The sequence below is a fragment of the Salmo salar genome, chromosome 05, assembly GCF_965601325.2.
Source record: "Salmo salar chromosome 05, fSalSal1, whole genome shotgun sequence".
Taxonomy (NCBI): Eukaryota; Metazoa; Chordata; class Actinopteri; order Salmoniformes; family Salmonidae; genus Salmo; species Salmo salar.
Window position 1 is genome coordinate 85,095,941 of NC_138295.1, and position 72,089 is coordinate 85,168,029.

Here is a 72,089-nt window from a genome sequence, read left to right on the forward strand (position 1 = left end):
ACCCTAATATGCAAATAAACTATAAAATTTAAGAGGGAGAATCGTTATTGTCTTTACCGGAGAAAAATACCAAAGAATGCGCTCTCATTCACGCGCTTGGAAACACTACAGCCAAAATGGGAGCCACCTAGAAAAACTACAATTTCTGGCTAATTTTTCCAAAAACCAGCCTGAAATGCTTTCTAAAGACTGTTTACATCTAGTGGAAGCCATAGGAACTGAAATCGGGCAAGATTTCGCCCTATTATAAAAGTGGCAGTCATTGAAATCAGTGGTAGGATGAATTTTTTTGGGGGGGCGGATGGTTTGTCCTCGGGGTTTCGCCTGCCATTTCAGTTCTGTTATACTCACAGACGTTATTTTAACAGTTTTAGAAACTTATATGCATATCCTAGCTTCTGGGCCTGAGTAGCAGGCAGGGTTACTTTGGGCACGCTTTTCATCCGGACATCAAAATACCGCCCCCTATCCCAAAGAAGCTAGTTTATTGTCCAATGATTGCACGTTGGCGAGTAGTATTGACGATAACAGCAACTTTCCCACTCGCCTTTTTCGGGTCCTGACCAGGCATCCGGCTCTTTGTCCTCTGTACCTGTGTCGCTTCCTCTTGCAAATAACGGGGATGTTGGCCCTGTCGGGTGTTTGAAGAATGTCCTGTGCATCTTGCTTGTTGAAGAAAAATCTTTGTCTAATCCGAGGTGAGTGATTGCTGTCTTGATATCCAGAAGCTCTTTTTTTGCCGTAAGATACGGTTGCAGAAACATTATGTATAAAATAAGTTCCAAATTACTTTAAGACATGAAGGTCAGTCAATCAGGAAAGTGTAAAGAACTTTGAAAGTTTCTTCAAGTGCAGTCACAAAAACCATCAAGCACAATAATGAAACTGGCTCTCATGAGGACCGCCACAGGAAAGGAAGACCCAGAGTTACCTCTGCTGCAGAGGATAGAGTTAACTGCACTTCAGAAATTGCAGCCCAAATAAATGCTTCACAGAGTTCAAGTAACAGACACATCTCAACATCAACTGTTCAGAGGAGACTGCGTGAATCAGGCCTTCATGGTCGAATTGCTGCAAAGAAACCACTACTACAGGACACAAATAAGAAGAAGATACTTGGTTGGGCCAAGAAACACAAGCAATGGACATTAGACCGGTGGAAATCTGTCCTTTGGTCTGATAAATCCACATTTTAGATTTTTGGTTCCAATCTCTGTTTTTTTGTGGGACGCAGAGTAGGTGAACGGATTATCTCTGCATATGTGGTTCCCATGTCAAGCATGGAGGAGGAGGTGTGATGTGTGGAGGTGCTTCTAATGGCACACTTAAACAGCATGGCTACCACAATATTATGCAGTGATATGCCATCCCATCTGGTTTGTGCTTATCATTTGTTTTTCAACAGGCCAATGACCCAACACACCTCCAGGCTGTGTAAGGGCTATTTGACCAAGATGGAGAGTGATGGAGTGCTGCATCAGATGACCTGGCCTCCACAATCACCCGACCTCAACCCATTTGAGATGGTTTGGGATTAGTTGGATTGCAGAGTGAAGGAAAAGCAGCCACAAAGTGCTCAGCATATGTGGGAACTCCTTCAAGACCTTTGGAAAAGCATTCCAGGTGATGCTGGTTGAGAGAATGCCAAGAGTGTCTAAAGCTGTCATCAAGGCAATGGGTGGCTACTTTGAAGAATCTAAAATGCAAAATATGTTTTGATATGTTTAACACTTTTTTGGTTACTACATGATTCCATATGTGTTATTTCATAGTTTTGATGTCTTCACTATTATTCTACAATGTAGAAAATAGTAAAAATTAAGAAAAACCCTTGAATGACTAGGTGACTGGTGTACTGTATGTTGTGGTATCAAAAGACGAGGAACTGATTGGAACATGCACTTTGTGTTCCTGTCTATTCAGTCTGAATGAGCTCTTTATGTCTGTGTTGATAAAAAGGGGTTAAAGGCATGAGAACAGTATCCCGTGTCTAATACCATGTTATTTTGGATTGTCCTTTGCTATTATTTCCTCTGTTTTCCTTTCTCTCCTAGTAATCCACTGCCTCTCCATTTGCTCGCTGTAAGAAGTTTTAATCTGCAAACTCATAGAGATTAATGGTTCTTTATAATCTTTTGGAATTTGTGGGTTTACTAGAGTCTAGACAAAAGTAAATGTTCACTACAGTTCACTTCAGCCAACCTGGAAAGAAGAACGTTGCCAGAGGGTGTAGTTCTGGTTTAAAGGGGCAATCTGGGATTGGTACATCTGTATTTGAACTTTTACATTAACGATGTATAGTCTTTGCTTTTGTTTGAATCTGAGATTTTCCATTTAAGGGGCCTCTCTTATGAGTCCATTAACAGCCTGTAACTAACACCTCGAAAATGTACCAAATCCATTTATTAACGAACAAAAAAATGTACCTCCAAAACCCCTATCTATCCAATAACACACCCATAACATTGCAGGAAGACAGGATTCTGAGGTGTTTTGGGTTGTGTCCCAAATGGCACCCTATTCCCAATATAGTGTACTACTTTTTACAAGAGCCCTATGGGCCCTAGTCAAAAGTAGTGCACTATATAGGGAATAGGGTTCTTTGGGCCCTGGACAAAAGTAGTGCATTATATAGGGAATATGGTGCCATTTGGGACACAGACCTGTTGTATACAGAGGAGTTCTGCTTGTTAGTATGTGTAACCAGAGTCCTTGGCCTCTCGAAGCCTGATTATCGTCTTTGAGCTTGAGTTTCAGAGGCTGACGTGTCTGAGACGTCCACAAATCACAGTTCTGAACAGAAGCATTCTTCTGTCCTCTGGGGTATACAGGGCTTCGTCTGGTTCCCCTCTGTGATATATGCTGAGGCCAAGAAGTCATGTAGCTATTAATTTATTAGCCCCTTGATTTATGTACACTATAAAAACACTGGTAGTGTCTGCCCCATCCCTCCATCCCCCATCCCTCTATTCCTCCATCCCCCATCCCTCTATCCCTCCCTCCCCCCATCCCTCCATCCCTCTCTCCATTCCTCTATCCCTCCATCCCTCTCTCTATCCCTCCATCCCTCCCTCTATCCCTCTCTCTCCATCCCTCCATCCCTCTATCCCTCTATCCCTCTCTCCATCCCTCCATCCCTCTATCCTCTCTCTCCATCCCTCTCTCCATCCCTCTCTCTCCATCCCTCCATCCCTCTCTCCATCCCTCTCTCCATCCCTCTATCCTCCATCCCTCCATCTCTCCATCCCTCTCTCTCCATCCCTCCATCCCTCTATCCCTCTCTCTCCATCCCTCCATCCCTCTATCCCTCTCTCTCCATCCCTCTATCCCTCTCTCTCCATCCCTCCATCCCTCTATCCCTCTCTCCATCCCTCCATCCCTCTATCCTCCATCCCTCTATCCTCCATCCCTCCATCCCTCTATCCCTCAATCTCTCCATCCCTCCCCACTCCTCCTCGGAGTACTCTAATAATTTGGTGACAGATGATGTGAAGGTAGAGAAAGTTCAACAATTAGACCAAATGAAAACAGTTCATGTATCACTCTGGTAGTTGAGTACTGTGGAAGGTAATGGATGAATGTTGAGACCAGCGCATGGAAGCAGACCTCTGACAGAGCAGAGTATAACACATGTACTGTGCACTGTGTCTCTCAAAGGGCACCCTATTCCTTATTTAGGGCACTACTTTAGACCAGGGCCTATAGGGATCTGAAGTGCACTTTATAGAGGATAGAGAGCCATTTGGAATGCAGCCTGTAGATGGTGTTTTTCTACAGTCATGGTTTCATTGAGTCACTTGTTGATCTGTCCTGAAACCAGCCTCTCATCAACTCCTCATTAATCAGTCAGCTGTTATACACCAAAGACAGACCAGGAACAATTAAGAGAACATTTCAATTCCCTTAGTGTAACACGTAAATAAATGAGCATTCCTACAGTGCCATAAAATTACCAAAAAGATTTGGCACTTATAATAATGAGTATTACTAATAATGAGTATTACTAATTATGTGTATTAATTATGTGTATTCATTATGTGTATTACTAATAATGAGTACTACTAATAATGAGTACTACTAATAATGAGTATTTCTAATAATGAGTATTACTAATTGTGAGTATTACTAATTGTGAGTATTACTAATTGTGAGTATTACTAATTGTGAGTATTTCTAAGAATGAGTATTTCTAAGAATGAGTATTTCTAAGAATGAGTATTTCTAAGAATGAGCATTAATAAGAATGAGTATTAATAATAATGAGTATTAATACTAATGAGTTTTTATACTAATGTTTTTATAATAATGGGTATTTATAATAATCGGTTTTACTAATAATGGGTATTACTAATAATGAGTATTACTAATAATGAGTATTACTAATAATGAGCATTACTAACAATGAGTATTACTAACAGTGAGTATTACCAATAATAGTTATTACTAACAATGAGTATTAGTAATAATGAGTATTAGCAATAATGAGTATTTCTAATGATGAGCATTTCTAATAATAAGTATTACCAATAATGAGTATTACTAATAATGAGTATTACTAATAATGAGTATTACTAATAATGAGTATTACTAATAATGAGTATTACTAATAATGAGTATTACTAATAATGAGTATTACTAATTATGTGTATTAATTATGTGTATTCATTATGTGTATTACTAATAATGAGTACTACTAATAATGAGTACTACTCATAATGAGTATTTCTAATAATGAGTATTACTAATTGTGAGTATTACTAATTGTGAGTATTACTAATTGTGAGTATTACTAATTGTGAGTATTTCTAAGAATGAGTATTTCTAAGAATGAGTATTTCTAAGAATGAGTATTTCTAAGAATGAGTATTTCTAAGAATGAGTATTTCTAAGAATGAGCATTAATACTAATGAGTTTTTATACTAATGAGTTTTTATAATAATGGGTATTTATAATAATCTGTTTTACTAATAATGGGTATTACTAATAATGAGTATTACTAATAATGAGCATTACTAACAATGAGTATTACTAACAGTGAGTATTACTAATAATAGTTATTACTAACAATGAGTATTAGTAATAATGAGTATTTCTAATGATGAGCATTTCTAATAATAAGTATTACCAATAATGAGTATTACTAATAATGAGTATTACTAATAATGAGTATTACTAATAATGAGTATTACTAATAATGAGTATTATTATAATGAGTATTACTAATAGTGAGTATTATTATAATGAGTATTACTAATAATGAGTATTACTAATAATAAGAATTCATTATAATGAGTATTACTACACCACTATGTACAAGACTTAGAACATACAGTAGTATAAGAGGTGGTCGTACTTTTGACAAGTTAGAGGTACTGTAAACAATATTGGGAAGGGAGCAGTGTCCCCCCACCACCACCACCACCACCGCTGGGAATGGTGAAAATCTGCCGCTCCAGCTCTGTGACTCACTACAGGGAGAGGAAATGTGAAGTGTTTGGAAGTCTGTTTGTGAGTAATCGTTGTGGTTTGCTGGGTCATATCCACATCCTTGGACACTTCACTGTGCTTCTCTCACTCTCACTTTTTCCACCAGCCAGCCACCTACACACCACTTAAAGAGATTCCCTCACAGCATAGCCCTTTGATAAGGCGGAGGAGAGTCTAACAGCAGCCTCTAGACCAGAGGGCCACATCAGGATTTTGAAATTCAATGGAAGGCCGCACAGATTTTTTCCTTCACAGAGTTGTTTGTCAAAATCATGTTTGTCAAAAACCAGAAAAAAAAGGAAGTTATGTGATAATATATATGTCCAAAATAAGAATTTTCACACAAAAAACTCAACTGAATGAAAAAATGGGCTCGCGGGCCAGACAGGTTTTGCTGAGGTATCAACCTCGACTCTCTGTTCCCCTGTTAACGTTAGAACCAGAGGGATGGTTAGCTGGAGGAAGAGGAAGAGGAGGAGGGCAACGGTTCAATACTACTGACACAGCATGGATATATGGACACTGATGATTCAGGTCATAATGATGAGGACAGTAGACTAATGTATGTTTTGTTAGGTCATAATGATGAGGACAGTAGACTAATGGATGTTTTGTCAGGTCATAATGATGAGGACAGTAGACTAATGTATGTTTTGTTAGGTCATAATGATGAGGACAGTAGACTAATGTATGTTTTGTTAGGTCATAATGATGAGGACAGTAGACTAATGGATGTTTTGTCAGGTCATAATGATGAGGACAGTAGACTAATGTATGTTTTGTTAGGTCATAATGATGAGGACAGTAGACTAATGGATGTTTTGTCAGGTCATAATGATGAGGACTGTAGACTAATGTATGTTTTGTCAGGTCACAATGATGAGGACAGTAGACTAATGTATGTTTTGTCAGGTCATAATGATGAGGACTGTAGACTAATGTATGTTTTGTTAGGTCATAATGATGAGGACAGTAGACTAATGGATGTTTTGTCAGGTCATAATGATGAGGACAGTAGACTAATGTATGTTTTGTTTGGTCATAATGATGAGGACAGTAGACTAATGTATGTTTTGTTAGGTCATAATGATGAGGACAGTAGACTAATGTATGTTTTGTCAGGTCATAATGATGAGGACAGTAGACTAATGTATGTTTTGTTAGGTCATAATGATGAGGACAGTAGACTAATGTATGTTTTGTTAGGTCATAATGATGAGGACTGTAGACTAATGTATGTTTTGTCAGGTCATAATGATGAGGACTGTAGACTAATGTATGTTTTGTCAGGTCATAATGATGAGGACTGTAGACTAATGTATGTTTTGTTCGGTCATATTAATGCTTTGGAGTGGAAAGAGTCGATTATGTCTTTCACCAGTGCAGTGTATATACATAGTGGAACTGGAACCCACAGAAAGTCAGAGTTTTCACAGTCCCTGCCCCAAATGGCACCCTATTCCCTTTAATCTGCACTTTTTTAGACCAGAGCAGCCTTACAGTATCCAGAGGGCTCTGGTCAAAAGTAGTGCACGATATAGGGAATGGGACTACAATTTGCTCCTCTACTACTGCAGTCTGGAGCCACTCATTCTTTTTTACCTTCCCTGACCTCCAGAGTGGCCGTACAGGACCAGATGGTCTGCAGAGCCAGGGGCTGCAGGTGTCCACGTTTCACAAGAACACTGCTCTAATGTGTTCACCAGACACAGACCTTCACACTGCTCTGTGTTCACCAGACCTCCACCCTGCTCTGTGTTCACCAGACCTCCACGCTGTTATGTGTTCACTAGACCTCCACCCTGTTCTGTGTTCACCAGACCTCCACCCTGTTCTGTGTTCACCAGACCTCCACCCTGTTCTGTGTTCACCAGACCTCCACCCTGTTCTGTGTTCACCAGACCTCCACCCTGCTCTGTGTTCACCAGACACAGACCTTCACACTGTTCTGTGTTCACCAGACCTCCACCCTGCTCTGTGTTCACCAGACCTCCACCCTGCTCTGTGTTCACCAGACCTCCACCCTGTTCTATGTTCACCAGACCTCCACCCTGTTCTGTGTTCACCAGACCTCCACCCTGTTCTGTGTTCACCAGACCTCCACGCTGTTCTGTGTTCACTAGACCCAGACCTCCACGCTGTTCTGTGTTCACTAGACCCAGACCTCCACGCTGTTTTGTGTTCACTAGACCCAGACCTCCACGCTGTTCTGTGTTCACCAGACCTCCACACTGCTCTGTGTTCACTAGACCCAGACCTCCACGCTGGTCTGTGTTCACCAGACCTCTACACTGGTCTGTGTTCACCAGACCTCCACGCTGTTCTGTGTTCACCAGACCTCAACACTGATCTGTGTTCACTAGAACCAGACCTCCACGCTGTTCTCTGTTCACCAGACCTCCACACTGGTCTGTGTTCACCAGACCTCCACCCTGTTCTGTGTTTACTAGACCCAGACCTCCACGCTGGTCTGTGTTCACTAGACCCAGACCTCCACACTGGTCTGTGTTCACCAGACCTCCACCCTGTTCTGTGTTTACTAGACCCAGACCTCCACCCTGTTCTGTGTTCACCAGACCTCCACCCTGTTCTGTGTTCACCAGACCTCCACCCTGTTCTGTGTTCACTAGACCCAGACCTCCACCCTGTTCTGTGTTCACCAGACCTCCACACTAGTCTGTGTTCACCAGGCACAGACCTCCACACTGCTCTGTGTGTTCACCAGGCACAGACCATCACACTGCTGTCTGTGTTCACCAGACCCAGACTTTCACACTACTCTGTGTTCACTAGACCCAGACCTTCACACTGCTCTGTGTTCACTAGACCCAGCCCCCACGCCGGCCTGCCCGCCTCCACACTGCTATGTGTTCACTAGACCCAGACCTTCACACTGCTCTGTGTTCACTAGACCCAGACCTTCACACTGCTCTGTGTTCACTAGACCCAGACCTTCACACTGCTCTGTGTTCACCAGACCCAGACCTTCACACTGCTCTGTGTTCACTAGACCCAGACCTTCACACTGCTCTGTGTTCACTAGACCCAGACCTCCACTACTGTTTGATAATAGACGTAAGGACAGAGTACATAGCTGGTGATGCACTTTGTTGGTTTGAAGGAGCATCTAAGAGTCCATGAAAAGCAGTTTATAAAACCCATGTGTTGTTATTAAAACCTAATGGCCAGAGTTGTTGCTTCTTGAGTGGCCATGGCTTGAGGATCATGTCAAATGATGTGTACAGGTACAGAATCAATGTAATTCCTCTATTCATACTGTAAATGTGAAACAGTCTACATGTTAGCTGACTGTGTCCTTGTCCACAAATGCACCCTATTCCCTATGTAGTTCATTACTTTGGACAATGGCTCTGGCCTTGTGCACTAAATAGGGAACAGGGTGCATCCTGTATGACACACCTTAGAGAGGCTGTCTAAGCTGGGTGGTCAGACAGGATCACTGGACCACTAGAGAGGCTGTCTAAGCTGGGTGGTCAGACAGGATCACTGGACCACTAGAGAGGCTGTCTAAGCTGGGTGGTCAGACAGGATCACTGGACCACTAGAGAGGCTGTCTAAGCTGGGTGGTCAGACAGGATCACTGGACCACAGGACCGCGACTCCACGGTCACCACATTAATGTGTTCCAATCAACAGCTCCTTAGAAACACATTGTGAAATGGACTTCATGAGTGTGAACTGAGGAGAGTGAAGATAAATCCCACATAGCGCTGTCCCTCGACTCCTCGCCGGACACTAACGTCTGTCAGTCAACAGAGGGAGAATAAGGTAAGAGTGCCTCCCAAATGACACCCTATTCCCGGAATAAAGCTCCATTTGGGACGCCCTCGACAGGATGAGGGGGTCGGCGTTCCAAAAACAACACGGTGGGAGAGGAGAGGAGAGGGAGGAGAGGAGAGGAGAGGAGAGGAGAGGAGAGGAGAGGAGAGGAGAGGAGAGGAGAGGAGAGGAGAGGAAGCCCATTGTGTCATGACAGATTGGTCTAACTTGGGGAGGAGGAGGAGGTCACCTCTCTGACAAGTTTGGAAGAGCCGAGAGGAGATGAGAGGGGAGGGGAACTGGATTTTAGTTGGAGACGGAAACTTAGTCTGCGTACCAAATGGCATCCTATTTACTACTATTAGTGCACTGTGTAAGGAATAGGGAATAGGACACTATGTAGAGGATAGGGAATAGAGCACTATGTAGGGCATAGGGCACTATGTAGGGAATAGGGTGCCATTTGTGACACAGAGTGAAGATCACAGCTGCAGTTCAGGGGAGAAGTGGTGGTGTCACCGTCTCACATAATTAAGATGGACTGCTAGGATACATTTTTGGGATCTCTTTGATATTTCTCATGGTGTAAATGGTTCTATTTCTCATGGTGTAAATGGTTCTATTTCTCATGGTGTAAATGGTTCTATTTCTCATGGTGTAAATGGTTTTATTTCTCATGGTGTAAATGGTTCTATTTCTCATGGTGTAAATGGTTCTATTTCTCATGGTGTAGATGGTTCTATTTCTCATGGTGTAGATGGTTCTATTTCTCATGGTGTAGATGGTTCTATTTCTCATGGTGTAAATGGTTCTATTTCCCATGGTGTAAATGGTTCTATTTCTCATGGTGTAAATGGTTCTATTGCTCATGGTGTAAATGGTTCTGTTGCTCCTAGTGTTTATGGTTGTTGGCTGAGAGCCACCTCACCCTCCTCAGATATACAGGAGGATGACTCCTCTCACTTAACTCCACATAATTCACAATACTTATCACGTTGACCTGAGAAACCAGGGAGGAATTCTCTCTCTCTTTGTGTGTGTCTATCTGCTGACTGTCTGTCAATTCAATTCAATGGAAGGGCTTTATTGGCATGGGAAACATATGTTAACATTGCCATAGCATGTGAGGTAGATAACAAAAGTGAAATAAACAATACAAATTAACATTAAACATTACACTCACAAAAGTAACATTTCAAATGTCATATTATGTCTAAATAGTTCACTGTGTGCAAATAGTCTGTCTGTCCATGTCTGTCCATGTCTGTCTGTCTGTCTGTCTGTGTGTCTGTGTGTCTGTCTCTCTCTTCTTGTAGGAGCAGAACTACAGGTTAGGTGGGACACCATCATGTCTCTGAGTGGTGGGTCGGCCTCGGTCCCTCTCTTGTTTTTGGCCAAGAGCACCCCCTGCCCCCCCCATGCATCCCCCTACCCATCTTTATCCCCCTGTCCACCATTCATCCTGGACTGCAGCTGCAGACACTCTGTGTGACCTCCTCTCCTCTCACAGAGCTCACATTGAGATACTCTGAGTCCTCACCTCACAGTACTAGACAACAAATGAAATATGTAGTTCTTAAATGTAAGGCTTTATGGTACGATAGCTATAGGTTATGTTGCTATGGCTACAGCCTGCTATTACATGACATCATAACCAATATTGATGTAATGATTTCCTGCCCTGAAGTGACTGCTACAGAAACATCTAGCTACTTCACTCAAATAAGGTTTTCAGTCATCGCACAGTAAAACATCAGTAGCTCCTGTTGTGGTCTAAAATAGTTATCTGTAGTGAGTCTGTTTCCCTCCGTGGGTCAGTGCCTTGGCCTCCTGCAGGAGCCAGAGGATGGGAGGATGGCAAGGTGTGTGGGGTCTGCCTGGTGGCAGGCAGAGTGCTTCATGGGTAGCAGAAGGCTGAGCAGGATGGTTCAGTGGTCGAGAGGCCCTTGTTCTCTTAGAATGTTTCCCAAATGGCACCCTATTCCCTATGTAGTGCACTACTTTTGATCATGTTGGAAACTCACCACATTCACATTCCCATTCATCACATGCTATGGTCGAAAATATGAATGTTTCCAATGTTACCAAGCAAGTTTAGAGCAGGTGCAAGAATGGTTCATTGTTAACTCCTCACAATTGTCAGAAGGCACAAATAGTGACTATACTGCCTCGCTGTGTGTCCATGATGTAACGTGTAGCCCTAACCCGATCTGCCTTGTTTTCTCAAGGCATGTTTACTTTGTTGGGGAAAACATATAAACAAAGATTTCGAGGAAGAGGGTCATGTGCCCCTTCAAATCTATTGTCTCTGTGGAGAGAATCACTCAGGAATAATAAACATGGGCTGGAGAGGCAGCTTCAAACACCCCTAGGGGAAAGCCTTTCAGTGTGTGTGTGTGTGTGTGTGTGTGTGTGTGTGCATGTGTGAAATTCAAAATGTGTGTGTGCGTGACAGCATGCATGACAGTCGGTATGTGTGTGAATTCCAAAGTGTGTGTACATGCATGTGCTTCAACATCTGCATTGCTGTTTGGGGTTTAAGGCTGGGTTTCTGTATAGCACTTTGTGACATCTGCTGATGTAAAAAAAGGCTTTATAAAATAATTTCATAAATAATTTGTGTGTGAGTGAATTCCAAAAATGTGTTTGTGTGAATTCCACAAGTGTGTGTGTGTGAGTGTGTGTGTGCGTGCGTGAGTGTGTGTGTGTGTGTGTTCCAAAGTAAAAGGGGGAAAGCATACCGTGGGGATCCCAGCTCTTCCCAGACCTCCCCTCACCTCTGGCTTCCAAGCTGTGAAAACATGCTAGAGGTTTGTTGGGGTTCGGTGGCCAATAAGGTGTTGATGTATGGTAGAGCTGTCTGAGATCCCAGTGAGCCATTATAAGCACAGGCTGCTGTCGATAGAGACTAGACATCTTCCTACTGCTCTACACAGATATGGTAGAGTCTATTCTACCAAGATCTACAAACCATGCACATATGGTAGAGTCTATTCTACCAAGATCTACAAACCATGCAGATATGGTAGAGTCTATTCTACCAAGATCTATAAACCATAGAGTAGATTCTAGTCTACCAAGATTTACAAACCATACAGGTTTAGAGTAGATTCTAGTCTACCAAGATCTACTAACCATACAGGCATAGAGTAGATTCTAGTCTACTAAGATCTACTAACCATACAGGCATAGAGTAGATTCTAGTCTACCAAGATCTACAAACCATACAGGTTTAGAGTAGATTCTAGTCGACCAAGATCTACAAACCATACAGGCATAGAGTAGATTCTAGTCTACCAAGATCTACAAACCATACAGGCATAGAGTAGATTCTAGTCTACCAAGATCTACAAACCATACAGGTATAGTGTAGATTATATTCTACCAAGATCTACTAACCATAGAGTAGATTCTAGTCTACCAAGATCTACTAACCATACAGGTACTATGCCATATGACTGATTGGTGACTGACTAGGTTGAGGTGTCTCTTTGTGTCCAATGCAGTAGGTACTCTGAGCCATGCCAGATCTGAGGGTCTTTTTCTTGGGCAGTCTGTCTGGGACTTCTTTAGAGTTCTGCTAAAGCGATACATAGCCAACCAAAATGATTAGCCTCTCCCAGCATCAAAGCCCTGTGCTTTTAAAAGGCTTCTTTAACAGCTTACTTCAGGAGCTCTGGCCCCGGCTCACATCCAGACTGGTTATAAAAGCCTGTCTTCATCTTCGCCTCGCTCTAATCTAAACCCCACATCCTCTCCTCTCTCCCCCGACCGACTGCCAGACTGGCCGCTATCAAACACCCAGATATGATGTCTGAGTTTCTCCTCGGAACGCCACGTTTTGAGACTATTGAGGTCATTTGGTTGAATGAATTTGAGGTGGAAAACTGCTGTCATCCAACACAAGAGCCTGACATTGTTAGTCGGCGAGGCCCGAGGGGACTTTATCCTCCAAGCTCTGCCTGCCTCTTTGAAGACAAGGCCCCTGTCTTTTCTCAACGCTAGCAGCTGATCCATCTTCCCTCTCTGGCGTCCCACTCGGTGTGGTCAACTTAATGGAGTGAACACGAATATCACTGGCAATTATGGGGAGATGTTTAAGGAGAGACCGTGCAGGGTTTGTTATTTCTACAGATATGTGAGTAGGTTAAGAGAGAGAGAGAGAGAGAGATGAGGCTCAGCAGATAGATTAATTACAGAGGAAAGGACACTAGTCCCTGTGGGCTGGCTGTGGTGGTGGAGGCTGGACCCGGTTCTGACTGCAGGCTGGAGGTCACCAGTCCTTGTGGATCTGACTCTGGCAGTGGAGCTTGGACCCGGTTCTGACTGCAGGCTGGATGGACCTGAGTGGGGGGGGGGGGGGGGGGGGGGGGGGCTGTTAGTAATCCTCTGGGCTGGGTCACTCAGGACTGTCAAGTTGCATGAATCACCATTATACATTCAGACAATCACCCCTCCTACTCACCACTCATAAAGACAAAGAGTGGGTTTGTATCATGGTGGTGAGGGATGGGACACTCAGTTTGTGTTATTCCTTTATGTAACCTGTAGTGTAGGAGAGTTACATCCTGAAACCATTTTTACCACACAATCAAAAATTTAGAAGGAAAACAATTAAGAAAAATGAATATATAACTGTTAGATGTGCAAACCTCTTATCTTATCAAAACCCAGAATGCCCTTGTCGAACTTAAAAAGTTGGCTGGACAGACATATTGGGTCGGAGCTCATATCCACTTGCAAAGAATCACCACAAAGTCAGCAGTAATATTCAGAAAGAAAATACTATGAGCATACTTTAACCCTGAAGGGAGCAGCTTGAGTTTGTGGAGCCTCATTCTGTGTAGCTGTTAGCAAAATAAGCATGACAGGACAGGACTTATCTTGGTCCCTATTCAGTGTCCTAATGACATGACTAACCTACTACCTCTAGTAATATCCACCACTGACAGATGCTATCTCATTTTAAAGGTTATTAGGCTCCTAAAGGCCTGTCTTTATTAAACATCAACACCAGACTGTCTGTGTGTCCTCTGATGACATCATATTCTCATGAAACAGCTGTGTTTTCTCAGAGTCACTTCTTCTTCCACGGTGAGGGGAACACTGAGGGGGAGATCTGCCAAAAAGACTCAAATAGATATTACCCTTTATACTAGTCCTATGGTTGAGTCCCAAATGGCACCCTATTCCCTATATTGTGCACTACTTTTGACCAGGGCCCATGGTACACTACATGTAGGGAACAGGGTGACATTTGGGACACATTCTATGATTTCCATGCAGTGGTTCAACATTTCATTACATTGTTGTGTAACTATGGGAGTTATATAATATGTTTCTGGTAAACTGGGGATTGTTGTAGCTGTACCAGGACCTGTCAGGGACCTTTAAACAACGGTTCTGTCACGATCAGGCATTATGGAGTCCTGGGTTAGACTACCGCTCTGACTATCAATCAGGCATTATGGAGTCCTGCGTTAGACTACTGATCTGACTATCAATCAGGCATTATGGAGTCCTGGGTTAGACTACTGATCTGACTATCAATCAGGCATTATGGAGTCCTGGGTTAGACTACTGCTCTGACTATCAATCAGGCATTATGGAGTCCTGGGTTAGACTACTGATCTGACCATCAATCAGGCATTATGGAGTCCTGGGTTAGACTACTGCTCTGACTATCAATCAGGCATTATGGAGTCCTGGGTTAGACTACTGATCTGACTATCAATCAGGCATTATGGAGTCCTGGGTTAGACTACTGCTCTGACTATCAATCAGGCATTATGGAGTCCTGGGTTAGACTACTGATCTGACCATCAATCAGGCATTATGGAGTCCTGGGTTAGACTACTGATCTGACTATCAATCAGGCATTATGGAGTCCTGGGTTAGACTACTGATCTGACTATCAATCAGGCATTATGGAGTCCTGGGTTAGACTACTGATCTGACCATCAATCAGGCATTATGGAGTCCTGGGTTAGACTACTGCTCTGACTATCAATCAGGCATTATGGAGTCCTGGGTTAGACTACTGATCTGACTATCAATCAGGCATTATGGAGTCCTCGGTTAGACTACTGATCTGACTATCAATCAGGCATTATGGAGTCCTGGGTTAGACTACTGATCTGACCATCAATCAGGCATTATGGAGTCCTGGGTTAGACTACTGATCTGACCATCAATCAGGCATTATGGAGTGTTAGACTATGATGTGTTAAATCATTTTATTTAGAATTTAAAAAAATGCTTGTATTTTAACAGCAACAGTTTCAACCTAGACTTGTTTTCAACAATCATTTCTACAGTAAGATGTACAATAGGACTGAATTTGTCATCTTCATCTGTACTGTTACTTAGGGCTGCACTATCAGTATCTAGCTAGCTTGCTTTGGGTAACGTTAGCTATTAGCTGGGTACGAGGGGATTGTTGGAAAGAGAAACTCACATCTACTTCTATGAGAAATCGTGCTCCCTTATTTCTGCTTATCATCACCTGTTATAAAATGACAACAATGCCTTGCTAGCTGACTTACTCTTCCGCTGTCGAAGCACTGTTTCCTGAAGCATTCTTCCCTGTTCTGAAAGAACTCCCTGGGTTTACCGTCATACTGTGGATGTTTGGTCAGGACGTGTCGTTTTCATTTGTTCGTTTTGAGAGAATCAATACTAAGCACTTCCCTGCACAAAACACATTGCGGGCGATCCTCGTTATTTCTCAAAGTTTGTACAAAACCAAGAGTGAGAAACTCATCGCTGTATTTGCGTTTCATGACGATTGAGCTCAGTCAGAACTTGTGGCTAGTTTGAGTACATTTGATGACAATGGTAAGTGATGGCGAGTGGGAATGACAAGTCAGTGGCTGACAGCACATCATCTGCTGCTGAACAACAGAGCTGCAGCGTGTGGGTCGCTGAGTGATCTTCACGAAAACGACGAAGTACACATCTTCCTCCCATTCGAGCAGCTGCCAAACAGCTGAGACACCGCTGCTAAACAGTGAGCAGTTGCACTTGACCAAATCAATTCCAGTAATTAGTTAAATATTTATACATTTACTCTGACACGTCGATACCCACTATTACCAGGTCCGCGACGCACTTTGGGTCGCGACCCATACTTTAAGAAATGCTGGGTTAGACTACTGCTGACTTTCAAACCAGTTTATGTTGCTCTTCTTTTTGTCCAGTTTACTGCTTTGTTAACATTGTAGGTTTTGGCACCTATTTATATCAACATCAAAGAAAAGCCCTCACCTTAAGCAAAACAGCGTAATATTATTGTCTGCCTCCTCACTGCAGAATGTGATGTTTTCCATAATCAAGATAATAGCTCGACATAATTTACTGTACACTGACTACTACATCAGGCTAAGTAATGCTGTAAGGATCAGCACCATGGACAGGGCTACACAGGCAGGTGAAGTCACCTGGTGAGGGGACCTGGTGCTCCTAAAGTCTTCAAATCTAATGAAATATCATGGGTAGAATCTTTAGTCTCAGTGCTAAATCATTATGAAAACGTTTATGATTCTGGAGAAAAAAATATTTATTGTAATGACCTGACTAGATCATAAAGGAACAATTGTCCAGATAGAGGTTTGAGTTTACGAATGTATGGTTTATTAACCCAACTTCACACAGGCTACTATTTGGCTGTAGCCCACGCCAAATAAATGAAGGATACCCTATAAAACAACCGTGACCTTCTCTTTTGAAGGCCAGACGTAAGAGAGAGAACAATGGCTAAACCTGGTCTTAACTTCCAATGCTCCATCCCCCTGCCCAACCCCCCTCCAAGCCACTCTGCCAACCACCAGGATGCCCGGCATCAGAACATTCCAGGCATTCCCATGGTTGGCAGATAGCTGGTTGATTGGCATGGCAGATGCCGCAAACACTGGGTACTGGTAAGTACAACACAACCAACTAATAGCCTAACACATAACACACAGCTGTCTGTGCGGGTCGCTACAATATTTTAGTGAATCTTTATTTTGACAGGGAGTCCCATTGGGACCCAGGCCTCTTTTTCAAATGAGCCCTTAAATTGTTGGCAAATCGCAATAAGATTTAAAGTCCAAATGTATGGATGTTCCTGGATCCTGGTACTTCAGTTTGGCCCCTAACATGTCAAACAGATGAAATGAAATGATTGGTCAGGACAGGTCACAGTTAACCAACCTCTGTGTAAGTAAGGTATGCCCTAAGGTGTCTCCCTGTCTGTCCCCCAGTCAGAACAATGATTCACTCTGAGCCCTGGGCCCTGGCTGGATGCTGGTTTCAATGAATGGTCACTGGTGTTGTGACCTCTAACCCTGCCTGCCCTCCTGCTTCCTGCTCCCCTATTGGTGCTCCTGGGGATTCTAGAACCCAGAGAAGGTAATCCTCTTACTATGACACAAGATGGATATTGTTTATTGTTTACCACCCCCACATCCTGGTAAATATTTCTTACAGACAGAGAGGCCTTTTATATAGAGGAACTGTCCTCCAAGAGTTGCAGAATTTCCTCTGCACTTCAGTTTGCTCCTCAATTCACCTTGGTTAGAGGGCGAGGTAGCAGCAGTGTTAACCTTTTATATGGGAGCCCACATTTAGCCTAGGCTACAACTTTAACCACGACTAAGTATTCATACTGTATGTTACAAAATGGAATAAATGTGATTGACTTCATTCATATTTGATTGCAGTATTTATGAGATAGCTGTTTTTTGTTTAGATTTCTGTATTATGCTAAATTACTGTAAATGAGACATCACTTTTATAGCAGGGGGGAATATCTTCCAATTAGAAACGCTATAGAGCAGGGATCATCAAACTAGATTCAGCCAAGGGATGATTTTTGGTCGGGGGGCCGGAACATAATTACTAATCATTAGTAGACTGCAAAGTGACCCCAAGAAGCCCAAACAGATATAATATTTCACTAAAACGTAATCATTTCAAACCTTGCTTACATTTGTATTGATCGCATGCGAGGAAATACTTGGGAACAGTATTTTATGTCCAACAATAATAAATAAATAAAAATATGAATAAATAATTTTAAAAACGTGCCAGTTGGGGAACCCTGGTCTAGAGACTATAGACTACAGGAGGGCAGCTCTCCAGGAACAGAGTTGGAGTTAAAACCTACAGGAGGGTATCTCTCCAGGAACAGAGTTGGAGTTAAAACCTACAGGAGGGTAACTCTCCAGGAACAGGGTTGGAGTTAAAACCTACAGGATGGTAGCTCTCCAGGAACAGGGTTGGAGTTAAAACCTACAGGAGGGTATCTCTCCAGGAACAGGGTTGGAGTTAAAACCTACAGGAGGGTATCTCTCCAGGAACAGTGTTGGAGTTAAAACCTACAGGAGGGTAACTCTCCAGGAACAGGGTTGGCGTTAAAACCTACTGGAGGGTAACTCTCCAGGAACAGGGTTGGAGTTAAAACCTACAGGAGGGTAACTCTCCAGGAACAGGGTTGGAGTTAAAACCTACAGCAGGGTAACTCTCCAGGAACAGGGTTGGAGTGAAAACCTACAGGAGGGTAACTCTCCAGGAACAGGGTTGGAGTGAAAACCTACAGGAGGGTAACTCTCCAGGAACAGGGTTGGAGTGAAAACCTACAGGAGGGTAACTCTCCAGGAACAGGGTTGGCGTTAAAACCTACTGGAGGGTTTCTCTCCAGGAACAGGGTTGGAGTTAAAACCTACAGGAGGGTAGCTCTCCAGGAACAGGGTTGGAGTTAAAACCTACAGCAGGGTAACTTTCCAGGAAACGGGTTGGAGTTAAAACCTACAGGAGGGTAACTCTCCAGGAACAGAGTTGGAGTGAAAACCTACAGGAGGGTAGCTCTCCAGGAACAGGGTTGGAGAGCTCTGCTCTAGAGTCTAGAGATAACGATAGAGGAATATGCCCTCTTGTGGACAATGTAGTTACAGTCTTCTCAAGAGAGCTTCAACAACACTGATGCCCATGTAGAATTGGAGTTTCAACAACACTGAAGAATTGTGGCTATAGAGGACTATGATATTGTTGGACTCAAACGCATCTCTAGTTTCCAGAATAAGGGGCTAAACGTAGTACTGCAGTAGCCTAGTCAACAGAAAGTATGGGCTAAGTCTCATATTAATACATAAATACATGGATTCCAGTTAAGGACACATTTCAATGCCCTTAAAGAAAAAATATATCGGTATACTCTCATCCAGGATAATTCTCATCCAGGATAATTACCTCGAAAACTGTTTAGGCAAATTAAAGGTTGGGTCAGCAGAGGGTTTCCAGTTGTATGTTTACAGGTGGTGTGTGTGTGGTCAATTGGATACGCGCCACTTGTGCGCATGAATGAGCCAGCGTATAATGATCATGTTTATCCAAACTAGAGGAATATAAGAATAACGTTTAGATATTCATCGTTTGGCTCCATATCGTGTTACTGTTTTACTTTAGTGTTTCATTTCATCTTGAATTACAACATGGTGCATGGCATACGTTGAGTTAAAATCTAGATTGTTTGTTGTGCATAAAAACAAATATTGCATTCAACGCTTAACCTTATTTATGTTTTACCTAATAGTGTCATTACACATAAGCCTATTAAACGAGATTAAAATCAAACAAAATGTGTTGCTTTGATAAACCTGTCCAATTTATATTCTAGGCTATACAATACCAATCCCGCCATTGATGAAGTACGCTTTCAGCGGTCTGCGACTTTGTTTTCAGCAGACCATGCAGCGAGAGGAGTTCCTCATAGTTCCTTGCTCGCGCCCACCCCTCTTTACACGTAATATACTTTATTGGCCAATCCTCTCTCTCTCCAAATCTTTACGCCATACAGGCTATAAGAACTCCGTAACTTTCTCAAGTATCAGAAAACATTTCTTGTCTCGGGATCCCATGTATGGATACTTTATTATTGGTGTCTTCAAAGGCGGTGAATCGAAGGCGCAACTGGAATTAACCGTTAAGTTGATGCGAGGATCATTCGGACTGACTGTCGCTTGTCTGTCTTCTAACTGAGCGGTGATGTCTGAGGAAATGACCGGGGAAGAGTCGAGCTCCCCAGGCTCTCCACTAGACAGTCTCAGCAACAGTGAGGGGGAACTGGATAGGCAACCGAAGAGATGTGGGAGGAAAAGGACATCAAGCAGGAAAAACGGGGAGGATTCAGATAGCCCTACCCCTGGGAAAAGAGGGAAAAAGTCAAGCAGCAGCAGTCCACATTCTTTCGAAGACCTACAGACGCAACGAGTCATGGCGAACGTGCGCGAGCGGCAGAGGACGCAGTCACTCAACGAAGCTTTCTCGTCTTTGCGGAAAATTATCCCCACTTTGCCCTCAGACAAACTGAGCAAAATACAAACCTTAAAACTTGCTGCCAGGTACATCGATTTCCTGTACCAAGTTCTGCAGAGCGATGAATTGGACTCCAAAATGGCAAGTTGTAGTTATGTGGCTCATGAGAGATTAAGCTATGCGTTTTCTGTATGGAGGATGGAGGGCGCTTGGTCCATGTCAGCATCTCACTAGCTCACGGCCGAAGAGCTGTAGTCCAAAATGGTATGCTCTGTTTTCCAACTCATTGTCTTACTTTTTAAGACCGTACTACATAGCAACCATTTCAGTTGATGTTCGTTGTACAAAAATGGCTAAATACAAAAACAATCACTTTAGGCCTATGGGCCTACTACATTTGACTATAGCCTATTTGGGCTATTGGTTTTTTTAACAGTATCAGCTTAAATAGTGTTCTACTTTAATAGACTATTGTACTTTCCTGGATCTGTGAGTCATACTGCAGACACAAACAAGTCTAGGTTGCTGTGTTTTGTTGAACTTTTTCGTAGTCTGGGGTTAATAATGAATCGTCTTTTTATAAATGTTCTGATCTGCAGGTGACAGCTGATTCTGCTTATCAATATGACAACGGGGCAATTCTGGAGAATAATGCTGGAAACACACAGAGCTGCGGGTTATGGGAGCAAACTTTGACAACTATTTAAAACCAGAGGACAGGGCGTGGGGAGAGCACTTTGCCTGGGAAAGGCCCGCTTTTGGACGACCTGGATCTGCATTCAAGTGCTAGGCTACTACACTACTACATTCTGATATACGTTATTTTTTTTTATTGTTGACGACGAATGTTACTTGGAAATGTATGTTTTTATGCATGTCTTTGACTCTGTGGACCGTATTCTGTGGAGGTTAAAGGGCAGCATCGACGCATTTGTCTCAGTTTCCGTGTGAGACTTTCGATGAGGACTGACTGCGGTATTATAGGCTAATGGGTTGAAATAATGTGTCGCCAACCTGTGCAAAAAGAATTGAGGTTATTCTTTTCAGAATACATTTATTTATTTATTGATGACACATGTTACATGAGGAATAGATATTATGTCTGAAATGCATTCCTATTTTTATTATTGTTGTGTAAATAATTGTATATTTTCCGCAATAAAGTAAATGATAAAACAAAATTATTGCCCTTTTTACTTCATTAATTAAGTTTTGGTTACTTCATGAATTAAGTTTTAACCAAACAAATATGGTATGAATATACAAATCTAAATGTCGTAGGATCGAACAACTGTCAAATACTTTAGTAAGTCCCTCTTTTGATGCAAACATGCAATGTTATGCAGCAGAGTTATCTGATGGGCTACCAGTTAGGCTACTTCGACTTTTATTCTGACACAAAGAGTTAATAAATTGTCAGTAAGTCTTCACATTGAAGGGAATGTTTATAATGTGTCCTGCTCCAATCCACAAGTGGACCATGCTTAACATTCACATTTACGACAACAACTTTCGCAGAGATCATTCAGTAAGAGGGGTGTATGAAATGTGTTAAAACTGTGTCCACCTGGGAAACGTTTCACGGTTGTTTTTGGCATGGTCTTATAATCAACATAATCACGCTTCATCTTAAACCAACATACTCCTGAAATGCCTCCGAATATCGTATTTCTCTCGACCCAATGGGACTGAGGGTTATGAAAGACTAAATAATCATAATATTTATTATGTTTGTTTTGTAGTAATGAACGGACATTGTTGGAATAATGTATTATTCATATTATTATTATTATGAACAATATTATTATTATCCTATTTGTAAAATAAACCAGACTACTACTTTAATTATTATTGTATAGTAGTAGGCAAACTTTGCCGTTTATAATTGTGTGGCAATACTTTGTGCGTCACTAAAGCCTATAGTGTTGACATTTGCTAATATTACATGTGCCTGATGAATGAGGTTATTCCATGTTCCTGATGAAGGAGGTTATTCCATGTTCCTGATGAAGGAGGTTATTCCATGTTCCTGATGAATGAGGTTATTCCATGTTCCTGATGAAGGAGGTTATTCCATGTTCCTGATAAATTAGGTTATTCCATGTTCCTGGTAAATTAGGTTATTCCATGTTCTTGATGAATGAGGTTATTCCATGTTCCTGATAAATGAGGTTATTCCATGTTCCTGATAAATGAGGTTATTCCATGTTCCTGATAAATGAGGTTATTCCATTTTCCTGATAAATGAGGTTATTCAGTGTTCCTGATAAATTAGGTTATTCCATGTTCCTGATAAATGAGATTATTCCATTTCCTGACAAATTAGGTTATTCTACGTTCCTGATAAATGAGGTTATTCTATGTTCCTGATAAATGAGATTATTCAATTTCCTGACAAATTAGGTTATTCTACGTTCCTGATAAAGGAGGTTATTCCACGTTCCTGATAAATGAGGTTATTCTATGTTCCTGATAAAGGAGAATATTCTGTTTTCCTCATAAATGCGGTTATTCTGTTTTCCTGTTAAATTAGGTTATACCATGTTCCTGATAAATTAGGTTATTCCACGTTCCTGTTAATGAGATTATTCCATGTTCCTGATAAATTCGATTATTCTGTGTTCCTGATAAGTGAGGCTATTCCATGTTCCTGATAAATGAAGTTACTCCATTTCCTGATAAATGAGGTTATTCAGTCTTCCTGATAAATGAGGTTGCAATTCGACATGATTGATCAGTTGCGTGAACTTGCTTCTTTCTTTAATGAGAAATGGAGAATAGTTTTGCAAAAGCTGAAACATACTAAATTAATATAGACCTATTCAATTGTGATATATATATTGATATGCGATTCATAACACCTTAAATCATGATATTGAATATAGCCTAGTATGTAGCCTAGACGGTGTAGCAGGCCTATTGTAATTGACTGTCTGTATTATCTTAGGCTACTTCTAATCTATTCACAAACAGTCATGTTACTTTGCTAAATGTAATAGGCTACTGATGCGAGACAGAGTAAAATATTAAGCTTAAGTTAACAAATATTGTTGGCGTGTTTTATTTTCTGTCTGTGGCTTTCATATAAACATAAACTATTTAATAAGTCGAACTGATGATCGCACGTTATTTCCCATATGGCGGGCTATAATAGCAAGCGTTTAGGCTAAAGCTCCTGCAAACCGCCTGTAAATCAAAGCACGTCCAATGAATTGATCCCCATATTCTTCACCGATTTCTTTGACGTGAACGGGTGTTGATTGATTATTAGCATTAGAATGTATTAAAGGCCATGTGCATCAGTTGTAGATGCTGTGTAAACATGTCCCTTTAAAGCAAATAACGCAGAATAACTGATTGTCAATCGTCGATCGCAGGCGTGTTCCCTCAGAATACATGTTCAATCAAAGTATTGCATAGCCTGCAATTACTGCCCCTGGACGCTTAATCTGTCCATCCGTTTGTTGAATCTGGTAAAGCATGTTGGACTCTTCAACCCTCCTGAAGTCGTTTCATTCAAAGCACGTGTCCGTTTGAAGGTGTGCAATTGGCTTGTGAGGCATGTATGGAATTCCCAGATGTCTATGAAATTCAAGGCGCCTTTGGTAGGCCCTGTAGGCTAGTGGGAGGTGGTGGAGTATACAGCCAGCATATGTGAAAGTGTCCTATACACAGCTTGTTTTTATGGACACAGTCACTGCAGAATCACAAGAAAAGTTCCAAAACGCAAAATAGAGTTATGTGCAAACTAAAAACCTGAATGCAAAAGATAAACCTAGTCCTTAGCCTACCTAAGAACACAACTTGCTTATATGAACATCCAAGCTGTTCCAGTTGACAAGCAAAATAGCTTAATTTTAAGTCAGAAAAACTCTCTCCAACTCAGAAATGTAATACAACTAAGAGCAAGTATACGTTCCTGTGTTTGCGGAGAGGAGTTGGCAACTGACACGATGCAGAGAGAGGCACCGAATGAAACCTATTTTGAACAGATGTTAGTATTTTACAAAAGTCACGTGAAATGAACAGATGTTCTTGTGGAACAGGGACTCGCCTTAGTTCGAGAGCATTCCTCGACAGAAAGGCTTCGAAATAAGATCGGAGAGAAGCAATAGCGTTCTATTCACAAGAAAAAACGACTAAGCACATCGTGTGGGTGATAATAGATTACCACGGGCCTCACCTGCGATGGAACCTCGGCCTAGTCCCATAGGAAATCTAGCAAACTAAAATGGACGGTTCCAACCGCGCAGGAATTTGCTGGAGATGGGGGTAAGAGAATATAGCATTTTTTATATGTGCTGGGAGAAGGCCTACAGCAATCGACGTCATTGTTATTAACCAGTATTATGTAAGTTGTTTTGATAATGGCAGGATGCAATACCGTAGCCTAGTGGTTGTTGGAAAGACGCCAAATAACGTCTGATAGTTATTGAAACGCGCGTATCTATTGAGATATTGAATATAATATTGGCCAGGCCTGTGTGGAATTGAACCTTGGTACAAAAGGTTAGTCTGATATGGGCCTTCAATCCGACCTGCAGTGAGTTTCCTGCTCTTCGTTGACTGATAAACCTTAGCCAATACTTTGCAGAGTATCTTTTCTTAGAAAATCGGGATGCAAAACGCTACCTTTTTGTTAGAAAATGGGGATGTAAAATGTTCGATGACAAATATGTGGTTTTGAAAAGGACAAGAAAATAAAATCAATCATAAATCAATATAATATAGACTATTGTCTGTGTTGACCAATAACTGAATGTTTTCTATAAGGGTTGAAGTAATTGTGATGTTCCTAATAAGCAAATTATAGGCCTACCGAATGTATCATTTAAATGCAATTTAAGAATGAAATAACGTGTTTTTAAAAGAAAAATCTGAAATAATCCCTCATCCCTGTAGTCTCGGTTTATATCACTGGGTGCAAATATCTGCATCAGAAAATGAGTGTTGAATAAGTAACTGCATACATTGGTAACAGCTGTTCTTTATCTCCAGAATGCATTCCTTCCTTCGAGGATATATGGCATTCTGATACTATCTGTAGTATTCTATATTCAGTTCATTCGTTTCTTAACAATTGGCCCATGGTAAATTACATAAAATAATATTTTGGCCTAAAATACATTTGATCAAATTGTTATTTATAATTATACACAATTTATTATAATGAATATTAGGATTGTTATTATTATTATCATTATTATTATTATTATTATTATATACTTGACACCCAAATGGGGCGAGTGGTGCCTGAGTTCTGGTATAGCAGGGGACTAGGTCAAGTGGACAGTTTAAAGAATGGCTGTGACATGCATGAGAACAGGTGGAATATAGACCTATTCTACCACAGGCCGCTTTCCTAATAGCACACAATCCTTTCATAAATAGCATAAACTACTATTCCAATGACGCTATTTTCAATGGCTAAATATGTACACTACCATTATAATTGTTGTGTAACATATAAACATTCTCAATGGCCAAGTCGTTCCGGGCCGCATCAAAACCTTCCGTGGTAAAGGCCTACTTGTATTTTTCCTTTCCTTTTTCTTTATGATTGTTATACCGTTCTGTTGTGAATGTTGTATTATATGTTTTCTATAATTTAATGAATAGTTAATGCAATAAGCATTGCTGTAACATGAAGTGAGTCGGTAGATGCAACTTGATCATAATATTGACAACCCACTGGGCACGCCACGTCATTTCATCGTGGACAGTGGGGTAATATTTGGTTGAGACGTTGATGAGATTACAACCTTTATTCACCCACTCAAAAATACACCCAAAAGTTAGTTGAATTTCCAATGTGTTGTCACTATGCTTTCAACCATCTAAACGTCCAAAATCATTTTAGGCCCAAGCCACCCCCTGTACCCGGACTTTAACTACTCCCCTCTGGGCGCAGGTATAGAGCACCCCTCAGCAGGAAAACACAACTAGACAATCATTTGTGCCAGGTGTGATATCCCTCCTAAATAGCTCGGGCTAATGTTCCTATCGACTCAGTAAGGCCAGCAGGCTAGTCTTTAAAAAAATAATATTGGTATGTAACTGTTATGAATGTTTATTGTCAATTTTGTTTTGTATTTAAACGCCACTTTAAACGTGTACATGACAGTGCAACACCATTTCCCCATGGGGACAATAAAGTCAGTCAGGAAGTAAGGACGGACCACGAAGTTCCAATCGAAAACAGTGTCAGATGTTTTGGTTGAATTGTCAACCAAATGTCTATGCACTTAAAATTTTTTTAAACCACAGCAAAATTAAAATGGGAATTCAACGTCAAATATTTTGTTTATTTATTCAGCATTAATGTGTTATCACTGTGTTTAATTAATATATTAGCACAACCGAATGACCGAGATTGCAGTTGAGATTACATTAAAAGTACATGGCGCAAGTGATCAATGCCGTTAGAGATTCTGCGCAGATGATTACAGTAATTGTGAAGCTCTCCACAGACCTGCGATGACCTATGCATGCTATCTTGAACATGCACGCTTTATATGATTACACAAGTAGACATGTATAGTTACAGTAACCTCAATGTGGCCAAGGATGTGTTACTCATTTTAAGGTTGAATGTTACATTAGTTTGTAAAATAGCCTTAACTTAATATTACAAATGTAATATTGAATTGTCTTTGGTTGACAACGCAACCAGATATCAACATTTAAAGGCGATGTATCTAGTGCTTGGACAGTTCCATCTGAACCACTGGCGTCATCACATTCTTTAACTTGGATTTTTGGTTGAGTTAGAGAGGTGAATCCAACATACAGTGTAATTTGTTAACGTGTGGACAAATGAATATGCAATTTGTTGTATTTCAAAAGTGATATTGATTAGTCTTTGGTTGTCAACACAACCAAATATCAACATATGAGAAATGTACATTCTGCTTGGATAGTTTCCTCTGGGCCATTGACTTAGTCTGGCTTTAATTACAGTTGTCTACAATTAATGATTAATATGTTGTATTCACGTCTCCATTTCATCCAAAAATCTAATTTAAAGAATAGGACTAAATCAAAGAAAATCAAACTTTAAATGCACTTTAAAAAGTTTGATTTGATTTAGGCCTATTCTTTAACTTAGATCTTGGTTAAAACCCTGGATGGGAGACCAAAGGGTAGCTGTAGATAGATACATCAATTCTCCACTAGGAGGTGCTGGCCAGAGGAGTTAAGTTGAACATCTGACGTTGTTTTAAAGGTACATGTTCATTACATATTTTATCCAAGGTTTGTCTATGTTGAAGTTTGTTTACCATGATGACATAGTCCTGTAATTGAAATTTCACCCTTAAAACAACAGTTCATAACTTTTTTCAAATCCAATGTATTTTCCACGTAGATTCCAAATCACAATACCTTGACAAATTACGTTGAAACAACATTGATTCAACCAGTTTGTGACCAGTGGGAAACTTCAATTTCCACTACACCCTCGCTGATTATTCAGCAATAATATGTAAAGTGATAATATGATTGAAAAATATGATTGATTGACGAATTTAACAATTTAGATTGCATGGAAATATCTGACAGAATACATTGCGATGACGAATACACTATGGATATATTGCAGGGCAATGGACTTGACAATATTTTGTTTGGTGGATTTAACTGTGGGCCACAGGTGCAGACAGCAGAGCTAAGACCTAGTGGCATCCCAATTAGAAACATGTGCAGACTGCAGAGCTAAGACCTAGTGGCATCCCGATAAGAAACAGGTGCAGACTGCAGAGCTAAGACCTAGTGGCATCCCAATTAGAAACATGTGCAGACTGCAGAGCTAAGACCTAGTGGCATCCCAATAGGAAACATGTGCAGACTGCAGAGCTAAGACCTAGTGGCATCCCGATAAGAAACAGGTGCAGACTGCAGAGCTAAGACCTAGTGGCATCCCGATAGGAAACATGTGCAGACTGCAGAGCTAAGACCTAGTGGCATCCCGATAGGAAACATGTGCAGACTGCAGAGCTAAGACCTAGTGGCATCCCGATAGGAAACATGTGCAGACTGCAGAGCTAAGACCTAGTGGCATCCCGATAGGAAACATGTGCAGACTGCAGAGCTAAGACCTAGTGGCATCCCAATTAGAAACATGTGCAGACTGCAGAGCTAAGACCTAGTGGCATCCCAATAGGAAACATGTGCAGACTGCAGAGCTAAGACCTAGTGGCATCCCAATAGGAACCATGTGCAGACTGCAGAGCTAAGACCTAGTGGCATCCCGATAAGAAACAGGTGCAGACTGCAGAGCTAAGACCTAGTGGCATCCCAATAGGAACCAGGTGCAGACTGCAGAGCTAAGACCTAGTGGCATCCCAATAGGAAACAGGTGCAGACTGCAAAGCACTCCAACTATGTGAGGATTCAACAAAGGAGCGGTGCAGGCCAGACCAGGGCTGGAGATACGATCAAAGATACAGTATTTCAATCCAGACAAGGCTTTGGTAGACAGGAGACCAACACACACACACACACACACACACACACACACACACACACACACACACACACACACACACACACACACACACACACACACACACACACACACACACACACACACACACACACACACACACACACACACACACACACACACACACACACACACACACACACACACACACACACACACACACACACACACACACACACACACACACACACACACACACACACACACACACACACACACACACACACACACACACACACACACACACACACACACACACACACACACACACACACACACACACACACACACACACACACACACACACACACACACACACACACACACACACACACACACACACACACACACACACACACACACACACACACACACACACACACACACACACACACACACACACACACACACACACACACACACACACACACACACACACACACACACACACACACACACACACACACACACACACACACACACACACACACACACACACACACACACACACACACACACACACACACACACACACACACACACACACACACACACACACACACACACACACACACACACACACACACCCTGAGGTTGTAAGTCTGCTGATTGTTTGAATACTGAAAATCTATGAATAATTAATGAACGAAACCCCTCATATTCAGTCCAGATGTGCTGATCTACAAGATAAGTATCTAAAATTGCAACAATTAATTTGGTGTTGTCCACATATAGTTGCTATACACCAGCTTACATTGACACATCCTCCAGTGTCAGAGAGATCACCTCAGGGTCTCTGAAAAAGAAAGGACCAGTCCCATTGGTGCCTGAACTCTTAGCTGTATATTATGGAAGGTAAGACAGAGACACAAAGCTAAAAGGCTGGCCATAATTATTATTACAGACAAAGTGAGACTCATCCAGCAGAAATGAAGAGTAAGGCCCCTGGCTGCATCCCAAATGGAACCCTATTGCCTATATAGTGCACCCCTTTTACCTATGGGTCCTGGTCAAAAGTATTGCACTATATAGGGAATAGAGGGCCATTTGAGACTCACACCATATCCCCTGTAGCTCGGTACTGTTCTAGAATGTAAGGGGAGGGCTTGTTGAATCTGTTTAGCTTTGCTGTTGTCGGAACAGTGTGGATGCGTGCCAAATGTCTCCCTATTGGCGTTATAGTGTATTATTTTTGACCTGGTTAAAAGTTGTGCACGATATAGGGAATAGTGTTCCATTTGAGACTCAACCTCTAGCTGCCTTGTGCTTTACAGTGAAAAACCCTGAGAGCTGTGTGGCATGGCAAGATGTCTATGAGGTTTACTAAGTGAAATAAGCTCTGACATGGCATGAGTTGTTTCTGTATTTATTCACTTACTTACATGCATTTACCAGGTAAGGTGTTTGAAAACATGTAGTTATCAAATCAAAGTTTATTTGTCACGTGCGCTGAACACAACAGGTGTAGACCTTACAGTGAAATGCTTACTTACAGGCTCTAACCAATAATGCAAAAAAGGTATTAGGTGAACAATAGGTAGGTAAAGAAATAAAACAACAGTAAAAAGACAGGCTATATACAGTAGCGAGGCTATAAAAGTAGCAAGGATACATACAGACACCGGTGATTGAGGTAGTATGTATATGTAGATATGGTTGAAGTGACTATGCATATATGATGAACAGAGAGTAGCAGTAGCGTAAAAGAGGGGTTGGCGGGTGGTGGGTGGCGGGACACAATGCAGCTAGCCTGGTTAGCCAATGTGCGGGAGCACTGGTTGGTCAGCCCAATTGAGGTAGTATGTACATGAATGTATAGTTAAAGTGACTATGCACATATGATAAACAGAGAGTAGCAGCAGCGTAAAAAGAGGGTTGGGGGGGGGGGGGGGGGCACACAATGCAAATAGTCCGGGTAGCCATTTGATTACCTGTTCAGGAGTCTTATGGCTTGGGGGTAAAAACTGTTGAGAAGCCTTTTTGTCCTAGACTTGGCACTCCGGTACCGCTTGCCATGCGGTAGTAGAGAGAACAGTCTATGACTGGGGTGGCTGGGGTCTTTGACGATTTTTAGGGCCTTCCTCTGACACCGCCTGGTGTAGAGGTCCTGGATGGCAGGCAGCTTAGCCCCAGTGATGTACTGGGCCGTACGCACTACCCTCTGTAGTGCCTTGCAGTCAGAGGCCGAGCAGTTGCCGTACCAGGCAGTGATGCAACCAGTCAGGATGCTCTCGATGTTGCAGCTGTAGAACCTTTTGAGGATCTCAGGACCCATGCCAAATATTTTTAGTTTCCTGAGGGTGAATAGGCTTTGTCGTGCCCTCTTCACGATTGTCTTGGTGTGTTTGGACCATTCTAGTTTGTTGTTGATGTGGACACCAAGGAACTTGAAGCTCTCAACCTGCTCCACTGCAGCCCCGTCGATGAGAATAGGGGCGTGCTCGGTCCTCCTTTTCCTGTAGTTCACAATAATCTCCTTAGTCTTGGTTACGTTGAGGGATAGGTTGTTATTCTGGCACCACCCGGCCAGGTCTCTGACTTCCTCCCTATAGGCTGTCACATCATTGTCAGTGATCAGGCCTACGTCGTCTGCAAACTTAATGATGGTGTTGGAGTCGTGCCTGGCCATTCAGTTGTGGGTGAACATGGAGTACAGGAGGGGACTGAGCACGCACCCCTGAGGAGCTCCAGTGTTGAGGATCAACGTGGCAGATGTGTTGCTACCTACCCTCACCACCTGGGGGCGGCCCGTCAGGAAGTCCAGGATCCAGTTGCAGAGGGAGGTGTTTAGTCCCAGGATCCTTAGCTTAGTGATGAGCTTTGAGGGTATTATGGTGTTGAACGCTGAGCTGTAGTCAATGAAGAGTGCCATGAGTGATGAGCGACATGAGTTACAACAACTTGGCGAGGAGGATAGGACAGTGATTGAATGAGCCCATTGGAAGCTGGAAATGAGTAGAGTTGCACATCCACAGTACACTAAATGTACGATTTCAGCACTGAGACTAAATCTTATATCTTTATTGTTTCATTCAACTGGAGAATGTTTGAAAGTAGTAGTCATTTTGATAAGAAGGCGTATTCAGGAAAGCAGTGCTGTACAATACTACAGATGGGGATGACTGAACCTTTCCATTCCTGAAGAGATGGACAAAGTAATGCCTGACTGGATGACCAATGAAAAATCTATTCTGTCTTTTCCTCCAAGGCCTTTTCATGTTTGATTTACAGATCTCAGATCATTGTTTCAGTGTAACTGAAACCATATTGAGTCAGTTCCAAATGGCCCCATATTACCATATACTGCAGTGCACTACTTTTGACCAGGGCTCATAGTGCTCGTGTCAAAAGTAGTGCACTATGTAGGGAATTGGGTGTAATTTATTGACCGAGCTCCCATATCATCTCAGCCTTGGAGGAAAGCTTGTTTTCATTAGGATTGCCCTTGGATTTGTGAATCGATGTATAGCTGGGGAGGGAGAGCTGCTTTTCTCTCAGGTGGGTTGGTGAGAGAGTTAATCAAAAGGGGATCATGGCGCTCTCCCAGAAGCTTGGCTGGTGCCTAATTGTGAATTCTGACAAGCAAAAGGTGTGATGGGTTTGCACTCAAATCCATGTCGCATGAAGCTTACTTCATTTTTAAAATTATTTTTCACTGCATCAGAAATAGCGTACATGGACATTTTGGCTTTGCAGCCTTCATCAGTGTGAAGAGAGAAAATGAAACAGAGACCAGTTAGACTTGTCTTTTTATAAGTCATATGTCCTTACAATTCAATCAAAGAATACAGAAATATTTAGAGAAATGTTCCAGAAATAGATGATCAAATTAGGCTTTTTGAGGAAAAGTCAACAGAGATACGCCTTTTATATGACTTTCAGGTAGGTCTCAAATAACCAATACAATCTAGTTTGGCAGTCGATGTATAAAGTTATGGTAAATTAAATACTTTCTTGCTACACTTTGCATTGGTTAGTTTAATGAGCTATGTTGAGAGAGAATTGACTAAAGAAAGATTTGCATACTTAATTTGCTTGTCAGAGGAAAGGCCAATTCATTTGGCCCCTCATTTGAATCTGAAGGCACACAGTATGTTTGAGTTGGCAAATGACAGATTCCAGCTCAACAATTCACTAAGAATAAAACGTCTGAATAAAATCATAACAGGTCAGTGTTTCATCACAATGAATGGTACATTGGTAATCCAAAGTGACTGAGTAATTGAAACGTGGCATCAGATTGCGTCCAGAGCCCTGAGTTCTCCCTTCATAGCTGTCCAGAGAACAGGCTAAATGACTGGTTCACCACTGCACCTTGTGTTTACGCTAGCTGTGTGCGCCGTGTGCCACCCAGGCTGCAGACAAGACACGGATCAGGGTGCTTTCTGGGGAATACACAATGATGTCACAGACAGGAAATGGCTGGGAATGACTTGGCACCTTGAGGTAGCTGGCTCGTCCCCCATTGGCTCAGAGGCCATCCTGGAATAATAAACAAGCAATCAGGAGGCAGCACGAGAGTACACAATGGCACTGCAGACGTTCATGGATGATAAATGCTGATTTTTCATTTAAGGGGGATGATTATTTGTGTTCTCCGGTTGTCCGTAACTACAGGGCCCCTCATAGGAGGCATAAACACACATATGAAGGGAAAAGCGGTTTCAGCCCCAAACACAATGATTTAAAATGTTCCTGTTTATGTCCAATCATGATTAATATAGGCTGCTATATATTTAACCAGAGTTACAGTTTTGAGAGCGTAGCAGAAATCTTATTTTCTGAGGAAGCAGAGAGAAACACCTCCTTGGTAAATGTAAACTGTTTGGCTCTCAAAACTGTTTCAGTCTTTTGGCTGTGTTATCATACCACCTTCACATCCAGCCAGGCTCCGCACAAGGCCCCTAGTCCTACAACACATTTGGCTATGGTTTGAATCATGTTTCCAATGCATTTGTCGTCAAATCAGATCATGTCACATGTGCACTATATTTTAAGAATTTAAAGGAAGTCACTTTAGGGAAATGGAAAGGGGGATACCTACTCAGTTGTACAACTGAATGCCTTCAACTGAAATGTGTCTTCCGCATTTAACCCAACTCCTCTGAATCAGAGAGGTGCGGGGGGCTGCCTTAATCGACATCCACGTCTTCGGCGCCCGGGGAACAGTGGGTTAACTGCCTTGCTCAGTGGCAGAACAACAGATTTTTACCTTTAACATGGGCCTGTGATGTATCTTACTGAACAAGTGCCTCAGGGTCGGCCATTAGAATGTCAAATGGGGTGCCTACCGTACAGGAATATTAGTTTGTTAATGAGGTAGTTTCAACCGTACAGTAATATTAGTTTGTTAGTGAGGTAGTTTCTTCCATACAGTAATATTAGTTTGTTAGTGAGGTAGTTTCTTCCATACAGTAATATTAGTTTGTTAGTGAGGTAGTTTCTTCCATACAGTAATATTAGTTTGTTAGTGAGGTAGTTTCTTCCATACAGTAATATTAGTTTGTTAGTGAGGTAGTTTCTACCACACAGTAATATTAGTTTGTTAGTGTCACGACTTCCGCCGAAGTTGGTGCCTCTCCTTGTTCGGGCGGCGTTCGGCGGTCGACGTCACCGGCTTTCTAGCCTCCACCGATCTACATTTCTTTTTCCATTTGTTTTGTCTGTATTGTACAGACCTGGTTCCCATTTCGTTTTAATTATTTCCCTATTTAGCCCTCTGGAGCCATCATGGTTTTGTGCGTGTTTATTGTTGTCAGTTGTTTCATTTATGTGATTCTGGATTTTCGTTCTCCTTGTTGGAGGATTATTTTTGAGTAAAGTTACTATTATTACTCATCTCTGTGTCCTGCGCCTGACTCCGCCTTACCCACATCACCTAGACTCTGACAGAAACACGCACCTTCAATGGAGTCAGCAGGTGCACACAGCCCTCCTCTACCTATGGAGGAGCGCGTCCAGCAGCACGCGACTATGTTGCAAAGTCTCGGCACAGCCATGGATTGCGTGCTGCAAACCATGGAGCGATGGGAGAGACGGGGTTTACCAGCAATAGCATCATCATCACCCCAGCTCCCACAACAACCCACACCGCTGTCCACCCCTCCTTCATCTGGATCCAGTGGGATCCGGCTCGCGCTCCCGAGGGTATACGATGGAACGGCTACTCCAGCTTGGGCTCTACCTGGCAACCGTTCACCCAGCTCCTCCGGGACGCGAGAGTGTAAACGCCCTCATCTCCTGTCTGACTGGTAGAGCACTGAAATGGGCCAACGTAGCCTGGGGAAGGGAAGGACCGAAGTTGGACAATTATGAGGATTTTACCCGCCGCTTCCGGGTGGTTTTCGATCATCCACCTGAAGGGAGAGCGGCGGGGGAACGCTTGTATCATCTCAAACAGGGGATGAGGAGCGCACAAGACTTCGCTCTGGACTTTCGAACTCTGGCTGCCGGCGCGGGATGGAATGAGCGGGCCCTGATTGACCACTACAGGTGTGGTCTACGCGAGGACGTTCGTAGGAAGCTAGCCTGCAGGGACACCAACCTTACCTTTGACCAGCTGGTGGACCTATCCATCAGACTGGATAACCTTTTGGCCTCCTGCGGACGTCCGGATCGGGGTTCGTCAGTTCCATCTCCCAGCACCTCAGATCCGACGCCGATGGAGCTAGGAGGTGCTGCTATGAGGGGGACCGGAGGGGGGAGGGGGCACTCCCTGCACCACCTGTGGCCGCAGAGGGCACACTGCTGGTCGGTGCTGGGGAGGTTCTCCATGGAGTCGAGGCAGCAGGCAGGGCACTGGTGGATCATCCCAGGTGAGTAGGCACCCGACTCACCCAGAGCTTCCTGTTTCGCACATGTGTGTATGTGTAGAATTTCCTGAGTTTTCCCCGCATTCCCAGCATAAGGTGCTAGTAGATTCAGGTGCAGCTGGGAACTTTATTGATCGTTCATTTGCAATTAGATTAGGGATCCCTATTGATGTGCCCTTCCCTGAACATGCCTTAGATAGTCGTCCTTTAGGGTCAGGACTGATCAGGGAGGTCACAGCTCCACTATGTATGATAACGCAGGGGGATCAGAAGGAGAGAATTAGTCTCTTTCTGATCGATTCACCTGCGTTTCCTGTGGTTGGCCAATCATGACCCCACTATTTCGTGGAAACAGGGGGCTCTCAAGGGATGGTCACGTCAGTGCTAAGTGTGTAGGTGTTTCCATAGGTGCAACTACGGTGGAGAATCCAAACCAGGTCTCCACCATGCACATCCCCCCTGAATATGCCGATTTGGCTCTCGCCTTCTGTAAAAAGAATGCGACTCAATTACCACCCCATCGACGGGGGGATTGTGCGATAAATCTCAGGGTAGACGCAGCACTTCCCAGGAGTCATGTGTATCCTTTGTCACAGGAGGAGGCGGCGGCTATGGAAACATATGTCTCCAAATCTCTGGGACAGGGATACATTCGGCCTTCCACTTCACCTGCCTCCTCGAGTTTGTTTTTTGTGAAGAAGAAGGATGGAGGTTTACGCCCGTGTATTGACTATCGAGGTATAAATCAGATCACAGTGAAGTACAGTTACCCGCTGCCTCTCATAACCAGTGTGACAGAGTCATTGCACGGGGCGCGCTTCTTCACAAAATTGAATCTCAGGAGCGCGTACAACCTGGTGCGTATCCGGGAGGGGGATGAGTGGAAGACGGCATTTAGTACCACCTCTGGGCACTATGAGTACCTTGTCATGCCGTACGGGTTGATGAATGCTCCATCAGTCTTTCAATCCTTTGTAGATGAGATTTTCTGGGACCTGCACGGGCAGGGTGTAGTGGTGTATATTGACGACATTCTAATATACTCCGCTACACGTGCCGAGCATGTGTCCCTGGTGCGCAAGGTGCTTGGTCGACTGTTGGAGCATGACCTGTACATCAAGGCTGAGAAATGTCTGTTCTTCCAACAGTCTGTCTCCTTCCTAGGGTACCGCCTGTCCGTGACAGGGGTGGAGATGGAGAAGGACCACATTTCAGCCGTGCGTAATTGGCCAACTCCCACCACGGTAAAGGAGGTACAGCAGTTTTTAGAGTTTGCCAACTACTACCGGAGGTTTATCCGGGGCTTTGGTCAGGTAGCGGCTCCCATTACCTCTTTGCTAAAGGGGGGACCGGTGCGACTGCAGTGGTCAGCTGGGGCGGACAGGGCTTTTGGTCACCTGAAGGCTCTGTTTACCTCGGCTCCCGTGCTGGCTCATCCTGATCCCTCTTTGGCATTTATAGGTGAGGTGGACGTGTCCGAGGCTGGGATAGGAGCTGTGCTGTCTCAGCGCCAGGGTACGCCACCAAAGCTCCGCCCCTGTGCTTTTTTTCCGAAGAAGCTCAGCCCGGCGGAGCGAAACTATGATGTGGGTGATCAGGAACTGTTGGCTGTTGTCAGGGCTCTGAAGGCGTGGAGGCATTGGCTTGAGGGGGCTAAACACCCTTTCCTCATTTGGACTGACCACCGCAATCTGGAGTACATCTGGGCGGCGAGGAGACTGAACCCTCGTCAGGCAAGGTGGGCCATGTTTTTCACCCCTTTTGTTTTCACCCTTTCCTACAGACCAGGTTCCCAGAACGCTAAGGCAGATGCACTGTCCCGGATGTATGACACAGAGGAGCGGTCCACGGATCCCACTCCCATACTTCCGGCTTCATGCCTGGTGGCACCAGTGGTATGGGAGGTGGTCACGGACATCGAGTGGGCGTTACGTACAGAGCCCACTACCAACCAGTGTCCAGTTGGGCGTCTGTACGTTCCGTCTGATGTCCGCGATCGTTTGATCTGTTGGGTTCACATGTCACCCTCGTCTGGTCATCCTGGCATCGGTCAGACAGTGCGCTGTCTTAGTGGGAAGTACTGGTGGCCCACTTTAGCTAAGGACGTGAGGGTTTATGTTTCCTCCTGCTCGGTGTGCGCCCAGTGCAAGGCAGCTAGACACCTGCCCAAAGGGAAATTACAACCCCTACCCATTCCACAACGGCCGTGGTCACACCTATCGGGGGATTTCATGACGTATCTTCCTCCGTCACAGTGAAACACCACAATCCTGGTTGTTTTGGATCGGTTTTCTAAGTCCTGCCGTCTCCTTCCTTTGCCCGGTCTCCCTACGGCTTTACAGACTGCGGAGGCCCTGTTCACCCACGTCTTCCGGCACTACGGGGTGCCTGAGGATATAGTTTCTGATCGGGGTCCTCGGTTCACGTCTAGGGTCTGGAGGGTGTTTATGGAACACCTGGGGGTCTCGGTCAGCCTCACCTCAGGTTTTCACCCCGAGAGTAAAGGGCAGGTGGAGAGAGTTAACCAGGATGTGGGTAGGTTTCTGCAGTCCTATTGCCAGGACCGGCCGGGGGAGTGGGCGGCTTTCATCCCCTGGGCAGAGATGGCCCAAAACTCCCTCTGCCACTCCTCCACTAACCTATCTCCTTTTCAATGTGTTCTGGGTTATCAGCCGGTCCTGGCACCGTTCCATCAGAGCCAGATTGAAGCACCTGCGGTGGACGAATGGTTTCCGCGCTCGGAAGAAACATGGGACACTGCCCATGTGTGCCTGCAACGGGCCATCAAGCGGCAGAAGGCGAGCGCCAACCACCACCGCAGATAGGCCCCGGTGTATGCACCGGGGAATCAGGTCTGGCTCTCGACCCGAAACCTACCCCTTCGCCTGCCCTGCCGGAAGCTGGGTCCGCGGTTTGTGGGGCCATTTAAAGTCCTGAGGAGACTGAACAAGGTTTGTTATAGGTTACAGCTCCCCCTGATTACCGTATTAACCCCTCGTTCCATGTGTCTCTCCTCAGGCCAGTGGTGGCTGGCCCGCTCCAGCAGTCTGAGGTGCGGGAGGTTCCTCCACCCCCTCTGGACATCGAGGGGGCCCCAGCGTATACTGTGCGAGCCATTATGGACTCAAGCCGTCGGGCGAGGGGCCTTCAGTACCTCGTGGAGTGGGAGGGGTACGGTCCGGAGGAGAGATGCTGGGTGCCGGTGGAGGACATCCTGGATCCTTCCTTACTGCAGGAATTTCAACGTCTCCTCCCAGATCGTCCTGCGCCTCGTCCTCTGGGTCGTCCCCGATGCCGGTGTCAGCTCGCTGCTGGAGCCGCGCGTCAAGGGGGGTACTGTCATGACTTTCGCCGAAGTTGGTGCCTCTCCTTGTTCGGGTGGCGTTCGGCGGTCGACGTCACCGGCTTTCTAGCCTCCATCGATCTACATTTATTTTTCCATTTGTTTTGTCTGTATTGTACACACCTGGTTCCCATTTAGTTTCAATTATTTCCCTATTTAACCCTCTGGAGCCATCATGGTTTTGTGCGTGTTTATTGTTGTCAGTTGTCTCGTTTATGTGATTCTGGATTATCGTTCTCCTTGTTGGAGGATTATTTTTGAGTAAAGTTACTATTATTACTCATCTCTGTGTCCTGCGCCTGACTCCGCCTTACCCACATCACCTAGACTCTGACAGTTAGTGAGGTAGTTTCTACAGTACAGTAATATTAGTTTGTTAGTGAGGTAGGTTCAACCATACAGTAATATTAGTTTGTTAGTGAGGTAGGTAGTTTCTACCGTACAGTAATATTAGTTTGTTAGTGAGGTAGTTTCTATCGTACAGTAGTATTAGTTTGTTAGTGAGGTAGTTCCTACCATACAGTAATATTCGTTTGTTAGTGAGGTAGTTTCTACTGTAAATTAGTATTCGTTTGTTAGTGAGGTAGTTTCAATCTTACAGTAGTATTAGTTTGTTAGTGAGGTAGTTTCAATCGTACAGTAATATTAGTTTGTTAGTGAGGTAGCTTCTACCGTAGAGTAATATCAGTTTGTTGGCGAGGTAGTTTCTACCGTATAGTAATATTAGTTTCCTGGCCAGCTCTCTTCCTGTCCTGCTATAGCCCTGTTCTGGCCCCCTCTCTTCCTGTCCTGCTTTAGCCCGGCCCTGTCCTGGCCTGGGGGTAATTAGCTAGTGTAATGACAGCGGCCATGGCCCCCCTATCCCTTAGGTTCCGCTCTCTCTCTCTTTCTCTCCCCGGGTGCTAATCCCCCTGCCTTCATTAACCTGCCGGCCCAGCGTCCCCCACAACACAGCACACAGTGATACTCATGTCACCCTGATAACTGATGTGTTGTTACAGCATTACAATGATCTCCTTCTTCCGTCCTCCTAACATGTCAGGGAACTTTAATTGCGAGCTAATTTGGAACCAATCTCAACAAATGGGGGAGTATTAGAGGAAGCAGAGAAAATTGAGGCAGGCATGAGCTGAGCTGCGGCATCTTGATCTTATGCAGAGGCTTGTTTGAGAGTTATAAACGCAAGGACGTTGTTTGAGTGATGATGGAAAATAGTCAATGGTATGTTTTTTATTTTATTTATTTAACCAGGCAAGTCAGTTAAGATAAAATTCTCATTTACAATGATGGCCTACCCCAGCCAAACCCTAACCCGGACGACGCTGGGCCAATTGTGCTCCGCTCTATGGGACTCCCAATAACAGGCAGTTGTGATACAGCCTGGAATCGAACCAGGGTCTGTGGTGATGCCTCTAGCACTTAGAAGCAGTGCATTAAAAAAACGGCTGAAGGTACCACGTTCATCTGTACAAACAATAGTATGCAAGTATAAACACCATGGGACCACACAGCCGTCATACCGCTCAGGAAGGAGATGCGTTCTGTCTCCTAGAGATGAATGTACTTTGGTGCGAAAAGTGCAAATCAATCCCAGAACAACAGCAAAGGACCTTGTGAAGATGCTGGAGGAAACAGGTACAAAAGTATCTATATACACAGTACAACAAGTCCTATATCAACATAACCTGAAAGGCCGCTCAGCAAGGAAGAAGCCACTGCTCCAAAACCGCCATAAAAAACAGACTACGGTTTGCAACTGCACATGGGGACAAAGATCTTACTTTTTGGAGAAATGTCCACTGGTTTGATGAAACAAAAATAGAACTGTTTGGCCATAATGACCATCGTTTTGGAGGAAAAAGGGGGAGGCTTACAAGCTGAAGAACACCATCCCAACCGTGAAGCACGGGGGTGGCAGCATCATGTTGTGGGGGTGCTTTGCTGCAGGAGGGACTGGTGCACTTCATAAAATAGATGGCATCATGAGGGAGGAACATTATGTGGATATATTGAAGCAACATCTCAAGACATTGGTCAGGAAGTTAAAGCTTGGTCGCAAATGGGTCTTCCAAATGGACAATGATCCCAAGCATACTTCCAAAGTTGTGGAAAAATGGCTTAAGGACAATAAAGTCAAGGTATTGGAGTGGCCATCACAAAGCCCTGACCTCAATCCCATAGAAATTTGTGGGCAGAACTGAAAAAGCGTGTGTGAGCAAGGAGGCCTACAAACCTGACTCAGTTACACCAGCTCTGTCAGGAGGAATGGGCCAAAATTCACCCAATTTATTGTGGGACGCTTGTGGAAGGCTACCCGAAAAGTTTGACCTGAGTTAAACAATTTAAAGGCAATGCTACCAAATACTAATTGAGTGTATGTAAACTTCTGACCCACTGGGAATGTGATGAAAGAAATAAAAGCTGAAATAAATCATTATCTCTACTATTATTCTGACATTTCACATTCTTAAAATAAAGTGGTGATCCTAACTGACCTAAGACAGGGAATTTTTACTTGGATTAAATGTCAGGAATTGTGAAAAATTGAGTTTAAATGTATTTGGCTAAGGTGTATGTAAACTTCCGACTTCAAATGTATGTATGTATGTATGTGTGTGTGTGTGTGTGTGTGTGTGTGTGTGTGTGTGTGTGTGTGTGTGTGTGTGTGTGTGTGTGTGTGTGTGTGTGTGTGTGTGTGTGTGTGTGTGTGTGTATGTATGTACAGTTGAAGTCGAAGTCCACAACTTTGGAAGTCTGCTTGGGGTCATTGTTCATTTGGAAGACCCATTTGCAAAAAAAGAATTCTGAGGTCTTGGCTGATTTCTTTTGATTTTCCCATGATGTCAAGCAAAGAGGCACTGAGTTTGGAGGTAGGCCTTGAAATACATCCACAGGTACACCTCCAATTTACTCAAATGATGTCAATTAGCCTATCAGAAGCTTCTAAAGCCATGACATCATTTTCTGGAATTTTCCAGGCTGTTTAAAGGCACAGTCAACTTAGTGTATGTAAACTTCTGACCCACTGGAATTGTGATACAGTGAATTATAAGTGAAATAATCTGTCTGTAAACAATTATTGGTAAAATTACTTGTGTCATGCACAAAGTAGATGTCCTAAACGACTTGCCAAAACTATAGTTTATTAACAAGAGTTTTAATGACTTCAACTGTATGTATGTATGTATGTATGTATATATATATATATATATATATATATATATATATATATATATATATATATATATATATATTTGCAAAAAAATTGGGGATTGGAAGTGTCTTCCAGTGTAGTTCTTACCATTATTTTTGGGGGGACGTTTTAGCTTTTGTTCTTTGTTTTGAGTGGTCGTTAGGGCGACAAGCCAGGCTTTAGTGTTCTAGTATCTATGAGTCACCAGCATCTCTGTCCTCATTTCCCAGCAGGGGCGTTTGTGAAGCAGGTCGTCAACAGGCTGACTCATCACACATGGCCCCAGAACCGTGTCCCTCTGCCAAGATGACACTGCACAGGATATAGTCCTCATCATCTGCCACCTGGTCAGGTGACCCTGACAACAACAACAACAACAACAACAAGAAACAAACAACAGTTGATTGGATGGTGTAAGAGCTATGATCCTGACTGCAAGTTTCCATTGAGGTCCGACTGAATCTACCAATGGATGTCCTGGTGTATCTGCTTCTGGACTAAACAGGGCTGGAGAGGACCACAGTTCCTCACAACAAATAGGCCCACATCAATGAACTTCTCCAGATGAGACCGTGTGGAATACTGATGTGATACTCATACATGCAAAATGATACTACATGATAGAATAGCATGGAGAACTTTATGACACAAACAACAGTCATACTGAAGCTAACATGGACAAGTTTGCAATGATGCAATATTTAGGAATTGATATCCACAAAATAATGGGTGGATGATCACTAGTTACAAAAGTGAAATTGCACACACTTTCTTTTTAGGAGTATATTTATAGATGTTATGTTTTACAAGTATTTTTTTGATTATGGTGTAGTTTGTAAATACCCATTTTTGCTTTTCTTGTATTTATTTAGAGAAAATGTATGTTGGCACATTTTATTGCAAATATTAATGTTTGGTGCTTGATGAGAAGTTATCTTCAAAAAGTTTTGTAACAAGATTTGGTTTTACAATATTAAAGACATTGAAGGCTGTTTTAACTACTGAACATCTATGTACGATGACCCGATAACTGTATCATCTATATTAGATTGAAATGTTTGTGAAACTAATCCGGGGGGTCACAGAAGTTGAGAGTTGAAAGTGTTCAGTCTCGTTAAACAACCCAAAACCTCTTAGACATAATACCACAGTGTCATGTGTCTGTACCCTGATCCCTGCAGGAAACCCATCTGCCTCTCAAATGGCACCCTATTCCCTTTATAGTGCACTACATACCTTTTCCCTATGTAGTGGCCCATAGGGTTCCGGTCAAAATAGTGTACTATATAGGGAATAGGGTGCCATTTGGGACGCTGACCCGTTACGAGGACCCTGGTATCTCCCTGCTTTAACGTTGCAGGACGACATAAAGCTTGACTTATCTCCCTCGCCAATCACCGTGTCACCAGGGTGCTGGCTCCGTCCTGCTGGAGGGAACAGCCTTGCTGTTTGTAAACCTGTGTGATAAATCAAGTTCAAAGCAGAGGGTTGCACGCTGACAGATATCACCTTACACCCTAACAGTTATCACCTTACACCCTGACAGATCTCACCTTACACCCTGACAGATATCACCTTACACCCTGGCCCAGTTCACTTTCAATCTCACTTGTTCAGTTGTCTTATTATTACATCTTGGCTGTTTGCGTTTGCTAGTCTCATACCTGTCATGGATAGCATTCACTATTCAAATGTGTTGAGGCAACATCACACATAGACCCCCACCCCCCGCCCATCCACCACCATTCCAGTAAATTACAGAAATCAGATTAGAGTAATGTTATATGAAACACTAACCAAGAAGAGTTTGTGTGCATCCCAAATGGAAACCTATTTCATTTATAGTGCACTACTTTTGACCAGAGCCCAATGGGTCCTAGGCCCTTGGTCTAAAGTAATGCAGTATATAGGGAATAGGGTGACATTTGGGAAACAGACTTAGATTCCTGAGGAGTCCATGTGACATGAAGCCACACTTGGATAAACAGTTTCACCCTTCCCTTATTAATTCTACTGACCTTGGTGTCACGGTGGATGAATGTTTTATGAAGGTCTGGAGTTTCAACAGAGGCTAGAGGAGTAGCAATAAGATCTATTAAACGTTCTGGTACTGTAGGACTGAAATAATGGCTGTTTATGGCTATCAGTGTACAGTGTAAATATTCCGTTTGCGGAATATTTAAATAAAGCCTGTAATAAAATTTTAAAAAGGCTACCTATAATTAAATCATAACCCCAAAAAAGATTTTGCTACTATGTGGTTAGTGGCGTGTGTATGTAGATTGTGTATTGTCTCCCATATGAATCTTCTCTTTGTGCCAGACTTCTGTTTCTTTTTTATTAAAAATTCTGTATTTATTTATCTTTTTATTTATGTATGTATATTATTTTACTGCTCTGGGGATGTAATTTACTATTATGTAGTGATTTTTACCTTACTTTTTTTTCACTCTTTATGTGATGCACAATGCAGAGAACACCGGAAGAATAATGATAATTTAATTACCATAGTGAATTGTTGTAATATTTGTTTATGTGTCAATTAATCCCATAAGGGATGAGTTGCCAATTGGCGATTTGACACGAAAATAAAAATGTCATTAATTAATTAATTCATCAGGAGAAATGTCTCAAAGCATTGGTAATGAATTAGCTCCAAGTTCCTTTGAGTTGCTCTATTAATTTACAGTATAATCGAATCTATTTTATTATATTTTAATCAAATCCTTTTCTATAGACCATTCTCCATAATGCATTTTACCCCATCTTGTCAATTTACCCTTTGATGGTATATCCTGGGTCGAATGTTCCGCTGGTTGAACCAACAGCAGCAGCAGTAGTATCCTGGGTCTAATATTCTGCTGGTTGAACCAACAGCAGCAGCAGTAGTATCCTGAGTCTAATGTTCCGCTGGTTGAACCAACAGCAGCAGCAGTAGTATCCTGGGTCTAATATTCTGCGGGTTGAACCAACAGCAGCAGCGGTAGTATCCTGGGTCTAATGTTCCACTGGTTGAATCAACAGCAGCAGCGGTAGTATCCTGGGTCTAATGTTCCACTGGTTGAATCAACAGCAACAGCAGTAGTATCCTGGGTCTAATGTTCTACTGGTTGAACCAACAGCAGCAGCAGTAGTATCCTGGGTCTAATGTTCTACTGGTTGAATCAACAGCAGCAGCAGTAGTATCCTGGGTCTAATATGCTGCTGGTTGTACCAACAGCAGCAGCAGTAGTATCCTGGGCCGAATGTTCCGCTGGTTGAACCAACAGCAACAGCAGTAGTATCCTGGGTCTAATGTTCCGCTGGTTGAACCAAGAGCAACAGCAGTAGTATCCTGGGTCTAATGTTCCGCTGGTTGAACCAACAACAGCAGCAGTAGTACGTCTAATGTTCTACTGGTTGAACCAACAGCAGCAGTAGTAGTACCCTGGGTCTAATGTTCTGCTGGTTGTACCAACAGCAGCAGCAGTAGTATCCTGGGTCTAATGTTCCGCTGGTTGAACCAACAACAGCAGCAGTAGTACGTCTAATGTTCTACTGGTTGAACCAACAGCAGCAGTAGTAGTACCCTGGGTCTAATGTTCTGCTGGTTGAACCAACAGCAGCAGCAGTAGTATCCTGGGTCTAATGTTCTGCTGGTTGTACCAACAGCAACAGCATTAGTATCCTGGGTCTAATGTTCTGCTGGTTGATCCAACAGCAACAGCAGTAGTATCCTGGGTCTAATGTTCTACTGGTTGAACCAACAGCAGCAGCAGTAGTATCCTGGGTCTAATATTCTGCTGGTTGTACCAACAGCAACAGCATTAGTATCCTGGGTCTAATGTTCTGCTGGTTGATCCAACAGCAACAGCAGTAGTATCCTGGGTCTAATGTTCTACTGGTTGAACCAACAGCAGCAGCAGTAGTATCCTGGGTCCAATATTCTGCTGGTTGTACCAACAGCAGCAGCAGTAGTATCCTGAGTCTAATGTTCCGCTGGTTGAACCAACAGCAACAGCAGTAGTATCCTGGGTCTAATGTTCCGCTGGTTGAACCAACTGCAGCAGCAGTAGTATCCTGGGTCTAATCTTCCGCTGGTTGAACCAACAGCAGCAGCAGTAGTACGTCTAATGTTCTACTGGTTGAACCAACAGCAGCAGTAGTAGTACCCTGGGTCTAATGTTCCGCTGGTTGAACCAACAGCAACAGCAGTAGTATCCTGGGTCTAATGTTCCGCTGGTTGTACCAACAGCAGCAGCGGTAGTATCCTGGGTCGAATGTTCCGCTGGTTGAATCAACAGCAACAGCAGTAGTATCCTGGGTCTAATGTTCTGCTGGTTGAACCAACAGCAGCAGCAGTAGTATTCTGGGTCTAATGTTCTACTGGTTGAATCAACAGCACCAGCAGTAGTATCCTGGGTCTAATATTCTGCTGGTTGTACCAACAGCAGCAGCAGTTGTATCCTGGGTCGAATGTTCCGCTGGTTGAACCAACAGCGGCAGCAGTAGTATCCTGGGTCTAATGTTCTACTGGTTGAATCAACAGCAACAGCAGTAGTATCCTGGGTCTAATGTTCTACTGGTTGAACCAACAGCACCAGCAGTAGTATCCTGGGTCTAATATTCTGCTGGTTGTACCAACAGCAGCAGCAATAGTATCCTGGGTCTAATGTTCTGCTGGTTGAACCAACAGCAGCAACAGCAGTATCCTGGGTCTAATGTTCCGCTGGTTGGGAACTAAACAGTGTGGTACGACTGATTGTCTAGATTAGGTTGCGGAGAGAGATAGGGGACAGATATTTGGACCAGTTTTCTACAGCAAGAAAATAATCCTGCAGCAACATGAAATGTGGATTATTATGTGAATTCTAATTAATGGACTTTTATTGTTCGTGGTTGATATATTTTCTGTTAGGGCAAATCAAGTCTGACATTTCAAAGTGGAAATTACAAACTTTAGAAGCCTTTTTAAACTTAAAATACAAGTTTGCATTTCCTGCTGTGCAGGAAGATATGTAGGGAAATTATCAGCAACAAAAGACTGATCAAATTAAGATCCTACATCTGTAGGGTACCACAGCATTACACAGCCATTACACGAGCAGAAGTAAACATGCAATTATGACTCTGTTTCTGTGTCACACAGCATTAACTCTCGATGGGCTATGTCTGAATATACTGGAAGTGGAAGTTGTATGGGAAAACAGTGCTGTTACTCATTTCTAGTATATTACTCAGTTCTGGGTCAATTATTTAATGTTTTACATTAGATGAAAAAGCAGTTTTATGGGTAAGTGTTATTGAGAGGTTTGCTCATACTAGAGCCTCTCTCAGTGGTTTTGAGAAGTAAATGATTGTGAATAGGTCTCATCTCTGTATTTCCCTTAATTAGTTTGTCATTTGGGTTAAATGACGTGTAGATCTTTGATGTAGCCAAAATAAACCTGACAATCAAAGAAAGTGGATGTGTGATTGTTGTTATAAGGGTACGTTTCATGTAGGACCCCTTTGTTCCCCTTCTCAGAGTAAGTGGACCAGGCCCTTTTAAGAGATGTTTGACATCATGCATGTCACCTGTAATATATAACACAACATACTCTGTTTTTGATTGATGTTTGATTGAGGTGAATTCAGACTAAAAATATACAATGACTTACAGATAATAATTTGTCAACAGCAAAAATCTCCCATTGACATCAGTGTAGTTGAGTAACTACAGACGAAAAACAAACATCCAAAACTGTTGATGTTATCAAAGTTCTACTTTGTACCCAATTATTTCCTTTCATTCTCCCACATCACGCATAAAATACAAACTCTCTCTCTTCTCGTTAGTGTTGTGTTTGTACTATATGATACCTAGTGAATGTCTCAAAGTGAAATTATTTGGGGTTCCATTGCATGACCTTTGACATGTGCCCCAGAAGGGAGGCGAATGCCCAGCAAAACATATAATGGCTCCTTTCCTGTGTTGTAAAGTTTGGCAGTAAAGTGTGGTAATTAGGGTAGTCATGGCAACCAAGCCCAGCAGGCCAACAGTGTGGCGGCGGAACACTCACAGAACTTCAAACAGTATCAGAGCTCAACTGGACTACCAGGCCTGGTGGTGTAGTCAGCCCAGCCACTCCTGGTCCTGGGTCTGGTGGTCTAGTCAGCCCAGCCACCCCTAGTCCTGGGTCTGGTGGTGAAGTCAGCCCAGCCAAACCTGGGCCTGGTGGTGTAGTCAGCCCAGTACTTAAGTAAAAATACTTTAAAGTACATTTACATTTACATTTAAGTCATTTAGCAGACGCTCTTATCCAGAGCGACTTACAAATTGGTACTACTTAAGTAGTTTTTTGGAGTGTCTGTACATTACTTTACTATTTATATTTTTGGCAACTTTTACTTCAATACATTCCTAAAGAAAATAATGTACTTTTTACTCCATACATTTTACTTGACACCCAAAAGTACATTTTGACAGGAAAATTGTCCAATTCACACACTTATCAAGAGAACATCCCTGGTCATCCCTACTGCCTCTGATCTGGCAGACTCACTAAACACACATGCTTTGTTTGTAAATTATGCCTGAGTGTTGGAGTGTGCCCCTGGCTATCCGTACATAAATATTGAGAATATACAATTGTGCCGTCTGGTTTGCTTAATATAATCAATTTGAAATTACTATTAATTACTTTTACTTTTGATTGTGCCCCTGGCTCTCCGTCAATAAATAAATAATAAATAAAAAAATACAATTGTGCCGTCTGGTTTAATATAAGGAATTTGAAATGATTTATACTTTTACTCAAGTATGACAATTTAGTACTTTTTCCACCCCTGGATGTGGCTTGGGGTTAAAGCATTTATGTCACATGACCCATCAATTTAGACAAGTGTGTCTGGGTAAGCGTCATCTAATATTTATAAAGTATTTTTATCTGGACACTTTCTGTTTACCTGGAATTGTTCCTTATTGTAGGCTACTACCACTGTTAGTCTTAATCTTTACTACACTACTCACTGTTTAGCATATGACCTCACATGTCATGGGGCGGCAGGTAGCCTGGGGGTTAGAGCGTTGGGCCAGTAACCGAAAGGTTGTTAGATCGAATCACTGAGCTGACAAAGTCAAATCTGTCGTTCTGCCCCTGAACAAGGCAGTTAACCCACTGTTCCTAGGCCGTCATTGTAAATAAGAGTTTGTTCTTAACTGACTTGCCTAGTTAAACAAAAAATTGTAATAATGTGAATTCTTAAAGAGATGGGTGGGGCTGGCTTAAGAAAGTGTGAACAATGCTGAATGGGTGTAGACAAAGGAGAGTTCTCTAGTAGGTATCAAACATTCAAAGGCCCTTTTCTCAAAAGTGAGTTTACAAAGTAGAACTACTTTGGGTGTGTAGTCAGCCCAGCAGTGGCTGGTCCTGGTCCTGGGCCTGGTGGTGTAGTCAGCCCAGCCACCCCTGGGCCTGGTGGTGTAGTCAGCCCAGCCACCCCTGGACCTGGTGGTGTAGTCAGCCCAGCCACCCCTAGTCCTGGGCCTGGTGGAGTAGTCAGCCCAGCCAGCCCTGGGCCTGGTGGTATAGTCAGCCCAGCCACCCCTAGTCCTGGGCCTGGTGGTGTAGTCAGCCCAGCCACCCCTAGTCCTGGGCCTGGTGGTGTAGTCAGCCCAGCCAGCCCTGGGCCTGGTGGTGTAGTCAGCCCAGCCACCTCTGGGCCTGGTGGTGTAGTCAGCCAAGCCACCCCTAGTCCTGGGCCTGGTGGTGTAGTCAGCCCAGCCACCCCTGGGTCTGGTGGTGTAGTCAGCCCAGCCACCCCTGGGCCTGGTGGTGTAGTCATCCCAGCCACCCCTGGGTCTGGTGGTGTAGTCAGCCCAGCCACCCCTGGGCCTGGTGGTGTAGTCAGCCCAGCCACCCCTGGGTCTGGTGGTGTAGTCAGCCCAGCCACCCCTGGGCCTGGTGGTGTAGTCAGCCCAGCCACCCCTGGGTCTGGTGGTGTAGTCAGCCCAGCCACCCCTGGGCCTGGTGGTGTAGTCAGCCCAGCCACCCCTGGGCCTGGTGGTGTAGTCAGCCCAGCCACCCCTGGGCCTGGTGGTGTAGTCAGCCCAGCCACCCCTGGGTCTGGTGGTGTAGTCAACCCAGCCACCCCTGGTCTTGGTTTGAATGAAGGGTCTCAGTAAAGGAATAACTTCCACACCAACTCCTCTCTCTCTTCAAATTCAGGCTCAACATGGATGGAAACCTCCAACCCCTCCCCCTCCCCCTAAACAAAAAGCCAGGAGAAAGGAGATGGCAAACTTGGCCAGTCCTCTAGCTAGCCGGACTTGGGACCCGGCCCTCTGGTTTTCATTAGAGTCAATGGTCTTATCTGTTTCACCTCAACGCTGACCCAAGGGTTGGCAGGCTGCCCAAATGGCTCCCTATTCCCTTTATAGGGCACTACTTTTGACCAGGGACCATAGGGCACATAGGGCTCTGGTCAAAAGTAGTGTACTATAAAGGGAAGAGGATGCCATTTGGGTCCTCTGCAGTTTGAGTTCGCCTGCAGCCAGCCCAGGACCTATAGGACCAGGTCATTAAAACACTCTGGACCTTGGCTCTGGTGATCAAATATCTTCCTGCTTTGTAAATAGTTTTCTCCTTTCAACCCCCCAGGACATAAAGGGAGGACAGTTTATGTGCACGTTTTTCTTTGGCAGTGCATTTTTTCTTTAAAAAACGTTTTGTTGTTCTAAAGACTGCCCCTGTTGCACTATAATAATATTTGGAAGATAGAATCAGGTCAACTGGTAAATATCATCACAGCATCTGACTGGGGTACTCATTCCAAACCCGCAATGGACGTTTTGACATCATGTTGTAAAATGTACAGTGGTGAAATGTCAAGAAAACAGCCCAACTTTCTAATTGGTTTTGGTTTTAATCTTTTTATTTCTATTATTATAAAAGTAGTATTATTTGTATTGAAGAATTGCTCAACTAGCTGGCTGAACAACAACATCAACAGTCCTCACTATGTTGTCAATGATAATTGTATACGTTTACTAAACATGTATTTCAAAAGGTAGTACATGAAAAAGTACACAAAAACACCTCGGAGTCACTCTGTTTAGTTGGCCAAATGGCCAAGTCACCGCCCTAACAAGTCACCGCCCTAACAAGTCACCGCCCTAACAAGTCACCGCCCTAACAAGTCACCGCCCTAGCAGTGATACTAGGGTGTTTCTTTGACCTTGATTCTGCCCAGTCGTTTTAAATGACAACCCAATGACACAGCTGAGTTTCTTTCTTGACTGCCTGGATTGTAATAATTCCCACTAGAATGTATCCATTCCTGCAATTCTTGGTTGTTATTGTAATGACTGGGTCCCAGTGGCTAGGCTACAGCCCTGTTTTGGACTGCCTTTAGCTGAACGTCAAGGGGAAACAGCATACTGTATCAAGTCAAAACATGCTTTGACTCAATGCTTGCTGCTATTTTAATTTATATTGTCTATGATGACACTATAGTAGTCCAGGTAGTATGCTACTGTCATCACAACTGTTACTTTAAACCATATGCAAACATTTGTTACTTTAGGATAATTTTTTATTTTAAGTCAGAATCTGATTGACGGGGGGGGGGGACAGGAGTGTGTCCCAAACGGCACCTTATTCCCTATATAGTGCACTACTTTTGACCAGAACCCTATGGACCCTGGTCAAAAGTAGTGCAATGCATAGGGAATATGAGCTATTTGGGACACAGTCCAGCAGGTCTCAGGTCCCAGTACATTGATCAGGCTTCATCATTGTTTATCTTCATCACAAAACCCCCAGTCAGAACCCAAAACCCCAGTCAGAACCAAAACCCCAGTCAGAACCCAAACCCCCAGTCAGAACCCAAACCTCCAGTCAGAACCCAAACCCCCAGTCAGAACCCAAACCTCCAGTCAGAACCCAAAACCGCAGTCAGAACCAAAACCCCAGTCAGAACCCAAACCTCCAGTCAGAACCCAAACCCCCAGTCAGAACCCAAACCTCCAGTCAGAACCCAAAACCCCAGTCAGAACCAAAACCCCAGTCAGAACCCAAACCTCCAGTCAGAACCCAAACCTCCAGTCAGAACCCAAACCCCCAGTCAGAACCAAAACCCCAGTCAGAACCCAAACCCCCAGTCAGAACCCAAACCTCCCAGTCAGAACCCAAACTCCCAGTCAGAACCCAAACCTCCAGTCAGATCCCAAAACCCCAGTCAGAACCAAAACCCCAGTCAGAACACAAACCTCCAGTCAGAACCCAAACCCCCAGTCAGAACCCAAACCTCCAGTCAGAACCCAAACCCCCAGTCAGAACACAAACCTCCAGTCAGAACCAAAACCCCAGTCAGAACACAAACCCCCAGTCAGAACACAAACCTCCAGTCAGAACCCAAACCTCCAGTCAGAACACAAACCCCCAGTCAGAACCCAAACCTCCAGTCAGAACCCAAAACCGCAGTCAGAACCAAAACCCCAGTCAGAACCCAAACCTCCAGTCAGAACCCAAACCCCCAGTCAGAACCCAAACCTCCAGTCAGAACCCAAAACCCCAGTCAGAACCAAAACCCCAGTCAGAACCCAAACCTCCAGTCAGAACCCAAACCTCCAGTCAGAACCCAAACCCCCAGTCAGAACCAAAACCCCAGTCAGAACCCAAACCCCCAGTCAGAACCCAAACCTCCAGTCAGAACCCAAACTCCCAGTCAGAACCCAAACCTCCAGTCAGATCCCAAAACCCCAGTCAGAACCAAAACCCCAGTCAGAACACAAACCTCCAGTCAGAACCCAAACCCCCAGTCAGAACCCAAACCTCCAGTCAGAACCCAAACCCCCAGTCAGAACCCAAACTTCCAGTCAGAACCCAAACCTCCAGTCAGAACACAAACCTCCAGTCAGAACCAAAACCCCAGTCAGAACCCAAACCTCCAGTCAGAACCAAAACCCCAGTCAGAACACAAACCCCCAGTCAGAACACAAACCTCCAGTCAGAACCCAAACCTCCAGTCAGAACACAAACCTCCGGTCAGAACACAAACCTCCAGTCAGAACCCAAACACCCAGACTGAACCCAAACCTCCAGTCAGAACCCAAACCTCTAGTCAGAACCCAAACTCCCAGTCAGAACCCAAACCCCCAGTCAGAACCCAAACCTCCAGTCAGAACCCAAACCCCCAGTCAGATCCCAAACCTCCAGTCAGAACCCAAACTCCCACTCAGAACCCAAACTCCCAGTCAGAACCCAAACTCCCACTCAGAACACAAACCTCCAGTCAGAACCCAAACCCCCAGTCAGAACCCAAACCTCCAGTCAGAACCCAAACTCCCAGTCAGAACACAAACCTCCAGTCAGAACCCAAACCCCCAGTCAGAACCCAAACCTCCAGTCAGAACACAAACTCCCAGTCAGAACACAAACCTCCAGTCAGAACCCAAACCTCCAGTCAGAACACAAACCTCCGGTCAGAACACAAACCTCCAGTCAGAACCCAAACACCCAGACTGAACCCAAACCTCCAGTCAGAACCCAAACCTCTAGTCAGAACCCAAACTCCCAGTCAGAACCCAAACCCCCAGTCAGAACCCAAACCTCCAGTCAGAACCCAAACCCCCAGTCAGATCCCAAACCTCCAGTCAGAACCCAAACTCCCACTCAGAACCCAAACTCCCAGTCAGAACCCAAACTCCCACTCAGAACACAAACCTCCAGTCAGAACCCAAACCCCCAGTCAGAACCCAAACCTCCAGTCAGAACCCAAACTCCCAGTCAGAACACAAACCTCCAGTCAGAACCCAAACCCCCAGTCAGAACCCAAACCTCCAGTCAGAACCCAAACCCCCAGTCAGAACCCAAACCCCCAGTCAGAACCCAAACCTCCAGTCAGAACCCAAACCCCCAGTCAGAACACAAACCTCCAGTCAGAACCCAAACCCCCAGTCAGATCCCAAACCTCCAGTCAGAACCCAAACCCCCAGTCAGAACACAAACCTCCAGTCAGAACCCAAACCCCCAGTCAGAACCCAAACCTAGGAGCTGGGAGGTAAAGCTGTATAGTCCATGTCTACAGTCCCGTTGGTGTGGCCTGCCTGCCTGGCCACCTGTCCAAGCAGAGAGAGCAGCAGTGATTGTATTTTTTTTATTCATACATTTTTTATTTAACCTTATTTAACTAGACAAGTCAGTTAAGAACAAATTCTTATTTTACAATGACGGCCTACCCCGGCCAGTGAGTACAGTCTGCAGCCCAGCCAGCCCAGCCAGCCCTGCTAGCCCAGCCAGCCCAGCCAGCCAGCCAGCCACCCAGCCCAGCCAGCCCAGCCAGCCCTGCACCCACGCTGCTCTGCCTCCACACTGGGGGACAGGGAACACCAGCCCAGAAATAACATGGGCCGGTCATGCTTTCTGGCAAGCACCATCAAACAAAACGTCAAGCAGTGCTCTCGGGCCGGCCGCTGACAGACCGAGAAGACTCCCCCTCCTGCCTGTTGCACTTGGTGGGAGAGTGGGAGAGAGATGTGGTGGTGGTAGAGGGGTCCCACAAGGCAATTTGGGTAATCAGGGGTATAATTTGGCAGCTTGGTCACAGAGCTCAGAAAATAGGATTCCTAATCACGGAGGGATGCCCTAGGAGCAGGATGGGGCACGGAGGGGGGAGGGAGGGGGGGGCGGGGCACAGGGCCAGGGACCTGGAGCGGAAACTGAGAACCCTCCTCATCAAGGGGACGTGATCCTCTGCGTAGAGGCATCCATTCATCATGGGGCATGCTGGGAAATGCAGAGGACAGCTTGGTCAGCCGGTAGGGCCCACTGTGTGCCGTAACCATGACAACTGCCACGAAGACCAAAGAAAACAGATGACAAGTACAATAATATGAAGTGTAATCACCAAGGTGATGGTCAGTTGCCTTGCTAGCTGTAATATGCCTACCTGCCTCTATCCAGTCCTGTCCACATGCACGCCACAAAGAGATCATTTTTTATTTTATTCTGTGTGCACTTTACGGGTAAATGACCCAGTAATTTGGTATCTTTTTTCTCTAGATATCAGGAAACCTTTAGGGATCTAGTCTAGAGAGAGACTCCATACCAGCAGATATCAGGAAACCTTTAGTGATCTGGTCTGGAGAGAGACTCCACACCAACAGATATCAGGAAACCTTTAGGGATCTGGTCTGGAGAGAGACTCCACACCAACAGATATCAGGAAACCTTTAGTGATCTGGTCTGGAGAGAGACTCAACACCAACAGATATCAGGAAACCTTTAGAGATCTGGTCAGGAGAGAGACTCCATACCAGCAGATATCAGGAAACCTTTAGTGATCTGGTCTGGAGAGAGACTCCACACCAACAGATATCAGGAAACCTTTAGTGATCTGGTCTGGAGAGAGACTCCACACCAACAGATATCAGGAAACCTTTAGAGATCTGGTCTGGAGAGAGACTCCACACCAACAGATATCAGGAAACCTTTAGTGATCTGGTCTGGAGAGAGACTCAACACCAACAGATATCAGGAAACCTTTAGAGATCTGGTCAGGAGAGAGACTCCATACCAGCAGATATCAGGAAACCTTTAGTGATCTGGTCTGGAGAGAGACTCCACACCAACAGATATCAGGAAACCTTTAGAGATCTGGTCTGGAGAGAGACTCCACACCAACAGATATCAGGAAACCTTTAGCGATCTAGTCTGGAGAGAGACTCCACACCAACAGATATCAGGAAACCTTTAGAGATCTGGTCTGGAGAGAGACTCCACACCAACAGATATCAGGAAACCTTTAGAGATCTGGTCTGGAGAGAGACTCCACACCAACAGATATCAGGAAACCTTTAGAGATCTGGTCTGGAGAGAGACTCCACACCAACAGATATCAGGAAACCTTTAGAGATCTGGTCTGGAGAGAGACTCCACACCAACAGATATCAGGAAACCTTTAGAGATCTGGTCTGGAGAGAGACTCCACACCAGCAGATATCAGGAAACCTTTAGAGATCTGGTCAGGAGAGAGACTACACACCAGCCGTCATTGAGAGATCCCAGTCCACTACCACCGCTGCAGATGGAATCTAGCATCCTCTTTTAAGGAGACACTGTATGACTTATTAACCGTCAACAGTTCATAACCTCCACGGGGCTATTAAACTCACTCTTTTGGCCCCCAGACAGAAATGCCAATTTTTTCATTTGGACCAAAAAGTTATTTAAATGTTTTCGCTTTCTCAAACCCTGAGTACAAGTGCAACAAAACACTCCTTTCAAAGTCAACATTGTGTCAAAAATAAACGCACGGCCATTTAATTAATGTATTTTCTTTGTTGTTTAATGTTACAGTGAAAATGCAGAAAACACAAATGTTGTCATAACAACAAAAACAATGCTGTCTCAGATAAAGTGATTCATTATACCATTTCTAATCCATGTTCACATGTAACCTTTTATCTAACGAGCCAAACTTACCAAGCTTTACTTAACTTTCTTTCTTTAACTTTATTTACTAAACCTTAACCCTTTATTTACCAAGCCAAGATAGCTATTTCACTGAAAATTCTTCTTGCTTTTGATAGCCCATGTGAGAATCGCACAAACCTTTAGAATTCAGGTCAAAGGTAGTATGAAATCTGTAACAGTCAGGTCGTCTTACTATCCATCACCTCCAACTCTTAGCTGATAGAGAGCCATATATTCTATAAATATCATATATGATATACACTGCGTGCACAATTATTAGGCAAATTGTATTCCTCGGGATTCATTTTATTGTTGAACAAACATAATGCTCTCAGTCAATCCAAAATGTTATTGAACCTCAAACCTGAATGTTTAACAAAGGAAAAGTGAGTTTTGTCTTTCTCAGGGAAATATATAAGTGTGCACAATTATTAGGCAACTATTAGTGTGCGGAATTATTAGGCAACTAAATTACAAAAATAATTTCTCTCAACTCACTTGTTTATTCTCAATGTTTAGAGTAAGTGTAACAGATAAGTAACACAAAATGACAATTATATAACATTTTTGGCCTTTCAAAAATATTCAGTGACCAAAATAGCCACCCTTATTTTCAATAACTGCCATGAGCCTTCCATCCATGGAGTCTGTCAGTTTCTTGATCTGTTCACGATCAATTTTCACTGAAGCAGCAACCACAGCCTCCCAAATGCTGTTCAAAAAGGTGTATTGTCTTCCATCACTGTAAATCTCACGTTTGAGAAGGGCCCACAAGTTCTCAATAGGATTTAAGTCAGGTGAGGAAGAGGGCCAGGTCATTATTCAAGCATCTTTGAGGCCCTTGCTGGCTAGCCAAGCAGTGGAGTACTTGGATGCATGTGATGGAGCATTGTCCTGCATAAAGATCATGGCCTTCTAGAATGCTGAGGACTTCTTCCTGTACCACTGTTTGACGAAATAATCTTCCAGAAACTGGCAGTAGGTTTGGGAGTTGAGTTTCAGTCCATCTTCAACCCGAAAAGGTCCAACTACCTCATCCTCAATGATAGCAGCCCATACCAGTACCCCTACTTCACCTTGCTGGCACCTGACTCAAAGTGGTGCCCTGTGTCCATTACTGATCCAGCCACGGGCCCATCCATTTGGTCCATCAAGAGTCACTTTCATTTCATCTGTCCATAAAACCTTTGAAAAATCTGTCTTCAGGTATTTCTTTGCCCAATCTTGACGCTTCAACTTGTGAATCTTATTCAGTGGTGGTCTTGTTTCAGTCTTCTTGACCTTGGCCATGTCTCTGAGCACTTCACACCTTGTACTTCTGAACACCAGGTAGGTTGCAGTTCTGGAATACGGTGGCACTGGAGGATAATGGGTTCCTGGTAGTTTGACGTTTAATTCTTCTCAAGTCTTTTGCAGTTAATGTCCGGTGGTCACACGTCAATAGTTTAGCTATTTAAAGAGTGTCGCATCCATCTGAAAGGCATTTTACATTTTTGGTTTTTCAGTGTCAGTTAAATTTCTTTTTTGGCCCATTTTACCTGAGGTAATGAGGCTGCCTAATAATTATGCACACCTTGATATAAGGTGTTATTCACTTTCGCCACACCCTCCCTCATTACACAAATACATATCACCTGAAAATGATTAAATCCAATAAGCATTCCAGTTTATATGGTTTGGAGTTGGAAAATGTGAATAGAAACAATGATAAGATCAGAATACTCACTTGACTAATAATTGTGCACGCAGTGTATTTTATATATTATATATTCGGTCCCACTTTATTTGGATAGTCTGGATAGTTCATCTGTAGATGCTCTACAGATGGTCCTACTATCAACAACCTATCTGTTGACAAGCAACTGCTTGCTAAGGTTACCGTTAGGGTTAGGTTTAGAATAAGGGTTAGGGTTAAGGTTAGGGTTAGGTTTAGAATAAGGGTTAGGGTTAAGGTTAGGGTTAGGTTTAGAATAAGGGTTAGGGTTAAGGTTAGGGTTAGGTTTAGAATAAGGGTTAGGGTTAAGGTTAGGGTTAGGTTTAGAATAAGGGTTAGGGTTAAGGTTAGGGTTAGGTTTAGAATAAGGGTTAGGGTTAAGGTTAGGGTTAGGTTTAGAATAAGGGTTAGGGTTAAGGTTAGGGTTAGGTTTAGAATAAGGGTTAGGGTTAAGGTTAGGGTTAGGTTTAGAATAAGGGTTAGGGTTAAGGTTAGGGTTAGGTTTAGAATAAGGGTTAGGGTTAAGGTTAGGGTTAGGTTTAGAATAAGGGTTAGGGTTAAGGTTAGGGTTAGGTTTAGAATAAGGGTTAGGGTTAAGGTTAGGGTTAGGTTTAGAATAAGGGTTAGGGTTAAGGTTAGGGTTAGGTTTAGAATAAGGGTTAGGGTTAAGGTTAGGGTTAGGTTTAGAATAAGGGTTAGGGTTAAGGTTAGGGTTAGGGATAGGGTTAGTAGATAGTTGAAATGGTACTGGTCTGTGGATAGTCTGTAGAGCATCTACAGATGGACTATCCAAATAAAGTGTTACCCTATATTCTAAATATATTCTAAATATATGGTTTGGAACTGATCCACAATCTCCAGACGAGCCAGGGGTATCTCATGTTGACCTGAGGGCAGACTGGACTTGTAGTTGTCCTGTAGAAAATGCTATCACTGGTTTGACTAAATAATTCATCACCAGCCAAAAACAACCAAAATGAATAATTGAGTCCAGATGTGGCTGATTTGAGCTTGATACCAGGGCTCATTTCCTGCCTGCAATGCTTTGTGCAACAACCTACTACATCTTCCTGCAGACTGCTGAGCAAATAAAGTGTCCGGCTGGAAATTAACACCCCAACTTTTCCTCAGGTGTCCATTTTGAGTGTTACAACAACGGTTAAAAACAGATCTTACTTGGAGAAGAATGGAAAATACTTGCATCTAGGATGCCTGTGAAATGCTTGCCTTGTGTTGCGCTCTACTGAGATTTGTACAGCTAATGCATTGTGCTTATCATTGTCTAAGAGTCACTATATAGAGATATCAGAAGTAGTGTTTGTTTTCAACAACTTTTAAATGTTTTTGCTTTTGAATGTATTTTTATTTTTAAATTTTTCATCAATCAAATCTGGGCAGAGATCTGTGTACACACACATGCACACATACACGCGCGCACACAAACGAAAGTGCACGCACACGCAAAAAAACACACACACACACACACACACACACACACACACACACACACACACACACACACACACACACACACACACACACACACACACACACACACACACACACACCACAGACAGACAGGCAGTAGCAACTCTTGGGTTTATTTTATATGCTAAATGATCTGGGAGGCTATAACTCTCAGGCAGGTTACCTTGAAAGCTTTTTCCTTCCGGCTCCTTGGTCCATGTGGAAGTCATTATTAAGTTGTGAGGCTCAGGCTTCGCAGGTGACCAACACTCAGGCTGAGAGTGGGCTGACCGGTTTGAACTGCCCACGGAAGTGTGACTGAACCTGGGAAATGTCAAAGGTTTCCTGATTTACTTGTGCATTCTTAGAAAAAAATGGTTCCAAAAGGGTTCTTCTGCTGTCACCATATGAGAACCCGTTTTGTTTCCAGGTAGAACCGTTTTGGGTTCCATGTAGAACCCTATGTGGAAAGGGTTCTACATGGAACCCACAATGGTTCTACTTGCAATGAAAATAGTTATACCTGTAACCAACAATGGTTCTTCAAAGGGTTCTCCTATGGGGACAGCCGAAGAACCCTTTTAGATTCTACATAGCACCTTTTTTTTCTGAGTGTAGTGAATGAGTGTGACAACGTGTTTACTGTTTGCAGGGTTGGTGGGTTGTTGGCTAAGGGGTGTTATAGGGGTGTTATAGAGGTGTTATAGAGGTGTATTGGGGGTGTTATAGGGGTGTTATAGGGGTGTTATAGGGGTGTTATAGGGGTGTATTAGGGGTGTTATAGGGGTGTTATAGAGGTGTTATAGAGGTGTTATAGGGGTGTTATAGGGGTGTTATATGGGTGTTATAGGGGTGTATTAGGGGTGTTATATGGGTGTTATAGAGGTGTTATAGGGGTGTTATAGAGGTGTTATAGAGGTGTTATAGGGGTGTTATATGGGTGTTATAGGGGTGTATTAGGGGTGTTATAGGGGTGTTATAGGGGTGTATTAGGGGGGTTATAGGGGTGCTATAGGGTTGTTATAGGGGTGTATTAGGGGTGTTATAGGGGTGCTATAGGGGTGTTATAGGGGTGTTATAGGGGTGTTATATGGGTGCTATGGGGTGTTATAGGGTGTATTAGGGGTGTTATATGGGTGTTATAGGGGTGTTATAGGGGTGTTATGGGGTGTATTAGGGGTGTTATATGGGTGCTATAAGGGTGTTATAGGGCTGTTATAGGGGTGTATTAGGGGGGTTATAGGGGTGCTATAGGGTTGTTATAGGGGTGTATTAGGGGTGTTATATGGGTGCTATGGGGTGTTATAGGGGTGTTATGGGGTGCTATAGGGGTGTTATAGGGGTGCTATAGGGGTGTTATAGGGGTGCTATAGGGGTGTTATATGGGTGCTATAGGGGTGTTATAGGGGTGTATTAGGGGTGTTATATGGGTGTTATAGGGGTGTTATAGGGGTGTATTAGGGGTGTTATATGGGTGCTATAGGGGTGTTATAGGGGTGTTATAGTGGTGTATTAGGGGGGTTATAGGGGTGCTATAGGGGTGTTATAGGGGTGTTATGGGGTGCTATAGGGGTGTTATAGGGGTGTTATATGGCTCCTATAGGGGTGTTATGGGGTGCTATAGGGGTGTCCTATGGGTGCTATAGGTGTGTTATATGGGTGCTATAGGGGTGTTATGGGGTGCTATAGGGGTGTTACGGGGTTTTATAGGGGTGCTATAGGGGTGTTATGGGGTGTTATATGGGTGTTATATGGGTGTTATAGGGGTGAATTAGGGGTGTTATATGGGTGCTATAGGGGTGTTATAGGGGTGCTATAGGGTTGTTATAGGGGTGTATTAGGGGTGTTATATGGGTGCTATAGGGGTGTTATAGGGGTGCTATATGGGTGTTATATGGGTGCTATAGGGGTGTTATAGGGGTGTATTAGGGGTGTTATATGGGTGCTATAGGGATGTTATAGGGGTGCTATAGGGGTGTTATAGGTGTGCAGTAGGGGTGTTATAGGGGTGCTATATGGGTGTTATTGGGGTGTTATAGAGGTGCTATAGGGTTGTTATATGGTTGTTATAGGGTTGTTTTAGTGGTGTTATAGGGATGCTATGGGGTGCTATAGGGTTATTATAGGGTTATTATAGGGGTGTTGTAGGGGTGCTGTAGGGGTGCTATAGGGGTGTTATATGGGTGTTATATGGGTGTTATGGGGTACTATAGGGGTATTATAGGGGTGTTATATGGCTGCTATAGGGGTGTTATAGGCGTGCTATAGCGGTGTTATAGGGGTGTTATATGGGTCCTATAGGGGTGTTATGGGGTGCTATAGTGGTGTTCTATTGGTGCTATAGGTGTGTTATATGGGTGCTATAGGGGTGTTATGGGGTGCTATAGGGGTGCTATAGGGGTGTTATGGGGTATTATAAGGGTGCTATAGGGGTGCTATAAGGGTGTTATATGGGTGTTATATGGGTGCTATAGGGCTGTTATAGGGTTGTTATAGGGGTGCTATAGGGGTGCTATAGGGGTGTTATAGGGGTTTTATAGGGGTGTTATAGGGGTGTTATAGGGGGTGTTATAAGGGGTGTTATAGGGGTGCTATAGGGGTGCTACAGGGGTGTCATATGGGTGTTATAGGGAAAGGGAAAAGAAAAGGGGGATACCTAGTCAGTCATACAACTGAATGGATTCAACTGAAATGTGTCTTCCGCATTTAACCCAACCCCTCTGAATCAGAGAGGTGTGGGTGGCTGCCTTATTCGACATCCACGTCATCGATGCCCAGGGAACAGTGGGTTAACTGCCTTGCTCAGTGGCAGAATGACAGATTTTTACCTTGTAAGCTTGGGGATTCGATCCAGAAACCTTTCGGTTACCGGCCCAACGCTCCTACCCGCCAGGCGAGTTGCTATAGGGGTGTTATAGGGTTGTTATAAGGGTGTTATAAGGGTAATATTGCTAAAGTGATGGTGGAGGTGGTGATATGGCTCTGGACTAGAGTGATGGTGGAGGTGGTGATATGGCTCTGGACTAGAGTGATGGTGGAGGTGGTGATATGGCTCTGGACTAGAGTGATGGTGAAGGTGGTGATATGGCTCTGGACTAGAGTGATGGTGGAGGTGGTGATATGGCTCTGGACTAGAGTGATGGTGGAGGTGGTGATATGGCTCTGGACTAGTGTGATGGTGGAGGTGGTGATATGGCTCTGGACTAGAGTGATGGTGGAGGTGGTGATATGGCTCTGGACTAGAGGGATGGTGGAGGTGGTGATATGGCTCTGGACTAGAGTGATGGTGGAGGTGGTGATATGGCTCTGGACTAGAGTGATGGTGGAGGTGGTGATATGGCTCTGGACTAGAGTGATGGTGGAGGTGGTGATATGGCTGTGGACTAGAGTGATGGTGGAGGTGGTGATATGGCTCTGGACTAGAGTGATGGTGGAGGTGGTGATATGGCTCTGGACTAGAGTGATGGTGGAGGTGGTGATATGGCTCTGGACTAGAGTGATGGTGGAGGTGGTGATATGGCTCTGGACTAGAGTGATGGTGAAGGTGGTGATATGGCTCTGGACTAGAGTGATGGTGGAGGTGGTGATATGGCTCTGGACTAGAGGGATGGTGGAGGTGGTGATATGGCTGTGGACTAGAGTGATGGTGGAGGTGGGGATATGGCTCTGGACTAGAGTGATGGTGGAGGTGGTGATATGGCTCTGGACTAGAGTGATGGTGGAGGTGGTGATATGGCTCTGGACTAGAGTGATGGTGGAGGTGGGGATATGGCTCTGGACTAGAGTGATGGTGGAGGTGGTGATATGGCTCTGGACAGGAGTGATGGTGGAGGTGGTGATATGGCTCTGGACTAGAGTGATGGTGGAGGTGGTGATATGGCTCTGGACTAGAGTGATGGTGGAGGTGGGGATATGGCTCTGGACTAGAGTGATGGTGGAGGTGGTGATATGGCTCTGGACTAGAGTGATGGTGGAGGTGGTGATATGGCTCTGGACTAGAGTGATGGTGGAGGTGGTGATATGGCTCTGGACTAGAGTGATGGTGGAGGTGGTGATATGGCTCTGGCCTAGAGTGATCGGACTCCCTCAGTACTAAGCAACCATATAGTTCTGGGGAACAACTGGTACTCTGAGAACTAGGAGAGCCTTTCAGACTCAGGTTTGTGGATGACATTCTTGGTCCACTTCCCCCAGTGTTGTCAAATGTCAATAATTGATTGAGTGATATTCTAATGAGGATTAGTTCAACAATAGGACAAATGTCCGCTTAGATTTTTTCTGTGTTCATGTGTGAATCCATGTTCTTTCACAGGTAGGCTGTCACGCCCTGACCTTAGAGATCTTATTTATTCTCTATGTTTGGTTAGGTCATGGTGTGACTCGGGTGGGAAAGTCTATGTTTTCTATTTCTTTGTTTTGAGCTGAGTGTGGTTCCCAATCAGAGGCAGCTGTCTATCGTTGTCTCTGATTGGGAATCATACTTAGGCAGCCTGTTTTCCACCTGAGTTTTGTGGGAGGTTGTTTTCTGTTTAGTATTCTGTTACCTGACAGAACTGTTGGCTTTTTGGTTTGTTACTTTGTTCGAGTGTTTTTTGATCTAATAAAATCATGAACACTTTCCACGCTGCGCTTTGGTCCACTCATTCCGACGAGGGCCATTACATAGACATTAATAATACAATATCCATACGCTCATACATTTCAAACTGAATCCATCTTGTTCAGCATTAATTGCATGCTAGTCTCAGTCTAGACACGTTAGCATATATTTGCTTTTCAAAACATATATACATCAGGGAAAAAGACATTTCTTTGTACCAAATAAATCTTTAGATGGATGTCAAGATTGTTTGGAAGAAAAGGTAAATACTACAGTTGAAGTGGCCTGAGGACTTGGATGTAGTGTTTATACTGTAATTAGTCTTTGCAGAATGAGAGTTCCTGACAGAGTTTCAGAGACTGCGTGGCATGATAAAATAAACTCCAAGTTGCACTGTTTCAAGACAGTGCAGACCATAAACCAAGACAACCTCTATGGACCATAACTGCCCCCCCACTCATTTTCAGAACGGGTGGTCCACTTCCCCCTTTTCCCCCATATCTCTCTCCCTTTCTTTCCCTAGCGCTCCCTCTTTTTCTCGCTCCCCTTTGCTCTCTATCACTCCCTTTTCCCCCATATCTCTCTCCCTTTCTTTCCCTAGCTCTCCCCCTTTCTCTCGCTCCCCTTTGCTCTCTATCACTCCCTTTCCCCTCTCTCTCTCTCCCTCCCCCCTCTCTCTCTCTCCCCCCTTTCCCTTCCCCTCCCTCTCTCTCTCTCTCTCTCTCTCGCTCTCTCTCTACCTCTCTCTCTCTCCCCCTTTCCTCTCTCTCTCTCTCTCTCTCTCTCTCTCTCTCTCTCTCTCACTCTCTCTCTCTCCCTCTCTCTCTCTCCCCCTTTCCTCTCTCTCTCTCTCTCTCTCTCTCTCTCTCTCTCTCTCTCTCTCTCTCTCTCCCCTTTCCCCTCCCCTCTCTCTGTCTCTATCCCCATTTCAGCTCCCCTCTCTCTCTCCCCCTTTCCCCTCCTTTCTCTCTCCCCCTTTCCCCTCCCCTCTCCCTCCCCTTTCCCCTCTCTCTCTCCCTCCTCCTTTCCCCTCCCCTCTCTGTCCATGCACCCCTTCATTTGCTTGTTCTTTCTTCTCTGTGTTTGTCCTGCTGCTTCCTGTCATGATCCCACCCACAGTGGAGCCTCCTTCCAGCTCTCACCTCTCCTCTCCTCTCCTCTCCTCTCCTCTCCTCTCCTCTCCTCTCCTCTCCTCTCCTCTCCTCTCCTCTCCTCTCCTCTCCTCTCCTCTCCTCTCCTCTCCTCTCCTCTCCTCTCCTCTCCTCTCCTCTCCTCTCCTCTCCCCTCCCCTCCCCTCCCCTCCCCTCCCCTCCCCTCCCTCTCCTCTCCTCTCCTCTCCTCTCCTTTCCTCTCCTCTCCTCTCCTCTCCTCTCCTCTCCTCTCCTCTCCTCTCCTCTCCTCTCCTCTCCTCTCACCTCTCCCCTCCTCTCCTCTCCTCCAGACGCCGACTTGATGACACAGTCCACAGCCATGCATACAATGAGAGAGAGGCATGTACTAGTCTGTGGTGACCTAAACGCCAGAACTGAACAATAACCTGACACCTTCAGCACACAGGGGGACAAGCACCTACTTGGAGGTGACAGCATTCTCTCCAAAATATGCCTCCTAGACACAACTACGACAAAACAACCTACAAAAATGTGTCACAACTCCTGCAGCTCTGTCGTACATAGTCAATGGTAGGCTTGGAGGGGACTCCTACGGTACACCTACAGCTCATCCCTTGGCAGTAGTACTGTACTACTTTATCACTGACCTCAACCCAGAGTCTCTCAGAGCGCTCACAGTCAGCCCACTGACACACCTATCAGACCACAGCAAAATAACAATCTATTTGAACAGAGCAACACTCAACCATGAGGCATTGAAGCTGAACAAACTGCATGTTATTAAGAAATGCTATAGATAGAAGGACGGTAGTGTAGAAACCTACCAAAAAACTATTGGCCAACAAAAAATCCAATCCTTACTGTACAACTTCCTGGAAAAAATTGGTGGAGGTTTCCCTGCGATAGTGAAGGTGTGAACTTAGCAGTAGGAAGCCTGAACAGTATATTTGACCTATCAGCTATCATATAACATTTTAAACCAACAACAATGAGAAATGGTTTGATGAAGAATGCAAAAACCTAGAGACCCAGAAAACCAGAATGTACACCTTCACAATGGTGAAACACTAAAACAATACAGAAATACACTACGAAAAAAGAAGGAACAGCACGTCAGAAATCAGAAGAATCCATAGACTTAAATCACTTCTGGAAAAATTGGAACACACTAAACAAACAACAACACGAAGAGCTATCTATCCAAAACAGAGATGTATGGATAAAACACTTCTCCAACCTTTTTGGCCCTTAACAAAGAACCAAGAACAAACACATACATAATCATTAGAAAAACTTAGAATCAGCTTTTAAAGACTACCAGAACCCACTGGATTCTCCATTTACATTGGATGAGCTACAGGGCAAAATACAAACCCTCCAACCCAAAAAGGCCTGTGATGTTGATTATACAGTATGTGCACCCTGCCCACAAAATGAGGTGGAAACTGAGCTGCACTTCCTAACCTCCTGCCAAAGGTATAACCATATTATAGACACGTATTTCCCTCAGATTACACAGACCCCCCAAAATTTCAAAAACAAATCTAATTTTGAGAAACTCCCATATCTATTAGGTGAAATACCACAGTGTGCCATCACAGCAGCAAGATTTGTGACCTGTTGCCACAAGAAAAGGGCAATCAGTAAAAAACTAACACCATTGTAAATTCAACCCATATTTATGCTTATTTATTTTCCATTTTGTACGTTAACAATTTGCACATCGTTACAACACTGTACACAGCTATAATATGACATTTGAAATGTCTCTATTCCTTTTAATCTTTTGTGAGTGTAATGCTTACTGTTAATTTTATATAGTTTATTTCACTTTTGTTTATGATCTATTTAATTTGCTTTGGCAATGTAAAAGCCCTTTGAATTGAATTGAATTGAATTGAGAGAGAGAGAGAGAGAGAGAGAGAGAGAGAGGAGAGAGAGAGAGAGAGAGAGAGAGAGAGAGAGAGAGAGAGAGAGAGAGAGAGAGAGCGAGACAGAGAGTCAGATAGACAGAGACAGAGACAAAGACAGTGAGAGAGGACGACTTGGGCTCATTTAAAAACCATGTCACTGTCCACCTGAGCAAACAGAGTCCCGGGGAACCAGGGGGGGGGGGGGGGGGGTTGAGTAGAGGGGGGAGAGGGGTAAGGGGGCATGAGGAACCAATTGGTGAGGGAGGGCTGGCAAAGTGACAGCCAATGTACAATAACATTAGTCTTCCGCCTTGTCCCAGTGAGTGCTCCTTCTGGACATATCTCTCTCTCTCTCTCTCTGCTAGCTGCCTTCCTTTACTGTACTCTGAGCTTTTTCTTTCCTTCTCCTGCTACTTCTTCTTTCTTTTCTTTTTCTTGCGCCGGCGGAGCGACTCTCTCCAATGGAACACATTCCTGTAATGCCTCACTGCTGTTCCCTGTTTAGATTTCTCATTACAAACAGCATTACACACATGGGCTGGTGCTGGCTAGGACACATCCAGCCAGAGTCAGAGAGAAAGGGGCTGCATACGGACCTCAGCTCTCTGCACGCAGCGGTCCAGGGCCAGAGAGGTAAAAAACTAGGCCCCAGCTATCACAGACAGACAGCACATGGAGGGGGAACAGACAGTCATCACAACTCACATTTTCCTCTATCTACTCAGTCACTGTACTGAGCCAAATATCAATAACATGCCAAAATAACAGGGATGCCTATTCCAACAGGTTCCTCTAAGCAGGTGAAATTCTTTGTCATTTTTATATCCAGACCCGAACTGGTGTTTAACTTTGCGCTGACTAGTGTAGGTTTTCTGTTCTTCAATTATCTTATTATACACGAAAACGGAAACCTTTCAAGACATCGGGATGCGCTGTATTTCTTCCCTTTAGACATTCTAGTGGGAATATGATTGATTTCATACTTTTGAGAACAACTCCTATGCCAAATATGACCATTTTTTATTTCTGGGAATTTTCCTGTTGTTATATTGACAAATGCCCTAAGCGCTGACTCTCGCTGACACGATTTATGCATGTGAAGTGGTTCTATCTCATATAGGATGCCAGGACTTTATGGAAAGCAGACCCTACCTCTCCTCCCTCTCCTCCAGACCCTCTCATCTTGCTCCAAGCCCAGCATCAGTGAGTTTCAGCTCTCATCTCTCCCCAGGAGGCTTGGGTGTTGCTGACTGACACCTGACAGGCTGCATCTCAAATGGAACCCTATTCCCTATATTGTGCACTACCCTATAGGCCCTGGTCAAAAGCAGTGCACTATATGTCAAAAGGAGTGCACTATATGTCAAAGGGACTGCACTATATGTCAAAAGGAGTGCACTATATGTCAAAAGGAGTGCACCATATGTCAAAAGGAGTGCACTATATAATGAATATGGTGCTATTTGGGACCCAAACAAAGATGGAGGGAGAGGTCTGACTAGTCACGATATCACAGCAGTAGTGCAGGAGGCCCAGAAATGCCAGCGCTCTGGTTTACTCTCAGTAGTGTCATATCCTCTTAGAATAAATCCAAATGAGATTTGTTGAGAGTATGGAGTTTACATTCAGCTGTCCCATATTATGGACAATGAAGGGCCGTTCATTTCTTTTTGACTTGTAAGAACTCTTTAGGTTGAGAGTCTGCGACTCTGCGGCAGGTGAAACCCAAGCCAACGTCTCACAGTGGGTTCCACCTCAAATAGAAGCAAACATCGTCTACTGTTGTGCTCAGCGTGCCACCTGAAGCCAATTCAAGATACCTTGCACAGTAAGAGGGCTTAGCCCTCATCCAAGCACACAGAACATGAGCTCTTCCTGCTGCATTTACCAGCCAGTAGTGAGGTGTTACAATCCTTTGTCAGAGTCCTCAATGCCAGAGAAAGGTTTGCAGACAATCTGTTATTGATTTTCCCTCAGTCCAAGGAATTGCATCGTCTGCTCCATCCAATTTTATAAATGATAACAACTGTGGACAGCAGGGTCTTTTGAAGACGTGATGACGACATCTTTACAAAGGAGATCCTTCTGTTGTCTTACAGACATGAATATACAGACGTAAATAATATCAGAGAGAACAGTCAGAGATCTGTGTTCTCCTTGTGCTCTTCAACACAGGTAGCGTTACTGTAAGAGAAGAACGTGTGTTATTCTGAGTTGATCAAGCTCCACAGGTCTGTGCAATCTCAACTTCCAGATTGGGAAAATCCCAAAAATGCTCTCCAAGGATGTTATAATAGATGCATATTATGTATGTAATAGGTTAGTATATTTTACTATCATGCGTTTGACAGGTGCAAGAATCATGCCATTTTCATAGAACAGTGCAAACTATATGTATGGTAATGAAAAGAGTATCTAAAAACAGAATGAACAATTCTAAAAACAGTCATAGTCAGTCAATCAATAATATACAAATATTTGTAGGAAAGGATTTCATCTTTAGCTCACAATCTGGGGATACTAAACAATTAGAAAGGTTAAAAATGTATCTAAAACATCACAGAACAATTGAGATATATATGGAAACCAATCGAGGGTGGTCTATGGTGATAGGTCGGATGGGCTGAGAGTGGCAGAGGGGTGGGATTAAAGAGCTGATGTTTGGTAATGTATTATTGTTATGTGATTACTGTTTATAAAAGTACAATCTATGTAAAATGTGTATGTAAAATATATTTATATGTAGCAGAAAATCTGTAAAAATACTAAAAGATATGTGTCCTCTGAAGAATGAAGATGAACCTTGCCGTGACATAATGAATGTTCTGGGAACTTTCCCAGAACCAGCTTTGGTTTTCTGGGTAGCAACTGCTGCACATTGTTCTGGTTTCCTCCCAGACTACTAACTTGTCATAGGATGAATGTGGATGTTTAGAATTGTTCATTATGTTTTCAGAAACAATTTTCATTACCATAAATAGAGTTAGTATTGTGGGGGGGTAGGAGAGAGAATGAGAGAGAGAAAATGTAAATACAACCCATGTTTATGTATTTTCCCTTTTGTACTTTAACTATTTGCACATCGTTACAACACTGTATATATAGCCATAATATGACATTTGAAATATCTTTATTCCTTTGGAACTTGTGTGAGTGTAATGTTTACTGTTCATTTTATATTGTTTATTTCAGTTTTGTTTATTATCTATTTCACTTGCTTTGGCAATGTAAACATATGTTTCCCATCCCAATGAAGCCCTTTGAATTGTATTGAATTGAGAAAGCGAAAGAAGTAGAGAGAGAGAGAGAGAGAGAATGAGAGACAGAGAATAATATATATACAGTACCAGTCAAGGGTTTTTCTTTATTTTGACTATTTTATACATTGAGAATAATAGAGAAGACATCAAAACTATCAAATAACACATATGGATTTATGTAGTAACCAAAAAAGTTAAACAAATATATTTCATATTTGAGAGTAGCCACCCTTTGCCTTGATGACAGCTTTGCACACTCTTGGCATTCTCTCAACCAGCTTCATGAGGATAGCTTTTCAAACAGTCTTGAAGGAGCTCTCACATATGCTGAGCACTTGTTGGCTGCTTTTCCTTCACTCTGCGGTCCAACTCATCCCAAACCATCTCAATTGGGTTGAGGTCGGGTGATTGTGGAGGCCAGGTCATCTGATGCAGCACTGGAGGTGTGTTTTGGGTTGTTGTCCTGTTGAAAAACAAATGATAGTCCCATTAAGCGCAAACCAGATGGGATGGCGTATTGCTGCAGAATGCTGTGGTAGCTATGCTGGTTAAGTGTCCCTTGAATTTGAAATAAATTACTGATAGTGTCACCAGCAAAGCACCCCCACACCATCACACCTCCTCCTCCATGCTTCACGGTGGGAACCACACATGTGGAGATCACCCGTTCACCTACTCTCTGTACTTTGACATGAAGGTCAGTCAATCCGGAAAATTTCAAGAACTTTGAAAGTTTCTTCAAGTGCAGTCACAAAAACCATCAAGCGTTATGATGAAACTGGCTCTCATGAGGACCGCCACAGTAAGACATGGCGGTTGGAACCAAAAATCTCAAATCTGAACTCATCAGAACAAAGGACAGATTTCCACCGGTCTAATGTCCATTGCTCATGTTTCTTGGCCCAAGCAAGTCTTTTCTTCTTATTGGTGTCCTTTAGTAGTGGTTTCTTTGCAGCAATTCGACCATGAAGGCCTGATTCACGCAGTCTCCTCTGAAAAGTTGATGTTGAGATGTGTCTGTTAGTTGAACTCTGTGAAGCATTTATTTGGGTTGCAATTTCTGAGGTGCAGTTAACTCTAATAGACTTATCCTCTGCAGTAGAGGTAACTCTGGGTCTTCTTTTCCTTTGGCGGTCCTCATGTGAGCCAGTTTCATCTTAGAGCTTGATGG

General features: G+C 43.8%; 1 protein-coding gene and 1 long non-coding RNA gene across 2 annotated transcripts; both read left to right on the forward strand.

The window, feature by feature from the left end:
* The first annotated feature begins 20,056 nt into the window (after nucleotides 1-20,056).
* Nucleotides 20,057-21,744, forward strand: LOC145879584 (twist-related protein 2). Its single transcript, XM_082975802.1, has 2 exons — nucleotides 20,057-20,827; nucleotides 21,163-21,744. Exon 1 carries the CDS (start codon nucleotides 20,294-20,296, stop codon nucleotides 20,795-20,797), a length of 504 nt encoding a protein of 167 aa, XP_082831928.1. The 5' UTR covers nucleotides 20,057-20,293; the 3' UTR covers nucleotides 20,798-20,827; nucleotides 21,163-21,744.
* A 2,392-nt stretch (nucleotides 21,745-24,136) lies between these two features.
* LOC123743191 (uncharacterized) lies at nucleotides 24,137-43,406 on the forward strand. Its single transcript, XR_006770016.2, has 2 exons — nucleotides 24,137-24,835; nucleotides 42,645-43,406. It is a non-coding gene; the product is annotated as an uncharacterized LOC123743191 (long non-coding RNA).
* The last annotated feature ends 28,683 nt before the right edge of the window (nucleotides 43,407-72,089 follow it).

Bases quoted from the DNA above. Each gene is read 5' to 3' on its own strand.
- LOC145879584 (XM_082975802.1), top strand. From the start codon at position 20,294: ATGTCTGAGGAAATGACCGGGGAAGAGTCGAGCTCCCCAGGCTCTCCA.